The sequence below is a fragment of the Triticum dicoccoides genome, chromosome 6B, assembly GCF_002162155.2.
Source record: "Triticum dicoccoides isolate Atlit2015 ecotype Zavitan chromosome 6B, WEW_v2.0, whole genome shotgun sequence".
NCBI lineage: Eukaryota > Viridiplantae > Streptophyta > Magnoliopsida > Poales > Poaceae > Triticum > Triticum dicoccoides.
The window spans coordinates 74,474,766-74,540,940 of record NC_041391.1 but is presented as its reverse complement, the minus strand read 5'-3'; the positions used below and the strand labels follow the sequence as shown (position 1 = coordinate 74,540,940).

Genomic DNA, 66,175 nt, shown 5'->3' with positions numbered 1-66,175 from the left:
TCCCGAGGCCGAAGCTCCTCTCCGCAGCGGCCCCTGCTGCTCCCTCTCCAGTGCTCGTCGCCGGCAACGGATACTACCCCGGGGTGCGCCTCCTCCTCCCGATCTCGTGGGTAGGTCGCCCGTCGCCTGCCGTGGCCGGACACACCTGCGAGCGCCGTCGGGGCGGTCGCCTCCCCTCGGCCCGGCGCGCATCCAGCTGGAGAAGGAGCCTGCCATGTGGGGCGTTGACCTGGCCAGGCGGGCCCCGTGACCCCACCTGGCAGCGACCCAGGCGCCCGGCCCCGCTGCTGCCTCTTTGACTGGTCAGCGCCACGTGGATAAGTGGAGGAGCCCCGGCGCGAAGCCGTTTTCCTGATTTGAAGGCATATTCTCAGAAAGACGCGTTCGGTTTAAAACTGCCAGGGACCTGTTTGTAGAAGTATTTTTACAGATTAGTCCCTGAGTTTTAAATGTCCGTATCTTTTTATCCGTAACTCCAAATGAGGTGATTCCAAAGCCTACTTCTTTGTTTCGTCGAGCCCGTTCTGTTGGCCATCCATTCACTATGGTTTGACACTGTGAAAATGACCATTATGCCCTTGCCCTTATTCGGCCCCCTCCAAGAGAGTATGTTTTCCGGCGATTCGTTCCGCGATTTTCTCGCGCTTCTCCCAGTGATTTCTTCCACCCCAGGAAACCACAATACCCACTTGCATGATAGTCATGCAGTAGCCACGGTTTTCAACTTGAATCTTTATTAAATATTTGCTTGTTGAAAAGATGGTTATCGTTGTTCCGGTGATGTTTAGATTTGCATGTTCACTTTTGTGCTAGGTTGTCTTGTACTATGTTATCATGTTCTACCTGCTAGTATTTCCTTTCATATGTTTATGCTTGCTAGTAGTACATGTTGATGTTGGTGATGGTCATGCTAGTCAGTATGCCATGCTCAGTGGATATGAATTATTGTTGATATGGTGGGTAGTTATGTGATACCCTCATGATTATGTTGATATCATGTTCATGCATTTTATCATGGCTCAGCATATTTGCATTCAAGTTAACCGGATTAAATTGAACTTGAATAACTGTTGGTTGAGTCATGGTGCCATTGAAATGATGCTGACCAGTGCAACCACGCTTACCGGTATGGGACGGTCCTAACTGGGTCTATTGTCGCGCCTCTCGCCGGTGCCTCTAACGAGGGAAGGTTATGGGCGCGCGATACCTTGATCAGGTAGGCGGACATAAGACTTGTGTTCCCATTGTTGTTGTTATGTGCACATGTCCCCGTTTGGGACGGTTTATTGTTTTGGGCCACGGCGGTGGATTGAGGTATCTTGAGGTAGACACGGGGCCACCCATGACTTAGCCCAGTGGGGAGTGAGTCGGAGTGGCCGGGAGAGTGTCATGGCAATAGAACGGTTTTGTCGGAACGCCGTTGGTCCACCCGAATGGGAGTGCGAGGCCATGGGTTCCGTAGTGTGGGTACAGTGTACTAACCTCTGCAGAGTGTATGTTAAATCTATCGATAGCCGCGCCCACGGATAAGGGCCCAGTTCGAAAGTAGGGTACACCATGAGTCAACAGTAATAAGAATAACTTGATTAATGACAACTCGTGGTTGTGATCGCCGTAAGGATCACGGTTTGGGGCCAAGTGTTGGTCGTGGTTGTGATCGTCGTAAGGATCACGGTTTGAGACCAAGTGTTGGTCGTGGTTGTGATCACCGTAAGGATCATGGTGGTATTGAGGATACCGAGTCGTTGGATATTCGTGATGTTGTGCGAGAATCGTGGGTAAAGATCAAGCTCCTTGTGGTCATTTAATGATTACTACGGTATTGTTTATACCAAGCTTGATTTGATCCTGAGATGATCGTGTGATGTCCGAGGTTGGTAAGTGATGCATGTGTTGGTTACGAGGTAACCCGAGCAGAATAAGTAGTGCATGATAGTGTCATCATGTTGCATGCTAGTATTGTCGGATTAATATGTTCATTCCATGTTCATGTTCTGTTAGCCGTATCATGTTCATCTTGTTCATGCTATATTGTTTTGATGATATCATGATAATTCCTGTTTAACCTGTAATTGCCATGTTGTTGTCTGTCTTGAATGCTTCTGGTTATTGTGAGCTTGCAAGTACATTCAATGTACTGACCTGGCGTGTCATGCCAGCTTGCAGGTCATTCCGGATTTGATTGCTTGCTTGTCGTGGTTTCTGTTCGTGCGAGCTGGGATAAGCGTTCTAGCCAGAGTCCCTGCGGAGTGGAGTTCACCACCGTCATCGTTGTTCCGCTGCTAGAGTTCTTTCGCTGCATCGTGTTGTTCTGCTGCTTGCATAGAGTAACAGTGGCAGGCTCGATCACCAACGGGCTCGGTAGTTGTGGGTGTGTGGTGTAAGTTTTTCTTGGCAAGCGCATTGGGCGATAATAATGTGTTTCAAAATAATGGTAATGGTATTGATATCCAATAATAATGTGTTTCAAAATAATGTTAATGGTATTGATATCCAATAATATTGTGTTTTTCAAATAATGTTAATGGTATTGGTATCCAATAATATTGTGTTTTCAAATAATGGTAGTAGTATTACTTATTTGATACTCCATAATTATTTTTTTGGTATACAATATCCAATAATAAATTTCTTTCCAATAATGGTATTAGTATTACTTATTTGATACTCCATAATTATTTTTTTGGTATACAATATCCAATAGTAAATGTCTTTCCAAATAATGGTAATGGTATTGATATGAAGCCCTCTATAAAAAGATTGCCATCTTATTTGTTCTCCTAAACAGCTCTAAAGTTTCGTAGCCATCAACAACAGTAGATATCAACGCCATAAGACGGCAAAAATGAGGAGAACCGGTACTGTGACTCAACTCCTGGTCCTCGCCTTCCTTCTGTTAACATATGGTGCCCATTTTCTTCTCTATAATGCATATCACACAAACTCATTTATCAAATTATGGCCATGATGTGTGACCCATGTTCTTTTCATGCCGATATCTTGTACTCCCTCCGTTCCCAAATACTCTCTCCGTTCCTAAATATTTGTCTTTCTAGAGATTTCAACAAGTGACTACATACGGAGCAAAATGAGTGAATCTACGCTCTAAAATGTGTCTATATACATCCGTATGTGGTAGTCCATTTAAAACTCTAAAAAGACAAATATTTAGGAACGGAGGGAGTACTTGTCTTTCTAGGCATTTCAAATGGACTCAACATACGGATGTGTGTAGACATATTTTAAAGTGTAGATTCACTCATTTTGCGCCGTATGTAGTCACTTGTTGAAATCTCTAGAAAGACAAGTATTTAGGAACGGAGGGAGTAGGTGCGACAGCGTATAAAGATTGCAAGAGAAAACTCATCCCACAGCCGGGTGGTCATGATTGTGATATAAGTGAATGCCAGAATCAAGTGGGCCAAGAGCTCTTGAAGTTTCACTGCCCTCCAAACTGCGCGTGCAACGCCAGTGCCAAGTGTGTTCCTTTTGGGTGTGAGTGCACAATATGCATATACGCTAATAAGCAAAGTACACCCCTCCAACAAACATACGGATCTAGCTGATGATGTACAAGGACATGCTCCCTGAAATAAATGTGATTGGGATATATATGAAAATTGATTTTTGTATTGCCGTGTGGATTATATGAAATTATAAATTATATAGATATGCAATATTTATGTATGGTTTTCACAAGTATATCTACTATATATAAGTAAAACACTACAAAAACAGCCGTGCGATGCAACGGGAAAAAAAATCATAATCTTGAATGGCCATGACCACATATTGCTACATCACCAAGATACAGTATACTCCCATTTTCATGAAAGCGTGAACAATTTTTGAAACTCATGAACAATATTTTAAACTCATGAGCATATCTGAAATCGGGAAGATTTTTACATTTTTTTAAACATTTTCTAAAATCATGTAAAAATTTGAATTCATGAACATTTAATACTATTTGAAAATACTTTTTAAAACATTTTTTTGAATAGGATAATATTTCTAGCATCTACGAACATGTTTTTGGAATTGGTGGGACAATTTTTTTCATTTAATGAACATTTTTTTATCCACAAACATTTTATGAATCAATAAACTATTTTGTAAGTCATGAACAGTTTTCAAAAATTTATGATATTTTTCAATTCATGAACATTTTTTGAATTGGCAAAATTTTGTTCAATTTCATCAATGCTTTTTAATACACAAACTTTCAAAAAAAATCATGAACATTTTTTATTCCCCAAACATTTATTTTGTTTTTTACGAACACTTTTTGAATATGCAAACATATTTTTTTAAATCGGGAACATTTTATAATTGCACAAACATTTATGAATTATCAAACATTTTATTTCAAAATTCTCATTTTTTTAATTTTGTAATTTTTTAAAATCCAAAATTATTTAAAGTAGAAAAATGAAGATGGCAAACAAAAACAAAAAATAGAAAACAAAATTTAAAAAAATATGCCGCCCCGACTTGGGCCGGCACAAACAGAGTGCAGTATAGTAGGTTCCTACCGCATGGGCCGGCCCAGGCGGGGATTCCCTTGTGTGAAACATTTTTATCCCTTATATAGATGGCATCAGTGCGTAATATTTTGCAACTTTGGGGGCAATTTCGATGACGTGCCGCAGCAATAGCCCCTTTATTATTAGGTATAGATTTAGCTAGACATAAGAACAAGAAAATAGCACACAAATTTCACATATGAATAGGAAAAAGAAAAATCATTGGTTGACAAATGGCTTCCATGTCTAGATTGGTTCAAAGAAAACAGAGCAAGGGCCACGTGATGTTATCATCCAGTACTAAGACTCATTCTCACGAACAGGTGCAACACAAAATTAAAACTTGCATCAACAAATAATTAAGTGTTGGATTCCGGTTGTTGACTCTCAACCCAACAAGAAATAAAAAATTATTTTAAAAGCCATAGACCTTAATTTCAGTCCATTAGATAATTGCATGTGAATTGTAACGAAGGCACACATAAATGTATGCAATGACCATGATTTACCTACAATTTTATTGTTAACTATAAACAGATATTACTGTTAAATGGATCAGTACTTATTGGCTCACCAATGCAACACGATTTTATTAGGTAAGTCAATGAGATTTCTAACAAAAAAACTCAAGCATGGATTCGTGGCTAGACGACCTGCGCATCGCCCCTTTCGCACCCACGCGAGGTGGTGGCGACTCCGGTTCGGGCAACGTCAAGGCGCTGAGCGTCCCTCCGACTCTGGCCAATCCAGGTGGGACTCACCCCACTGCGTTTGGCCATCCACCCGTGGAGCACCACGACCTCCCCCCTTCCCATAGACAGTTGGAATGCCTCGGCGGCAGCATGCCCAGGTCCATGGCTGATGGTGCAAGCCACCACTGCCTCATCCTACATCCACTGAGCCACGACGGGATCCGACCTCTGCTCATCCCCACACTCTCTCCATCAACGACGGGCATACAGTAGAATAATCACAGCCGTTTGGATCTAGAACATGTGGCATTAAGATAGCTAAATAGCAAATATCTTTTTTATAAGGAGTTATATATAGGAGTTCGGTTAAGTCCCACCGCTATCTTAACTTCTCATTTTTTAGGAGTTAAGATTTTTTTTGCGGGTGAACTTTGTATTACTCAAGTGGGATAAATGCCATGATCTGCATTACAAAGCTCAATAACTTCTGACAAGACAGAGTTAAGCCAAACAACAGTTCTACTCTGAGTTCTAGCAAACTTAGCCAAAAAATTGCTAACACTATTCTGAATACAATGAACAAGACTAAATGTAGTTCTACGGAGGTTCCTCAGATGCTTGATTTCCTTCACCAGTGAAGAGAAGATCGATCTATCAGTTAACTCATCAACGATCATGCTCACAGCTTGTCGGGAATCCATCTCCACATGGATAGGAAACTCCGTTCTCTGAATGGCAAGTAAAAGCCCCTCCGTACATGCACTAAGCTCCGCTTCCAAAGCGTGTCTGCACGAGAAATGCTCTATGCATGATGTGTAAATGGTCTAACCCATATTATTCCGGAGTACCATACCAGCTCCCGCACTTCCATCAACTGACCAAGAACCATCTGTGTTGAGTTTGGTCCAGCCCTCCATTGGCAACACCCATGGAATGTGCCGAGGTGTAGATAATATCACAAGTGGTTTATATAGATGATCATAAGAGACCACTTGCTGTCCCTTAAACATATCCTAATCAGAGTATTTCAGTGATAAGAGCGAGTCCATGTAGCTCATCAGGAAACGCTTGGACACTTCCATCAACAATGGATCCTTTTTTATGAGTCACTTCATTATGGTTATGCCATACCCGCCACAGTGTCATCATTAGCATACCACTATCAATCTCAGGGAGTGGATGGAGCGCCTCCAATACCATTCAGTACCCGTATTTTTCATTTCCTCCAGCTGTGGCAAACGCCAAACAGTTGACATGCATTCCCACATTGCACCACAAAAGGGCATTTACATAATGCATGAAAAGTATCTTCCTCTTCCCGCTCGCAGATTGGGCAGATTCCCGAAGTTTCTAAGTTACGTTTATTCTTGTTTTGCCAAGTTGGGAGAGAGTTCACTGCTGTACTGCTAGAGGTACAAAACTTTTCCAAATAACTTTCCAACAGGTCTGATGTCCATTCGGGGCTGAGCTTGAAGATTCCGCAGTAGATATGTATGTCTCTTCAAAGGCTAAGGTATATGCTGATTCGACTGAAAAAACACCATTTCCAGCCGGCCCCCATGCAAGCACGTCCTCGCCTAGCCGCGGCGATGCTCTTATTTTCAGAATCTCCTGCACATCACATGGTAGGAAGGCTTCCTGGAGCAGATTGTAATTCCATGATCCATTGTCGCGTAGAAGCTGTGACACAAAACGGTACCTGCATGTACCCTGAACTGAGATTGGCCTATATGAAAAGGGCCTAGGGATCCAAGCGTCCCTCCATATACGAATACTCCTTCCGTTCCCAACTATCCATATTAAACCTTTCTTGAGCAAATCTAGGCCGTGACTGATTGCAGTCCAAGTTGAGGAAGTATTGCCCGAAAAACCCGTGTCCTCCAGCTTGCCGTTTGAGGAGTTAAGATTTGAGGGAGCATTTGAAAAGTCATATAGTGGTGTTTCAGTTAGAAATGCCCTAGGAAATTTATATTTTCTTTTGCGAGGTACTATTGCACAATGTACATAATCTATGTGAAAATCCAACTCGGTGCCCAGGCTCATATGCTCCCGCTCAGAAAAAATCAAAACAAATACTAAAAAAATTCAAAAAAATATACATTTTTTGTCTGGTAGATAATTTGATGCGTGATGTCAGCTCCAAATTTCAACTCATTTGGACATCTGAACAGCTCTCGACAAAAAAGACAAATCAGGAGGGGCCATGCGCAGGTGCAGATGAGCCACACACACAAAAAAGGATTTTTCTAGTTTTTCTTTGATTTTTTTATGAGCGCAGGTGCAGATGAGCCTGGGAGCAGAAATTTCGCGTGCTAATCTATGTCCTTTTCAAAACAAGTGTAAAAATACTTCGTATACTTTCTCCGTTTCAAAACAAGTGTCAACTTTGTATTAAATTTGAGGAAGGGAGTACATTTTTTCATTTATATCAAACTTTACGATGGTACTAGTAGTACATCGGAAAGTTAAAACGATGCTGCAGCACTTGACAAGTCGTGTCGAAGGGAGAGAGGGGGGGGTGTCAAACGGGCCGGGATCCCATCCCCTCCTCCCGGCGTGCACATATTCCTTGCCCCTCGCACCCAAACACAGCACAATTCTTTACTTAACCTCGGCGCGCTCTTATCCACCCGAGGACACCCACTGACACTGCGGCCCACCGCACCCGAGCTAGCCCGACTTCGCACGGGTACAAGAGCCGACGCGTGCGCGGCACCCCTCCGACCCCCGCAGACCAGAACAGCGCCGCATACCTCCGACCCCTTCCATCCACCCGAGCTGACAGCAGCAAACTAAACCCAGCAGACAGGTGGGACCATCCCAGGTCCGGGCCCATCCATCAGCGTGGCACACGGGTAGGCCCCACCGTGAGCTTGGGACACTATGTAGCGGTTTCTCACGGTGATTTCCTCGTCCCTTTTCTATCCCCAAACCCAAAGGCAAAGCCCTCTTTTGAATTCCCTTCCCCTCTCCTCTCGGCCGCCTCGTCGCCGACCCGGCCCGGGACGGAGGCCCCCTCCTCCCTCCCGGAACCTTCTGGAAGCTTCCGCGGCTCCCTCCCCTGCTCCGATGAGGTCCCGCGTCGCCGCCGCCGCCGAGGGCCACCACCTCGCGCGCTTCGACCCGTTGCTTGCATCGGGAGGAAAGGTATTCGTTCCCCGCCCCACTTTGCTTGGATTTGGTCCTTCTGTAGGGGCGGCAGTAGCGGCGCCGCCCCCTCCCCGTTCCGTCTCCGCCGGGGGTTAACTTCTCCCCGCACACGCTATGGATACACTATTCATCCCCTCATCCCCCCAATGCATAAATCAATTTTACTCATTTTTTCAAACAGAATGTTATGATCAGTATTAGTGAATGATTTACCTTTGAAAGTTTTTGGAATTTCCAGATTCTGCTTCCTCTTGTAAGCAGCAGCTTTTTCCATGATATTCAAATTGCCATGCCCCCTAGTAGCAGGTTTCTGAACCAGCACAGGCCTCCACTTGGTCTTCTCAGCTTTTGCCCTTGGATCCTGATCCTGATCAAGGGTTTCCAGCAAAGATCTTTTCAGAGATATGTTTTGAATGGCTTGTACAACTTCAGGAGGAAGAGTTTCAAGTTCATCACCCTTGGAATCCTCTTCCTCGGACTCAGAAAAGTCAACAGATTTAAGTATACTCTCACAATACTCCATGCTTTCAAGCTTCCCTCCAGAACTGGTGATCCCCTCAGCAATCCTTACTAGTGGCTTGGATGGAGTGGATTCCATCAAAGTAGAAGGACAGAAATCCTTAGATTCAGTTCCTTTTTCAGTTACAAGATGTTCTTCTTTATCAGCAGCAACACACTCCAGGATAAAGGTTTCATGATCAGAGTCAGAACAGAACATGTCAGCTTGGGGCCCTTTCTGTTTATTCTTGCTTTGATTAGCTATATTAGCCTTATCTAGCTCATCAATTGCCTCCTCACTATCAAGTAAGTCTTCCAGTCCATCTTTCTAAGCATTTCCACCCTCATCCTCCTGTCCCTCAGCGACACCTTCTCCTTCTATTTCTTCATCATCCTCAATATCAATAACAGAGTCAATCCCACCAACTTGCTCAAATCCCTCCGCAGCAAAGCCCAGTAAAAACAACTTCTTCTTCATCTCAATGAGCCTCTCAAATGGGATCTTTGTGGGGTCCCTACAAGCAATTTTTATTCTAACATTCTCAAAGAAAGTCCTGAACATGCCATTCCAGCCTACATCAGTCAGTACCCCAAACAAAGAAGCAATCTGAGCAAAAACTTTCCATGTGCACCATTTAGGAGGAATTCCTTCAATCAGTACCCAAGCCTCAACAAGTTCTCCAAAAGGTTCACATGCCCCCTTCCGCTCAGTAAGGGCCTGTTCGGATGTCCTCCCGCTCCACGCTTTGCAAAATTCTGGAGCGGGAGCTGAGCCGAACGGAAAAGCCCCGAGAAGCTCGCTTCGGGAAGCTGAGCCCAATCGCAGTGTAAAAATTCGAAGCTGCCTCGACCCAGCTCCACGGAAAAGAGAAACTGGAGTTTGCCCAAATTACAGCCGTATGCCACCGCAAAACTTACCGATTCGTTCCCCTCCCCCAAATCCTATCGCTAGCTCTCCCCAGCTCGTTCCCCTCGAGCGGCGCTGACCCAATCCGCCGCCACGCCGTTGCCGGCCGCCGCGTCGTCGCCGGCCGCCGCTCCTTCCCGGCAACAGATCGAGCCGTTCCAGGGCAATCCCCGCCGGTTCCCGTCGACGCAGCCCGGGGAAGGCATCGAAAACGGGCCCACGGGCGTAGGCACCACAGCGGGATCCGGCGCCTGACCACGGCTGCGGTGCCGCTCACCTCCCCGCACCACACCGCCCCTTCCCCTTCCTGCTCCTCCCCTTCGCGCTCTCTTCCTCACCTCGTCGAGTCGCCGGAGTCCGCCTCACCTGACATGTTGGACCGAATTTGGCTGCCTCCAGCCGGCCCAACAGGCCACAGCCCTCCCAGCTGGGCTGCAGCGCTGGGAGAAGCTGCCGATGCTCCCGAACGCTCCTGCGATCGCTAGGTGGAGTTAGAAGCGAGGAGAAGAAGCTGGATATGTGAAGTTTTGAGAAGCAAGAGAAGTTCAGAACAGGCCCTAAGTGTAACAAAAACATCTTGAGGCAATGAGAACCCCAAAGCGCACTTTTTGGCGGTGTAAATTTTACATCTTCAATTTTGGACCGTCAAATTTTGGACCATCTATTGGAGATGCTCTAAATATAGAAGTTCGGTTAAGTCTGTCCGTTATCTTAACTTCTCAGTTTTGGGGAGTTAAAATTTGAGAGAGCATTTAAAAAGTTGTGTGATGGTGGTTCTGTTAGAGATGCCCTAAGTAGTGTATATTTTCTTTTGCGAGATACCACACACAATCTATTCCCTCTTTGCAGCTGGAGCGATCACGGTATATGCACCTACTAATCTGAGTTCAAAATCGCGACACTTATTATGGATGGGGAGTATATTTTTTTTATCAAACTTTACGATATACCACATCGTTAAATCAAAACGATGCCGCAACACTTGACAAGCGTGTCGAAGAGAGAGAGAGAGGGGGTTGTCAGATGGGCTGGGATCCCATCCCCTCCTCCCGGCGTGCACATATTCCTTGCCCCTCGCACCCAAACACAGCACAATTCTTTACTTAACCTCGGCGCGCTCTTATCCACCCGAGGCCACCCACTGACACTGCGGCCCACCGCACCCGACTTCGCACGGGTACAAGAGCCGACGCGTGCGCGGCACCCCTCCGACCCCCGCAGACCAGAACGGCGCCGCACACCTCCGACCCCTTCCACCCACCCGAGCCGACAGCAGCAAGCTAAGCCCGGCAGACAGGTGGGACCATACCACGTCTGGGCCCATCTATCAGCGTAGCACACGGGTAGGCCCCACCGTGAGCGTGGGACGCTATGTAGCGGTTTCTGACGGTGATTTCCTCGCCCCTTTTCCATCCCCAAACCCAAAGGCAAACCCCTCTTTTGAATTCCCTCCCCCTCTCCCCTCGGCCGCCTCGCCGCCGACCCGGCCCGGGACGGAGGCCCCCTCCCTCCCGGAACCTCCTGGAAGCTTCCGCGGCTCCCTCCCCTGCTCCGGCAACAGCCCGCGTCGTCGCCGCCGCCGAGGGCCAGCACCTCGCGCTGCCGGCCCGTTGCTTGCAGCGGGAGGAAAGGTATTCGTTCCCCGCCCCACTTTGCTTCGATTTGGTCCTTCTGTAGGGGCGGCAGCAGCGGCGCCGCCCCCTCCCCGTTCCGTCTCCGCCGGGGGTTAACTTCTCCCCGCACACGCCACGGATACGCTGTTTGGTTGTTTCGGGTATGGATTAGGCTGCGGTTGTCGCGTCCCGTGCCCCGTTCGATTCTCCGCGCTGCGGTGCGCTGCTCCTCCGGTGCCGTTCGGGGGCCGCAACCGCGCGGGGCGTGGCGCCCAGGGGTTGCGAGCCGCTCGCATTTGGAGGGATTTGCGAGCCGCTCGCATTTGGAGGGATTTGCGAGCTTGATGTAGCGGTTCCTCTGCGGCGTGTTGATTCTGGTTTCGCGCTAGGCCGAGGCTGATCTGGTTGGGTTTGCGCGAGGTGCTTTCGGCTGCTCGTTTGAATTGATATTGTACCTGGTGCCTCCGTTTATTTATTTTTTGCTTCCCAGTTCATGTTTAGATTAATTTGGTTGGTCTTCTTCTGAGAGCGTAGGTGTACTTTTGGCTGCTCGTTTGAATTGATTTGTATCGGGTGCCTCCATTCAATTTGCCTCCCAGTTCATGTTCAGATTGATTTGCTTGGTCATTTCTTAGAGCAGAGGAGGTTTACCTTCTGCTGTCATATACTAAAGCAGAAATGTAACAGTAAATTGTTTGGTCTGACTGGGAACAAGTAATTGTCTGGATTTCGCCATATTCTCTGTAGTATTTGTTGTGACAGAATCAAACTCTAGCAGAACGGGCTCATATGAACTTATGATGCTTGATGCACCCCCTATTCTATATATCTAGACCCAACTTTAACAGAAATTTTGTTTGGTCTGGCCAGAACAGGTAGTTGTTAGGTTTCCCCTTTTCAGTGTAGCCTCTGTTATAACAAAATTGAACTCCGCAAAATGGTTTGGTATCACCTATGAACTTATGCTGTTAACATGAATACATGATTGGATAATGCTTTCTAGGCGTGTGGTGGCTGAATTAATTAGCATGATAAAGGCTTGATCTGGCATGCAGTGCCTATTTCCATCCTTTTGTGTTCTGTTTTGCTGATGTGAAGGAGCTTGTGGAAGGCTGTGGCATAATAATGGCTGCTAACCTGTTATAGATTTGACCTCATAGGACATTTATCAATTTTGTTGTTGGAAATTTCCCAACTTCAACAGAAATTTTGTTTGGTCTGGCCAGAACAGGTGGTCGTTAGGTTTCCCCTACTCTGTGTAGCCTCTGTTATAACAAAATCGAACTATAGCAAAATGGTTTGGTGTCACCTATGAACTTATGGTGCTAGCATGTTTGGATGCCGCTTTCTGGATGTTCGATAGCTGAAGTAATCAGCAAGATAAAGGCTTAATCTAGCATGCAGTACCTATTTTCATCTTTTTATGTTTTGCTTCCCAGTTCATGTTTAGATTAATTTGGTTGGTCTTCTTCTGAGAGCATAGGTGTACTTTTGGCTGCTCCTTTGAATCGATCTGTATCGGGTCCCTCCATTCAATTTGCCTCCCAGTTCATGTTCGGATTGATTTGCTTGGTCATTTTCTTAGGGCAGAGGAGGTGTACCTTCTGCTATCATATACTAAAGCCAAAATGTAACAGTAAATTGTTTGGTCTGACTGGGAATATGTAATTGTTTGGATTTCCTCCTATTCCGTGCAGTGCTTGCTGTAACAAAATCGAAATCTAGCAAAATGGACTGATATGAACTTATGATGCTTGATGCACCCCCTGTTCTTATCTAGACCCAACTTTAACAGAAGTTTTGTTTGTTCTTGCCAGGACAGGCAGTCGTTAGGTTTCCCCTACTCTGCGTAGCCCCTGTTTGTTATAACAAAATCGAACTCTAGCCAAATGGTTTGGTATCACCTACTCCCTCCGTTCCGAAATAATTGTCTTTCTAGCCATCTCAAATAGACTACAACATACGGATGTATGTAGACATGTTTTAGAGTGTAGATTCACTCATTTTGCTTCGTATGTAGTCACTTGTTGAAATCTCTAGAAAGACAATTATTTCAAAACGGAGGGAGTATGACTTTATGGTGCTAGTATGATTGGATAAGGCTTTCTAGATGTGTGATGGCTGAAGTAATCAGCAAGATAAAGGCTTAATCTAGCATGCGGTGCCTATTTCCATCTTTTTGTGTTCTGTTTTGCTGATGTGAAGGAGCTTGCGGAAGTATATAGCATAATGACTGCTAGCCTGTTATATATTTGACCCTCATAGGACATTTATCTATCTTGCTTTTGGCAATTGACAACATATGTAATTGATGTTTCTGTGGTGTAGGGGTCAAGATGGTTGTCGGATCATTCATCACCAGAGCTTTAATGTAAGCAGCAATTCAGTTCTTATTTAATCACAGCAATGGTGTGATTCTTGTTTACACCCACAATGTTTCTGCTATTTATCCGTTTTGCAGACTTGTTCTTGGATATGCATATCCAGCTTATGATTGTTACAAGACAGTGGAGCTGAATAGGCCTGAGATTGAGCAGTTGCGGTTCTGGTGTCAGTACTGGTATGTCTTTGACGTCCTTCCATTTTATTTTGGGCTATCATTCTTTGTTTTTGCTTGGTCTCACATGCATGACCATGGTTTTGCAGGATTTTACTTGCAATGCTTACTGTTTTCGAGAGAGTTGGGGATAATTTCATATCATGGTAATGTGACTCATTTGAATTCGGATTTTGGGTGATTACAGTTGGGGGACTTCATCTGCTTGATGGTTGATAGTTCCATTTTCATACAGGTTGCCAATGTATAGTGAAGCAAAGCTGGCTTTTATTGTGTATTTGTGGTATCCTAAGACACAGGTTTTGTTTCCTGCTTTTTGTGTTGCCATAACATGTTATGTCTTATGGCTTGTCTCTAACAAAGGGTTATTCCAGGGGACTTCATATGTCTATGAGTCGTTCTTCAAGCCTTATATCGCAAAACACGAATCTGAGATTGATCGCAATCTTCTTGAGTTGAGGACAAGGGCTAGTGATATTGCTGTTACTTACTTCCACAAGGTTGCAGACTACAGCCAGTCAAGGTTCCATGAAATCTTGCAATATATTGCTTCTCAATCACAAGGATCTCGTTCTCAGGTACTTTCAAAACTTTAAAGCTTGTGTGACAGTCATTTTGTACTGCTATGATGTCTATTTTAGCGAGAAGTGTAACACTACCCACTATATGATGACTGAACTTCTATAGTTTGTACTCCCTCCGTCCCAAAATTCTTGTCTTAGATTTGTCTAGATACGGATGTATCTAATACTAAAACGTGACTTGATACATCCGTATTTAGACAAATCTAAGACAAGAATTATGGGACGGAGGGAGTATATGATATAATCTGGTGGCTTGTTCCATAATGGTAGTGCTATTTAGGTTTTCTTCTATTTGAGCCCAATGTTGTAGGCTGGAGTAGAATTTTAAATGCTAGGCCATGAATTTATTCACATGTTGTATTGATAACGATGTATGTATTGCATCCTACCACCACATGTTTTTTTTAAATGTTAAAATGATCTTAAATTCACATTGATTCCCTGATTTCTAGTGGAAGTTAGAAAAACATGAATAATACCCATTTCTATGTTCCTTTATGCAACACTTCTTTTTACATTCAGCCTCTCGTCTACGAGTGGTGTTTACTGATTTTTTTTTGTAGTTACAATTGGAGTTAAATAATACTCCTATGTTTGGGTAAAAGAAATATAGTATGACGCTCAGAGATCATATATTGCTCCAAAATTTTGGCATATGCATTTACCTTCCATTTATAATAGAGAGAATATGCATCTAATTTTTCCTAGTTCTGAGAATTTCTGTGAATTATCGATAGGTTGGGAAATTTGCTCTGGTCTTCTAAGAGCGCTACTACTGGAGTGTTTTCACACCATATTGTGAAATTCTAGAAATATTTCCCCCTAGTGTTCAGTTGAATATTCTACCTTGCGTGCACTCTAAGAATTTGTGTGTATGTCCTGGTCGCACCCTTTGGAAGAATTTGTGTGCCGCACAAGTTCTGCTATGTCATCAACTCATCACCATGTAGTTGCATTATAACATTATCCCTTTTTCTTTTCATCAGTTAGGGCGCAGTTTAGTCAAACCCAATTGTTCTGCCAAATCAAACTGGCTTACGATTGTACCTGGATTTATCACTATTCAGTAATCTCTGTTGGTATTTGGTAGGAAATGGCATTTGTTTCTCTGGTTTATTTTACAGCTTAGGAGCCTGAGTTGTGGTTAATTGTGGCATTTGCGTGGACAAAATTAGCTAGCAATGATTTTGTAGTATCATGCCATTCATCTACCATACTCCTGTACCAATTTTCTTGCAAGAATTATCACAATAGGATTATTCATGGTGTCCTCGACCTCTAGGTTGCTTAGCTCTTATTTGTTTGGGCACACATACAAAAGCAAACTTGTCTAGAATTACCTTGTCATGCTTGATGCTTTACATATCTTGTTAAAGACAACATAGATATTTGATCGTGTACTGACAGTGATCAAGTTGACGACCTGCAATTTAGTTTTGCTCCATACCTCTGGTACTTCTAGCAAAGTTTGATCTATAGTTCCACATAGTTTGTATCACCTTGCATGAATAGCACTTCCATTCTTGTTACATCCTTTGTTAGAGTTAGTAACCTGAGAAGCACGTATAATATATAATTTCCATATTGGAATGTGATAACTGCTGCACCATTTCGTCATACCATTTGTTAGGAAGGGTTAGGATTATTCATGTACAGAAGTTCTGTGTGCATTTGTCGAGAGTGCAGCATGGGCTTTCTGTTTACCAGTTGCAGGATTCAGAGTCAGATGGTTTTTTAGAACTCATTAACTTACCTAGTATTGTGTGCTTGTGCGTGTGTGTGTCAGTGTCAGCTGTATATGTCTCATGTACTTACTTTACTGTCTCTCTATACAGGCACAGCAACAGCAGCAGCGTCCACCACCTCCACGGACTCGGATGGCGAATCCTGCACCACCACCTGTTCCCGCACCAACGGCACCACCGATGCCGCCACAGGCCGCCCAAGTTCCTCCTACTCCACCAAGGATGCAGGTGCAAGATAAAGGCCCAGTTCCAGTTGCCCCTCCTGGCGCAGTGCCTCCTGTGCAGCAACAAACACCTTCCTGTCCTGGCCCTGTCGCCGGCAACAGCCCCCCAAAGAGTGAAGACATGCTGGTTGATCAATCTGGGCCTTCGACAAGCAACGTGCCACCCCGCCCAACAATGCCTGAAGACGAGGAGACGCTCATCCAGGAGGCTATTCGGTTGACTCGGGGCCGGCTCAGGAGGCGCATGGGTGGATCTGGACCTCCATCCAACTAGCTCTTCTCGCACTTACGACGATGGCAGGGGAAATGCTGGGTTGGTCCATCAGGCATGGCTGAATTTCCTCGCACAGTTGCAAGCTCACGTCCACCTTGTAAAACGATGAATCCTGGTTCCTGTTGTTTCACAGCCCAGATTGTGTATATAAACCCACCCCATGCCAGGGGTAAAAACGCTGGGATGCCAGTGGACCACCAGTTTAGCTAGGCGGTAGCAGAAGATGGTGGTTAAGATGCTCGGTGAAATCGGTTCCAACTTAGTTCTGTCGAAATTCGTTGGTGGTGACTTCGTCTGTATTGGAAAGTGGTTCAAAGGTGAAGTGAAATAATCTTAGGCTGTACCGGGAAGATAGAACCTTCGCCCGCCTCGCATTAGCACGTTCTGTTGCTGCTACATTTATTTAGCTGCTTCTCGAGTTTGGCATTGCATGCCAGTAAGAAAATCTGTATCATTTAGTAGAGCTGATTTTTTCTGAGCCTGCTTGAGGGACAGATGCATTTTATCACCTCTGGCCACCAACAAAGCTTCACTGCCCTTTTCAGGTTCCGTATGCACGCGTGACTTGCATATAATGAAATAGAGTTGCGTAGACTTTCTCAGATTTGCAGTACGCGTTCGCATCTGCAATACTGGATGCATGCTAGGAAATCAAATCAAATATGTTGGAAATATTAGCACCACCTTTTCGATTAATCTAGTTCACGAGTTAACAGTAAGCATATGATTCACAGTATGCAACTCATACCGATAGGTGATAGCTAAACATGTGAGCATGTATAACACAAAGAACAAAACATCTATGTACAGGACATATATGGCTAGCAGATGAACGAGTTAGTAGGGGATGAACAAGTCATACTCTCTGGTTGGCCAGGCAGCGACAGCACAACCTTGACGTCGTCCGTGGCTTTCTTCTTGGCGGCTTTGTCATCGTTCGCCATGGGATCATGCAGGGAAAGTAGTTGAAGTAGAGGAGGACAGAGACGCTCCCCAAAAACCTTATGGCCCTTCTCCCGGGTAGGATCTCGAAGGACGTGGTTTCGAGGGCACCCGCTCTCTTGGCCAACTGTGCATGCGGTTGTCGGGATGGGATCTCTTGGCCAACTGTGCATGCGGTTGTCGGGATGGGATCGCCAGAAGCAGCACACTGAAAGGTACATTTAGATGACGGATAGGGTTACGCGAGGAGAGAGTGTGTCTATCAACTACACTGGCCAACTCTTGCATTATATAGACTGCCAGGTAGGGAGTCATGGGCCTGGGCTTAGGCCCACGATTGTGTTGATGCACGCCAACTAATACAAATAACACAAAGGTGATGCCAATTGTTAGTGTTTACAAGGAAATTAATGATTTCACCATGAAGAGGCGACAATGTCATTTTAGTACATCTAAGCCGCTAGCAGCTAGTGGCCGTCTTGCTGGCTGTGTTGGGACAAACCGGACTACCTCGCTCTCACACTCGCTCGGACATAGGTGGAAAAGAAGAGGGACACAAATATTTCCGGCGCACAAACGCCACATCACACGAACGGCGTCAATTTACTGGGCACATACCCGGGCTCGGCAACGCACCGTGGCATGGCTCATACCGACGCACTTACAACGAGTACACGGGGGCTTTTTTAACCCAAGCTAGCTCCAATGCACACACTCACAAAAGCCAGCCACAATGCTCGGCGCCACTACGCGCGCACACACACTTGTTGGGAAACCGGGTCCACCACGAGGGTGGCGGCGGACACGTGCGATGCGCACGGCTTAGCCCCTTCTGGTTCCACACTTTACGTTAAATGAGTATTTATCTCTTGACCCCTGCCCCTATATAAATACTCGTTTATATAGCTTACCTCGTTAGTTATCATGATTCCATGATTTCATACAATAAATTCGAGTAAACTCGATTTGGTTGTAAGCTCCATGAGAGCATATTCTTTACATTGGCGATTGGATGACATTTATGTCATTCATTTATTTCATTATTTATCCATGATAGTACTCCCTCTCTCTCAGTTTAAAGGGCGTGCGCGTACCCCTAGGTCGTCAATTTGACCAACCTAATATAAATCATATATTATAAAAAATATATTAATATAAAATTCAGATGTTCTATTTTCAAACCGTATAATTTTTGTGTTATATAGTTTATATTAGGGTGATAAAAATGGTAACCTAGGTATACGCGTAGGACTTGTAAACTGAGACGGAGGGAGTATGTCATGTTCCGAAATGTGTGCATTTATTATTAATGTAGCTTGTTCCTCATTACATTAGTTAGATGTTATATTTTAGAACGCATGTGGTGCCCGAACGGAGGAAACGTGCCTTGCCGATAGCGCCACACACACACCATTTTATGAAAAATTGCACTGATTGTCAGACTGATATTTTTTTGGATTCGGCATGTAAAAACTAAGCATACTTGTCTCTTTTTGGCTGTGATAGAGCATGCGATCTGGCGCTGGTGTGATGTGACACACTGTGTGGATCAAACTAAATTTGAATTTCAAATTACCTTTTACTGGCGGACATATATAGGATAGCGTTGAATGACGGCCTCTCGCATTCGTGTACGCGGACTGGTCCCCCTGTCCACGGACGAACGTGGAAGAAAAAATTATGGATCACCGTTTTTTTTAGCTTGAAACACTTCATTTCATTAATGAACCTGCCGAGCAAAATCGCTGGCCATAAAAATTTGGGCGAAGGTAGGGACCAGACCCAGCTGTGGGGGTGTGGACCGGACTGGTTTCAGTTGTTTTTTCCTATTTTCTTTTGTCGGGTTTTTTTGTGCTGGTTTGTGTTGGGTTTTTCCTTTTTTCATGTTTCTTTTTTGTTTTGTGTTTTATTCCTTTTTATTTTCTTGTTTGTTTGTCCTTTTTCTCTTCTATTTTAAGTTTCATGTTTTGTTTTAAAAATATACTAAGATATTAAAAAAATATGGGTTTAAAAAAATACATGAATATTACACTATTTTAAAATTACATGAAGACTTTTCAAATGGGTGGAAAACTTGTTTAATTACATGAATAATTTCTCAAATGGACGAATGCTTTCATTAATAACATGATCGCTTTCACAGGAAATGCATGAACATGTTTTGAAAGTATATGAACACTTTTTAAAATATGTGAACATTTCTTTAAAAGTACATGTATTTTATTCAGAATAGATGAACACATCTTAATTACATGAACATTTAATAAAAATACTGAACATTTTTATTCTACATGGCATTTTTTTTACATACACGTGAACACCTTTTTTAGTCGTACACACATTTTTGTTAAAATGTTTGAACTAACATTCCTAAAAAATGCACGTACATTTCTGTGAAGTTGGAAAAAATTATGTTGTCGAAATCTCTTCCTCTCCACTTGCAGATTTCGTCCCAGATTCCGTATGAAACCCATCCCGGTCATTGAGATTTCAGGGCGGGCGCAATCTATAGTAGCAACAACGACGTAGCTCTCTTCTAGTGAGCACTCTTCCGACCTAGCACAGATATATATGGCTGCTGCTTTACCCCGTAGGCGCCACAACATTTGTATGGGAAAGGAGGCTACGAATCACCCTAGTCATTTAGATCCAGGGACGTGGAGAAGTTTCAGCGCAAGGTCGGCAAAAAAAATCCTACCTCCTTTTCTGGCCAGACATCCTGCGTGTGTGTACGTCGGCGCAGTAATATAAATGTTCGTCGCTGCCTATATGTATTTGTTCGTGGCGGCTTGACAAGTACGGTAGTTGCTCACTTGCTCCTTAGCCAACAGTTGTGTGGTTACAGAGGTGATAGTCGCAACTGACTGATGGCGGCGCACGTCTTCTCCTCCGTCGAGCCACCGCTGTTCTCAGCCTCGCCGGTGGCCGGAGTTGGCGGCCGGCGACGTCGATCCTTCCGCCCTTGCATGGTGACGAGCCCTACCCGGGACTCCCACGCGATGGCCGATGGTTTTGACTTCCAGGTGAGGTGCTCGACTCGACTCGCACGTCGTCTTGTAAATCTTTATAAGAGCAATTTTAACATGCACGGAGACAGAGAGTAAGAGGAGCATGTTAAAAAACCTCTCTTTTCACACGGAAGGTAAGAAATTAAGAGTTAATCAAACCCACTATTTAGTACAATCAACGGCTTAGATCTATTTTATACTCGTATCTTTCATGTGAAAATGGAAAATAAGAGGGAGCAGGATAGAAAACCCTCAGTAAGTGAAGTATTTTGGTGACAGAAAGAAAACGAAAATGTTAACGCCCACACGTGTGGGCGTTTGCACATCGCCCACACGCCTCCATCACCACTCATTTTGCCACGTATGAATAGATGACATCAGCAGAATTTTTTTTGGTTTTCGGCTTAAAAATGTTGTATCTTCTAAATAAAAAAGCGAACTAAAAATCCGTTTTCACCATTAAATCCGTCTCGACGAGATCTTCAAAACTAGACCCCATGTTGATATGTTTCGATGATTTTTTTTTTGTCAGAAGTTGCCACGATGTTTACACTGCAGTTGCCATAGGGCTTAAACTAAAGTTGCCATGTGGCAATTTTAGTTTGTAGATCATGGCAATTTTAGTATTTTGATGATGGCAACTCTAGTACTTTGACCATGAAAATTATTTTTTGTATGAACCATGGCAATTTTACGTGCATGTATCATGGCAATTTTAGTTTATGGTTCATGGCAAGTCTAGTTTCTTAATTCCCCGTTTTATAAATGTCAAAATTTACTTTTAAATGTAGAAGAAAAGAGCTGAAACATATCATGGCAACTTCAGTGTAAACATCATGACAATTCATATGCAATAGACATGGCAACTTTTAATCCAAAAAAAATTCATTAAAACATATCAACATGGGATCTAGTTTCGAAGATCTCATCGCGAGGGATTTAATGGTGAAAACGGATTTTCAATCGGATTTTTCGTTTAAGAGATAAAACATTTTAAAAACTGAAAATCCAAAAAAATTCCTGCATGCATGCATGCGATGACGTGGCAATCTGTTTACATTAGAGACGTGTGGTGCGTCTTCCTTCCTGCCACACGTGTGGCAGTTAGCGCGACCCAAAGAGAAAGAAACTTCTGATTGCGTTTGTGCCAATAATAAGGATACAAGATTATTTAAATCGAATGTCTCGGTGATGAGCTAGGCGAGAAGAATATCATTATCTATTGATTCAATCTAACGTTGCAATAAGCGACGGGTCTAGAAATTCATCTTAGTGGGTTCCAAGTTAACACTCAGACACTCGAGCACCGGTAATAGACACATTACATAACTAGTACTCACTCGCTTCATAAATATAAGAGATGTTCTGGATATTTTAATATTACTATGTACAGACTAAAATGACTGAACAAACACATTAGAACATGTCTATCAAGGCTGGGTCGGCAAAATCCAGAGCCCTGTGCGAAACTAAAAAATGGGGCCCCATCTCACTAAAATAAACTAATGAGCAATATAACGTATATGATATAATGTCTTACATAGCAATTGGATGTGTAAAAAAGCATACCTATTCAACTCCCGGTTGCCTGATATTTATTTGAACAAGTCATTCTTTTAGTATTCTTTGAAATGAAATGTTCAATGATATCCTTGTAATTAATCTTCTTCAACACTTTGCTCTCAAGCGCAGAAGTGGAGCCAGGATTTAAACATGAAGGGGTTGAGGGAAGAGAATGACCACGCAATAGATAAAACTTCACGGAAAATGATCCTTGTGAATCTTTATTATTAGATTGACTTTAGACCATGGGGTCTATTGCAGCAATTTCATTTGGGTTAAGTGATCATGTGATTTGCCAAATTAATCAAAGTCATCTACTATGGAAAAGCGACACACCTAATTTGTGAATTAACCTGTTGTCTTATATGCAAGTAAACGAGATCACTAGAATACTGGATTGAAATCCACCAACATAATAAAAACTAGTACTTAATACATACCTATAGATCTAACTGCTCAAGAAACGGATACGCCAATACAATACAGTGATCTGCGGACTGAATACTCGCACCGCACTGCTGCCAGTGTAGGATGGACGAACCATGACGGCGGTGTGTAGGTGGCATCCGGCAACTCACAAGGCAACCGACAGGGCAGCGACGGCGGCGCGGAATAGATGGACGCTAGGTCTTGGAAAACATACAATTTTTTTTAGACAAGCCAAACATACAAATGAAAGTACAGTTTACCACAGTGGCCTAAATACAGGATAATGCGCGTGGGCTGTTTTGGGCTTCAGTACACAGCACATGAAGGTAATTATGGCTGGGCATAAAGTAATTATATCTTCTGCCATAGTACAACACATAATTAGTGCGGAAAAAAACCCAGCGCTACGCTGAATCTTTTGAGGGCGGCAATCGTTGGCTGCCTCTGGATGGAATGCCGCTCGCTGCCGCAAGTTGTCCGGCGGACGCACAGGGAGATCGATCGAGGGTTCGCGCGTGGGCCGGCCTGTAAAATGTTTCGATGTTCCGGTTTTAGGAACCTTCTCGCTTGTTCCCAGCCGTTTTTTCCGGTTTTGGGAACCTTCTAGAAGCTTCCTAACACTTTTTTTCTGTTTCTGTTTCGTCTTTTTTTTCCTTTTTCCTGTTTATTATTTCTTCTCTATCTTTTCCTTTTCTACCTTTACAAGTTTTCTTTTTTCATCCTTTTCTTTCTGTTTCTTTTCTTTATTTTTCCTCCTCTTCAGTTTTTCATTTTTCATAATTTTAAAAATATTCAAACTATTAAAATTTTGTCTGCATGTAAAAACTATTCGTTCTTTACAAAAATTTTTGAAGTTAAAAAAATTGTTCGCTTATCAAAAAATATGTTCAAAGTTTAAAAAATGTGTTCCGGTTTTCAAAATATTGTTCATGTATTGAAAAAATGTTTGAATTTCCAAACGTTTGAGATTTTTAAAAAGGTTCTAAATTTTCAAAAAAATTCTTCAATTTTAAAAACTGCTCATGCTATCGAAATTCCTTTCTTTCAAAAATTTATTCTACTTACCAAATTTTGTTCACAAATTCAAAATATTCATAGTTCTAAAATTTTGTTCACAAAATTCAAAAAATGTTCATATTTTCAAGTTTTGTTTAGGAGTTCGTAAAAAATGTTCCTCTTTCAAAATTCATTCGCAAATTTGAGAAAAATGTTCATGTTTTCCAATTTTATTTGGTTGTTTCAAAAATTGTTTCTATTTCAAATTTTGTTCGTAACTTTCAAGAATGTGTCTGTTTCTAATTTTGTTTGGGAATTTCAAAAAATGTTCGACTTTTTAAAAAATGCTAACGAATTTGAAAAATGTTCATCTTCTTTTCTCGTTTTTCTGCTTATTTTCTCCTGTTCCTTTTTCCTTTTTAGAATATATCAGAGTTCTAAAAAACATTCTTGATTTGATAAACTGTTCATATTTCTAAAAAAATGTTCAAAATTTTAAAAAATGTTCGAATTTTATAAAATGTTTTCATTTTCAAATTTTGTCCTGAGTTTGAAAAAATGTTCTTGTTTCAAAAATTGTTGACCGATTCCAAAACTATTCGTGTTTCCAAATTATTGTCCAGAGTTTCAAAAAATGTCGCCTTTAATGAGAATTTATTCACATATTCAATAATGTTCGCCATTTTCAAAAAAGTGTTCAGTTTATCAAGAAATGTTCGAGCTTTTTTTCTTCTTCTCAAAGTTGAAAAGTGGTCCCTTTGAAAAAACATATTTCCAAAATAATGTTCGCCTTCAGAATTTGACAAAATGCTCGGATCTATATTACCATTAGCTTCACACGCCATAGTACACGAAGAAGCTCATCTATCCCGTTGGCTAGGCTCGCGCATAAGCAACAGGAGGTCCCTGGTTTGATCCCTCCCTCGAGCAGACTTTTTGGGGATTTTTCACGCAACGAGCGGCGCATAGGAACTCCAGCTCTGGATAGGATGCGATGGATCCCGTTTGGGGGGCATCGAGCAGGCCGCTTGGACGCGGCAGGAAGAAAATATACATAGGCCTTATACCAATTTGGGCCCCCCAAAATCTATGGGCCCTGTGTGGGCCATACAGTCCCGCACAACTATGGGCCCGTCCCTGATGTCTATATACACCCGACTCAGTAAAAGTTCAAACATCTTATATCCGTGAACAGAGAGACTACATATATGCTAAAATAAGAAAAATTACTAGCTGCCGCTGGTTGCAATACTTTGTTTTTTTACACGGTTTTCTTGCGTGAAAAACTTTCAATCTATTCATGAACTGTTAACGTAGTACATAGTACTAGAAGTAAAAAGTACACCCAGGTTCGTAGACCACCTAGCGACGACTACATGCACTGGAACAAGCCGAAGGCATGCCGCCGTCATCGCCCCTCCCTCATGGGAGGCAGACAAATCTTGTTGTAGTAGACAGTCGGGAAGTCGTCATGATAAAGCCCCACTGGACCAGCGCACTAGGTCAACAACCGCCGCCGATGAAGAGATGTGTAGATCAGAAGGATCCAACTTGCAGGCACATGAACACAAACGAATGAAGATCGTATCCACGTGGATCCAGGAAGACAAACACCGACTTAATCCCATGAGATCCGCCAGAGAGAAACCTTCACATGCCCTTCGATGATGCTAGAAACACCACCCAGATGAGGGTTAGGCTGGGAGGACCTTATTCCATCTTCTGAGAGCCGTCGCCTCCCCTCTCCGAGTAGTACACAAAGCCTAACAAAACTAAAAAACCATCTGAAAACAAAGCCCTCCCGCCGGCAACTGCCGAGATCCACCGCGCTTCCTTGGAACTAAGACCACGAGATCGATCGACGGAGGCGCATAGGGTGCCCTGGCGTACAAGAGCGAAGGGGTATGCAACCAGACTATCGCTTACACGGTTGTTATTTGGAAGGATTTTACTAGCGAATCTATGAAGCCCAACCAAAATTTCCTCACAGAAAAACAACCAAAATACTTTTATTTCTGTCAATTATTATTTCAATAATAAACAAAAAACACTTCTAAACTTTTTTTGAAGAAAAAATTCACTTCTAAACTTGATTGGCCGCTGAGTATGGAATTTGGCGGGCGCCCGCCAAATAGCACGCCCCTTGGAAAGTTGACCCTTCCAATGAACATGATTCATTTTACCAAAGATGCACGGTTTTCAAAAACTCTACTGGATTTTGGTCATATTTTATTCTTTTGAATTATGTTTTCTGAAACTCTTTTCAAATTTCGGATATTGGAGCGGCCCCGAATTTCCAAACAGAAATTTGTAACATCTGGAACCAAATCCAAATCCATCTTTCTTTAGGGTCAAATCCATCCTCCTAGGGCATTTACAACGCGGATGCTAACGATCGACACCAAGGTTGATTTCCCGGCAGTTATGCCCGATTCCCACCCTAGACAGGGAATCTCGCTTGCGTCAATGCCGCGCAAGGCATCGAGCGCTTCTGTTTTCTTTTTTTCTTTTTTCATAAATCATGGGCCATCTATAGATTGCTATTGGCGTTGGAGGGATGGACACCCTACACAGTCGGCCCATGGATCTTTTTAAAAGATCTGCCGCCTTACGAGCCGTCAAATCTGGAGCGCCCAAGATTAACCTTCTACCATTGCAACACATGTCGTGTTGGGGTTATGTTACGGAAATTTTTGTAACATAGCTCAAGTTGCCGATTATTTTTTGCAACATATGTCTTGTTACAGTTTTTTTGCAACAGATGTCTTGTTGCATTTTTTTTTGGAACAAAGGTCTTGTTGAAATCTATTTATTTTGCAACATAGGTCTTGTTACAGTTTTTTTTTGCAACATACCTTATTGCTGAAACTGGTTGTAGAGAGCATCGACCATGTCGACCTAAGGAAAGGCTGGTGCTCCTTCGGGACGGTGGGGCGAAGGTGGACGTAACTCCCCCCCAAGGACACAGATGCTGGTGCTCCCACTGGGCGGCGGGATGCAGCTTGAGTTCGGGCGCACCAGGACGTCCAACATTCATGGTGGAGGTGGGCGGCAACGGCTGCGGTCACGCCCGCGACCTTGTCGGCATGCTGCCGGTGGCGAACGTCGATGACGGCGGTCGAAGCAGCACGAGACAGAGTTGGCTTGATGGGGATCTTGCGAGGTGCACGGGTGGTGGCCAATGTCGAGGGGATCCAGATCCCACAACACAACAGTTTTTGCGGCGGGGGAGATTGCAAGAACGACTTTAGTTGCAAAAACTAGTCTAGGTAATACGTTGCTTCTAGCCATCTGATTAAAACCTGATCTAACGGCCACAGTGGCGGTGGATCACACGCGTCGTTATCCGTCGGCTGATCCCAATCATTTCCCGTACATTTCCTATCATGTAAAAGCCTCAACAAGCGTTCACCGTTGAAGATGCCCTTATCACCAGTAGAAAGAGAATATCTTGATTTAAAAAAAAGAAAAAGAAAATATCTCCCCCTTGGTTTCTATTCTTTGTTCTCCCCTCACTTTCTCCTCGACTCTTCCAAATCACACAAATCCATTCTCCCGTCTCATCTCCCCAAAATCTCTCCTCTCTCAAATCCAGCGCCTTATGCGGTCTCCTCGTCCTCCCTCCCTCTCCTCCATATCGAGTCCCCCCTCCTGGCCATCAGCAACGCGCGGCCGTCCTCGTTCCTCGTGGCCATGGGCACGCGAAGTTTGGGCTGTTGGGTCTAACCCTATACGAAGGTAGAAGAATAAGTGCACGAGACAAGAGAAATTTTTTGGGGCGATGTACCCCCGCGCAAACCTCTTTTTACCGGTTCCTGGAGGTACCGGCAAACCATGCATCCATCGTTCGTCTTGTTTGCGTTTCGTGCATTTATGTGGCCCACCTCTAGTATAGCATTTTTATTTTCATAACCCACCTCTTGTATAACACTGTTGTATGTCAGATGGCTGGCCCACCTCTTTTCACCACTTTGCACTAGTATGTCAGCTACAGGTACTACTTCTGTCAGCATACCGTACGCATGCATGCAACTTCTTTCCTCTCTCTGCCCTTTCAAACAAATGCATCTTTTTATTTTTGCTTACAATTTTAGATGGTCACTGTCTTTCACAAAAATCCATTACTGAATTTTTTATATATATTCAAATTCCTTGCAACATGATATACAGAACAAGTTCAATATTGAATATTTTTCAACTAGATTTAAAAATAAGGTGTTTCACATTCTCAAAAAAATATCTCGTTTTATAGATTTCACTTAGTCCAAAAAATAAAATTCATAAGTTCATAGATATAAATCATTTCAAGGAATTGAAACATATATTTTAAGTCAAAACGATTGAAAATCAATCTTTTATAAGGACTGAAATCGGTCCTCTAAAATGAGTGAAATAATTCAAGCACTTCTTTTCAAATGAAACAAGCAAAAATTGTACTTTCAAATGAGTGAAATCAGGGAAACCGCTTATTTCAGTGTGTATATTGTGAGTGTAGTAGTTTTCTGAAACTACTAAAATGAGTGAAATCTATCTTTTGTAATGAGTGAAATCACTTTTTTGAAACAAGTGAAATATAGTATTTCAATTGAGTGAGCGTAATATGTTTTCTGAAATTAGTTTCTTGAAATATTATATTTCTGAAAAATTATATACCAGCTTATTGATATATATATGAAATCAATTTGTAAATGAGTGAAATCTGTATTTTCAAAGTAGTGAAATATTTTTTTTGGAATGAGTAAACTCTGTTTATTGAAATGAATAAAATCGTACTTTTTGCAATGTGAAACTAATTGAAACAGTAAAATTCAATCTAGCCAAATTGTATTCAAGACCGGTCTTGTTTTAAAGGTCTTATCACCCTGACTTCAAATGTACAAAAAAAATTCAATTACTGAAATTTGGTTCATAGTTATTAACCATTCAAAATATGACCAGGAAATAAAATGCAACTATTTTGTTTGGGGCAGAGAACCCATGCGCCGTCCTCTTCATCAGTCACCCAGTCCTGTCACATCAAAAGTTGTCACACATCTCACATGCATAGATGTATTCCTTTGTCTAATGTCTGTATTGCATAGCAAATTATTTTTACTTTATACACAAAAGGCTGGCACGAATCTCAGAGAAACCAAGTGAATGGTAGATTCTCCACAGGTAGCTCCCAGCTCCGGTAAAAAAAACTTAGCCGCGTACCCCTGGCGCTCAAACGCCCTAGTTTTTCTATTTCTCCGGCTTAACCAGCCTCCGCACGTCTCATCTGGACTTAGCAGACACCCCCTATTTATCTGGACTACCAAGATGAACTGAGAGCTTTTATTCTTGGTAGAAATTTATTCACATCACCATCAGTTCTCCAATGTGACTTTAAGGCTTGTTATTGAATTAGATATATTTTTTCTAACCATTTAAATTTCTGACTAACTGAATTACTCGGAAAAGAACTGACTAACTGCGCTGCTATAAGCCTTGGAGAAGATAGGAAAGTAGCCTGTTTTTTCCCCTTTGATGAATAGAAGAATTAGCCTCGCAAAGTGAAACATAAAGTCTCCCATATCTCCCATTTTTGCATTTTAAATTTTTTTCTCTCTCCATGGAATAACAGGAGGGCCTGAAGAGTGTTAAGGAAATGCTGCATCAAAACCATAAGGAAAAGAGGAAGGTGATGACTGATATTGATCACCTCAAGCGCCTCTGCATCGACCACTATTTCCAAAACGAGATCAATGATGGCATGGATGCGTGCTTGAATCTTGTTGACAGTGATGATCTACTAGATGCAACACTTTCCTTCAGGCTACTGAGAGAAGATGGATATGATATTTCAGCAGGTTAGTACACTTATCATATATTTTTCGATAGTATAGAAATGATCCCTCATTTTGTTTACGGTGTTCATGGGCCCAAGTCATTTTTACTGTTCATGGTCTTCAAATTCAGTACAAGATTTATAAGATAGTTCAAAATCATAATTTACTATAAAAAGATAAAAAACTTTGCCATGTGGGGCATGTTCCTTCTCGGCAATGGCTGTCACACCTAAAATCTTGGCTTGCTGGCACTCTCCTGTGGTGGTGCGTGGTGAGTGGTGACTGACCTTGCGTAGAGGAATGACTGGTCTAGAGGATGTGGGAACTCTGAGGATTTGCGACCTTCTCGAGGGCTTTTGATTCATTGGTCATGAATTTGTCATGCAGAATAGTACGCTTTTTTTGTCAGGGTCCAGAAGTTGTTCTAGCTAGTTGTGACTAATCCACATATCGAATTAAATTTATTTTTGCCCTTTTTTGAAAATGGAGGCTCGGCCCCGGCCTCCGCATCGGATGATGCATGCAGCCATTTTATTAAGAAGTCTCGAAGTAGCACAAAGTCATAAAAGTATTACAGCTCGCAAGCGGAGCGAAAAAGGAAAAAAGAAGCGAATGTTCAATATTACAACAGGTATGACAATGTAAAGGACAAGCTCCCTAGACTCCTATCTTGTTATGCAACCGCCATCTGAACTGGTTGAATATAGCCCGTGCTACCATCTCCCACTGGTTGCACCTAGTAACCAAAGGCTCCCTGAAGTCCGTAGGAGTGAGTAAGGACCACGTACGGATCCATGCAGTAGCTCTGAAGATGACCTGCAAGAAAGTTAGATTAGGTTGTCTGTTAAAAATCATATCATTCCTGCAATTCCATATAGCCCAAAGAAGCGCACATATTTCAATCCGAATATCAATCGCAGTAATATGCTCCACCCCAGCTAACCACGTCCCAACTAACAATTCAATGTCAACTGGAGGAGTGATGTTAAAGGCTATATGGATCGTTCTCCAAAGCAATTTCGCGAATGGGCACTCTATGAATAAGTGTTGTATTGTTTCAACATGATCACAAAAACAACAACGTGAACTACCTACCCACCGCCTCTTTATTAAGTTATCTTTGGTTAGGATCATTTGTTTGTGAATGAACCACATAAATATTTTAATACGCAAGGGAACCTTAACCTTCCAAATATGTAACGATCTCAAGATTGGTCCAGAATTAGTCAGATCCATGTAAAAAGATTTCACCGTAAACACCCCATTTCTGGCTAACTTCCAGTGCATCGAATCTGGTTGGTCGGATAGTTGAACATCTATCTATCTCCGGACCAAGTGCATCCAGGTAGTCCATCGCTCACTAACTAACGCACGTCTGAACTGAATATTCAAGGGAGTCGATTGAAGTATGGTGCCTATGTAATCCTCCTTACGTTGCACAATGTTATATAGGGTGGGGTACTGTATGGCTAGTGGCGTCTCCCCTAACCACGTATCCTCCCAAAATCTTGTTGACATCTCATTGCCAACCACGAATTTGACCCTACGAAAGAACAAATCTTTCGTTCACACGAATCCCTTCCAGAATGGCGAGTCAGTTGGTCTCACGGTGACCTGGGCTAGCGTTTTTGATTGTAGATATTTATTGCGTAATATCTATGCCCACATACCCTCCGGCTCTGTCTCTAACCTGTAGAGCCATTTACTCATAAGACATTTATTCTTAACTTCCAGGTTTTCAATACCGAGACCCCCCTGGTCCTTGGGTCGGCATAGAATATCCCATCGTGCGAGACGGTATTTCTTCTTGGCCTCATCTGACTGCCAGAAGAATCGAGATCTAAAGAAGTCAAGTCTCTTCCACACCCCTTTTGGTACCTCGAAGAAAGATAATAGGAACATCGGCATACTAGTAAGTACTGAGTTTATCAACACTAGCCGACCTCCATACGACATTAGCTTGCCCTTCCAGCAACTAAGCTATTTTTCAATTCGATCTTCAATGCACTTCCATTCTTTATTAGATATCTTACGGTGATGAATCAGTATGCACAAATAGCTGAAAGGTAAAGAAACTAATTCACACCCAAACAATTGTCTATATGTGTCTTGCTCTTCTTTGGCCTTCAAGGCAGAACAACTCGCTCTTGTGAAAATTTATTTTTAATCCAGACAATGTTCGAAGACATAATATGAGTTTCATATTTTGCGCTTTTGCAATGTCATGTTTCATGAACAGATAGTGTTGTAAGCATATTGTAAAATGGAGACTCCCCCATCGACCAAACAAGGTACTAGCCCATCCACTTGACCGTTTTGCTTGGCCCTGCCTATAAGAATGGTCAACATATCGGCCACTATATTAAATTGGAGAGGAGACATGGAATCCCCTTGTCTCAACCCCTTGTGTGTCTGAAAGTAAAATTTATTTTCGCCCTGTTATTGCAACCACAGTTTATATTCCTAAAAACCTTTATCCTTGATGTGGTAGATGAGGTTCTTCAAAAGTTTGTCAATGAAAACGAGGACTTCAACGTTGATCATACCAAAGACATCAGAGGGTTGCTCAGCTTGCAGGACATATCACACTTGAACATGGGAGAAGCATCACTATACAAGGCAAATGACTTCTCAAGGAAACACCTCACTTCTGCAATTAAACACTTGGACCTAAACCTTGCAAGATATGTGAGGCATTCACTGGATCATCCCTACCATGTGAGCCTGATGCAGTACAAGGCTAGACACCACCTGAGCTATTTCCAGAGCTTGCCCACTCGGAACACTGCAATGGAGGAGCTGGCACTTGCAGACTTCAAGCTTAACAAGTTGCAGCATCAGATGGAAATGCAAGAGGTTAAGAGGTACATATATAAGTTCATTCCTTGCAAACTTTATGTTTTATCTGCAGCTCCCAGAAGAGGAATGTGGCTAGAGCATTTGTTTCTTCTCAGGTCCATCACAAAGACCACTGAGTTGAAAATTAGTACCTAATCTGTCTTCCAAGTTGATTTACCATCTTCACATTAGATAACATTCTCCATTTTATACCTATCTTTGGGGGTATTGACAAATTTCTTCTTTAACTTCTAAATGTCATTGTGACAGATGGTGGATGGGCCTGGGATTGGCTCAAGAAATACCAGCTACGCGTGACCAAATTCTTAAATGGTACATGTTTCCCATGACTATCCTCCAGGGGCAATCCTTCTCCAGATACCGGATTGAGATAACCAAAATCATTGCAATTGTCAGTATTGTGGATGACATCTTTGATGTTGTTGCAACACAAGAGGAGCTTTCTCGCTTCACCGAGGCAATCAGAACGTAGGCTTTTCCTTTCTGGCTACTATAAATTCATCTCGCTGTTTATGATCAACAGTAACTGTCAGTATTGTGTAACCGAAATTTCATGTTAGAAAATGCATTTCTTACAGGTGGGATCTTGCAGCTGCTGCATCACTTCCAAGCTACATGAGATCATGCTACAGTTCTCTTTATACAATCACAAATGACATCGCAGATATGGCTGAAAGAGAACATGGGCTGAACCCTATTGATCATCTCAAAAAAGATGTATGTCTCTTGGAATATCTTTATTCTTTTAGATTTCCTGATTTGTCTAGATAACCAACTAAATTGTTTGTTGGACGAGCAACATATGTATCTATCCAATATATAATATTTGAGAATATTTAAGTTCATGTATAAATATATTAAAAAAAGGAAAATAATAATCAACTGAAAATAGTGAATTCATTTTTCTTTTGCAGTGGGCCATGCTTTTCGATGCATTTTTGCTTGAGGCGAAATGGTTGTCTGCTAATCATGTTCCTTCCCTAGATGACTACCTATCGAACGGCGTCATCACTACAGGAGGACCACTTGCACTTGTGCATCTCTTTTCCATGCTAGGACATGATCCAACAAGGGATGCTACAAACCTCACGGCCGGCCGTATCCCTCCGATAATCTCCTGCCCGTCAAAGATCTTGAGACTTTGGGATGACATGGGCAGTGCCAAGGTCAGATTCCAACTGCTGAAATTACCCCCCTGCTTAATTAGAAACCTAGAATTTCTAATGAATCTTAGCCCCACTGGTTTAAGATACCATAACATGATCACCATTCTTGCACCATGCAGGACGAAGCGCAAGATGGCCTGGACGGATCATACAAGGAGTTGTACCTGAAAGAGAACCCCGGTGGCGACGCGAAGGGGCATATGCTGGCGCTGATCGAGAGTGAGTGGGGGGAGCTCAACAGGGAGTGCTTCTCCAGGAGGACATTCCCGCCCAGCATGACCCGGATCTCGCTAAACCTCGCGAGGATGGTGAGGGTCCTCTTTGGCTACGGCGAAGGGCAGACGCTCCCCGTCCTTGAGGAGTACATAAGGATGCTCTTGTTATGAATCATGCCCACACAATCAGGAATCGAGAGGATGACAGAACCAGAGGAAAGCTGGGGTTTTCCCATGAAAATCCTGCTTGAGGATTCTGCAGTTCCCCCTATATTCGCCATAGTGAAAGAATATACTTTGTAGAATGACACAGTCAAACTTTTCTAACATTGACTACATTTTTATAAATAGTGGTAAAGTGGAAATTGTATAATCTTCAAAGTTGATGCTCGGCATAGGTAGTGGGACCCGCCAGTCAGGTGGTGGACACGTGGCTGGTTTGCTAATCGTTAGCTTTGCCGAGAGGAGATCTCGGCAAAGCATCCACTCGGCGTTGGACGTGGGACATCGAGTGGCCTTTGCCGAGAACAATTCTCGGCAAAGACTTTGCCGAGAACAATTCTCGGCAAAGACTTTGCCGAGTGTTTTAGGCCCTTTGCCGCGGCGTAGGGTATGATTCAGGTAGTGTTCACAGCTAGAGATTCCCTACTCTCACGGATATGGAGGGACGTTCAGATTGAAGCCATATCGCACCATCTGCAAAATCTCATAGACTCAATACCACAGAACTGTGCAAATATCCTGCCATAGTTCAGTATCTAACTTCATAGCAGGCAAAATTAAGCAAGTGCCGGTGTTCAAGTGAAGTTTCGAGCTGGGTTGAACAAAAGCTAATATGGACCAAAGCTAATAAACTTTGACAAAGTTTATAAACAAATCAAGTGCCAGTGTGCAATAGAAGTTTCGAGCAAAGAAAAGCAGTAAGGAAAAAACGGCCAAAAAATATTAACATATACAATAACAGATTAATACCATTAGATTCACTATTGAATGTACTTTCACATCATATATTTTCATTAAGGTAAAAGTATATTTTTTTGTAAAGTTGGTCAAACTTAAGTTTGACTTTAGTTAAACCTAATATGCAGAGTAAATAAAAAGGAAGGAGTACTTTGGTTTTCTACCATTCAAATTTCATCATGAATGTTTGGGGCGTGTGCCCATTTTAGTCTTATGGTGCGCCCGACTCTATCCACAAGAGAATTCATGCATGCAAAGGGTGATAACAGTAGATTCCCTCTACTTAATCAAATAAAGAAGAATATTTCAAAAATTCACTTTGGCACGTGGGCCTGCCATATGAGCACTTTTATTGAGATGAAGGAGCATCCTCTATTTCCCGTATGCTTTTATAACCAGAATAATTATTTACAAAGCCTATTGGACAGCGAATAGGGTCGCAACGCGTCGGGAGGAATACTAGTGTTTAGTAAGAAAATTCCGCACAAGCTATATCTCACTTATAGCGAGATGGTAGCTCCCCTCGCCCACAACACCCACGCGTATGCGTCGGCTAAGTACATTCATTCGGGCGTTGCTGTTTTCCCGGTCATGCGTTTCGTTTGGTCGCTGTTGTTTTGTTTCGATTTTTCCCTGCTTTGGTTTCTTGTTTTCTTTACTGGTTTTCTCGGTTTATCTGTTGTTTCCTTACTGTTTTTCTTTGCTTTTGTTTTTGGTTGTTTTTCACTGCTTTTGCATCGGTTTTCACTGTTTCAACTTTTTATCTTTGTTTTACTCCAGTTTTATTTGTTTCTTTGTCGGTTTTCTTTGTTGTTCTTTTTTACTTTGCGGTTTACCATTTTATTTGTTTCTTTCTCGATTTTCACTGATTTGTTTCTTCGTTTTCTTTGCTTTGTTCCTTTCCATTTTTTCCCAAATTTTTTCTTGTCTCCCTTTTCTTTTTTGCACTTTTTCTCCGATTTTCTTGTTTTCCTTTTCTGTTTTCTTTGTTTCTTTCTTATTATTTTTATTTTTTAAACACATGCCTACATTTTTGTACATATTATATATTTTTTATACATCAAACATTTTAGTTATATGTAAAACATTTTTTAATATATGTTTAACATTTTTTCAAATAAATGATTACCATTTTTTCAGATATATGTTTTGATAACTATTGTTTTCATATATTGTACATTTTTAGTATACATCTAAAACATTTTACATATAGTTTTGACCTTTCTTATATACTCCCTCCGTCCCAAAGTTCTTGTCTTAGATTTGTCTAGATACGGATGTAACAATTTTGGGACGGAGGGAGTATATGATTAACTTTTTTAAATTATATGTTTTGTTTCTACATTTTTTGACGGACCAGATCTATAATTTCGGCAAATTTGAGGAACCAAAAACATATTTTTTTTCAAGAAAAAAAAGGTTAAAACCCATCCTAAGCTATTTTTAGTAGGCGTAGTTCCTAAACCGGCCATAAATTTGGGCCATCTAAAGGGAACGTGCATGGCTATCATCCCGCAAAGAAAAAGCTTTTTGCAATGAAAATGGTAAACCCACAATCCTGTTTTAAGTGACACCAGAAAATGTTTTACTTTTTGTATAAAACTCCCTGATATTTCATTTAATAAACCCTTAGTCCATCTAGAAAATAACATTATATTTTGGGGGCAGATTCAAATACTTTTTAAAAGTATCAATAACTTAAGAACCGTAACTTCAATTTTGACATGTTATATATGAAAAGTTGATTAGAAAAATGTGTAGAATTTTCAAATGATGTTGGTTAGCTGTGAAACATTTTTAAGTGTTATTTAGTATGCAACCTTAATCAATAGCTCACAATTCGCCTTTGTTTCGTACCGATGTAGATCCAGATTGGAAATCAACACATCAACAAAATCACATTAGGGACAAAACAATCTATAACCTCGCATGCACACTTCGACAAAAACTTTTTTGGGGAAACCTTGGGATTGACCACATTCAAACGCCTTATGGTTGTATGAGCACTGAGGCCACATTCAAAAATACATTTTTTTCAAGAAAAAGGGGTAAAAACCTATCCTAAGCTATTTTTAGTAGGCGCAGTTGCTAAACCGGTTATGAATTTTGTCCACCTAAAGGGAACATGTATGACTACTTTTTAGGAAACAATATTGTTCTGGGAGACGAGAAGGCAGCCGAGATGAAGGACTGATCCAGACTAGAGCAGCTATAGCTGATTCAGGTTCGGCAGATTTAATTGGAGGATTATGCGTTCTGTTCTTCTGAAGGATGGGTGGATTATTTGTGTTTCGAACATGGTTTATCATTGCACACACATTATAGCTGTAGAATTGGAATGCTACTGCAGGATATAAACTCCTATATTGCTGTTTCGATGGAACAGAACAAATCAGGAATACAAGCTAAAAATAATACGTAATACCAGCGAAACTAGCTAGGTGCCAGTAGCACACTTGCAATGGAATCATACGTCACGGGGGGCATCGCTACATGCATCTGAACATCGCTAGTTTCCGGGGAAGACCTTGCGGAGCACGCGCTGCGAAACCGGGCCGGCCGGTCCTGCTTCGGGGGCGGCGGAGAATGGCGAAATGGGTGCCGTGGCTGTGACCGGGGGCCCGCAGCAATCGTACCCACAGCACTTGAGGTTGCAGCAGGGGGTCGGCAACACCTGGGCGTCGCTCTGGTTGAGCGCCAGCAGGAGGACCAGCAAGAGGGCGCCGACCATCTTGGAAGCCATCGCCGTCGAGCCTTTGCAGCTGGTTTTGTGATGAACTCGCTTGTGCTACGGGGCCAACGACCTTGTGATGCGAGAAACGAGTGTGGTATGGATGTCTTGCTCGCTCCCTCCTATTTGTAGTCCTGAGCAGCAGGTTTCCCGAATAACGCAGATGGAAGGAATTCAATTGGAGCATTAACAACGTGCCATATAAAATCGTGGTCAAATCATGATATCATCCGGATGACTCCTCAAAGATAAGGATGAGTTTTAAGACAGGCTCCCAAATTTAGAATAAGATTATTGGATTCCAAAGGTGGCTAATATAAGGATGCTAATTAGGAAATTATCCACGATGGCAAATCTTTGGTAGCAGGACATTAAAGATAAAATCTCACATGCTATAGATTTTTTTTTGAGATTACCCACATGCTCTATATCATCATCAGGATGAAACCTCATGGATAAAGATGGATAGGATCGACCGTTGTTATCCCTCCATTCCAGATTTATTTGGCTGGCGAGCTGTTTGATTAGACAAAGGTAGAGCATGCTTTTTTTTTTCAGTTTGCAAACCCACCCATAATTATGCCAATACCGAGAATCATTTTGTGGTTGGATGATTAGGCGGATGGTTGTACCCCTAGCACACCATGGATCAAACTACATGTTTGACACCTATGTGCCCAAGTGCCAGTGGTGTGTGTCTTTATAGGGTTATAATTGTACATGCATATATGTGAGTGTCTATGTCTGCATTGTGTTTCTCAAGCAAAAAAAAAACAAAGTTAATCACCTGATAAGTCCAAATTTAAATGTGGTCAATCTCAAAATGGAGTTGAAAAGCTCCAATCTAAATAATGGTACCGAAGGGATTTGCTAAATATTGCTCGGGTGATTTTTTTTTTGGTTATGGCACTCGTGTTTCTGATTTCCAGAGTTTATTCTCTGATTTGTGTTGGTTTGTGGAACAATCAGGACAGTGTGACAGGACTGAAACGACAAGAGTTTGTGGATTGCACAGCAATGTATCGCCGCATCAGGTTCATGTTGTGGTACTTCATCAGTGATGTCTTATTTGTGACAATACTATAGGTAATAATGGACATAGCTTAGATGGTTAGGTTCCTGGTGGTGAAGTCAGCCCACAAGGGTTCAAGTGATGTTCTTGACACTAATGCTCGCATTAATCTCAAGATGTTATTCCCTCAATATCTTGAAGCTGCTTATATGTGTAGGGTGTTCGTACATGTGTCCATAGGGGTGAGTGCGTGTACCAAACTTCTCTTGATGCGCCCACACCTATATATAGGTGGAGGGGTGAGGGTTTCATCCGACCTATGGAGGTGGAGTCCTTGTAGGAGCACACCCCTTTTGTTGGTTTGCCCCCCCAAGAAATAGGGGGGTTGGCCGACTTGGGCCCTATGGGCCGCCTTGCCCCCAAGGCAGGGGGTAGGTGGCATTAGGATCCTTCCAGAATTTTCAAAAGGTTTTTGGAACATATTGGAGCTTTCGCCACCTTACAGAACATTCTGAGACACTACATGATATCACTGGGACGCTCTCGGGACCTCCGGGAACAATTTTGATATTATCAAAATACTTTTGGACCCCTTCTATCTTGTTCTTGATTATCACATATTACTCCTATATGTTGCTAATCATTAAGCGTGTGACCCTATAGGTTCAAGACTACATGGACAAGTTTGTAACACCTTCTAGTCAATAATTATTAGTGAGATCTGGACACGCACAATAATCCCCACATAACATTGTAGATCTTTATAAAAAAAACTTTTTTTATCGCATGCAATTGCCTTTCCCTCTCCATACGTTACCAAACATGAGGGGAGACTTTGATTGTATCGTTGTGACAACTACTTGATCACTATACGTAGTTATCCTCATTACAGGTTTGTACTCTTTCCTTGTAATCGTATTTCGGGATGCACATGACTAATTCCTTAGTCACAATACATGGTCAAGAGATGCCAGACAGTGTAATACCATGTGGTCTGAGAGTGTATATATCGATCGCCGGAGGGGCAAGTTTAAGTCTTCACATATCTAGTACCACGACATACTTCCTTGCGTTACCAAAAGTTAACTTTATAATTACCCAGTTATAGAGTAACATACAACATATTGACAACACGAACTCGCGTTATACAATACGATGGATCTATCCAACATCATTATTACCCTAACAACATGCTCTGATCATTTTTTTCATCCTCGTTACGTTAACTATGCACATGGCCATGAAAGCAGAACCATCAACAATACATGAGCAAGTCCAGAGGTCTAACTCTGTTTCGCGTTTATATCTCTAAACATGAAATTTGGTTTTCCTCTAAATCTCACTTTCAAAAACCAATGCAATTCTAGCATTGAAATATAAACTTAATTACGAACATGCAAATAAAACAAGGGACATTTACATTTTTGCCCCTAACTGGAATCCACTAGTCAGATTTGCCCCTAATTTCGAAGCATGCCCAAATTTGTCCCTCTGCCATTAGTTGCCCTCATAGAAATGCCCTTCCGCGCCCTTAATGTCCGGGCAAAGGGCTTTGACCGTCTCGAAAAAATAGCAAAAAAATCTGAAATTTTGTGGGATTGAAGGTACTCAAGTGCGCAAGGTGCGTGCAAATTTTCATGTTGTTTGGACACTCTAGGAGCTCATGGCGAAGGAAAAACAGTAAATCAGTACGCCTGTGAACAGTAAATTCAAAAGGTAGCAAGAAAATTCAAAAAAGTATGAATTTTTTTGGCATCCAAGATGCTCGGGTGCACAAGGTGTGTGCAAAATTTTGTTGTGCTTGGACATTGTAGGAGCTCGCGAAAAAAACAAAATCTGGCTCGGAAAAAACTTTGAACAAATACACTATTTTGTTTTTTTGCTAGAGCTCCTTGCATGTCATTTGATAAAAAAAATTGCACACACCTTGCGCATCCGAGCATCTTGGATGCCAAAAAATTTCGTACTTTTTGAATTTTCTTGCTATTTTCTTTGAATTTACTATTCACAGTCGTACAGATTTATTGTTTTCCATTGCCACATGCTCCTGGTATGTCTAAACATCAAGAAAATTGACAAGCACCTAACTATCTTTGATCCCACAAAATTTCAGATTTTTCTGCTAATTTTATCGAGATGGTCAAAGCCCTTTGATCGGACGGTAACGACGCAAAAGGGCAGTTCTATAAGGGCAACTAACGACAGAGGGATAGATTTGGGTATGCTTCGAAATTAGGGGCAAATATGAGTAGTTGGTTCCAGTTATGGGCACAAATGTAAATGTCCCATAAAACAATATCAACTTTTATTATTGCCTCCAGGGCATAGTTCTAACAGTCTCACACTTGCACTAGCATCAGCAATCTAGTCAATGCTGATGCACTAAACATCTATGGCCTTTCGGTCTTGTTCATGTTTTGTTTGTGGTTGAGGCTCAATGGATCTGATACATTTTTCGAAGTTAACAATTAGAGCAATAATACACAGGATCAAATCCTTTGTTGGAAACTGAGTGCATGACTGAGCAGGAAAAATATACGGCTACAATCCTCAAGTCTACATTCAGAAAAGAAGCACTGATTTTAGAATTAAGAAACATATTTTAATGTCACCAAAACAGGCAAGTGGCATGGTGCTAGTAGCCAGTGACTACGGTGTATTCATCCTTTTCATCTTTCTTCATCGCTCCTTTTCAGAGAAGAAACATCGGCAATATTGTGATGCAAACATTCTAACCGAGTTTCGGAAACGTTTGCATGCTAACCGAGTGTCAACTGTCAACCATTACAAAGATCTGTTAATAAAGAAAAGAAATTAATCCTTGCTTTCTCATCTGTCCAAAACTATGAAGAGATTGTTAACAAACTAGAACCACTACTCCAGGGAGGAGAAGCTGATGAGCACGACATGTCCTGCAGTAAAGAGAGGAACAAAAGAAGATGGAGGCGAGAAATCAAGACGAGTTGTTTCTTTTTCGTAAAGGAGACAGATCATCTGGCCCACACACTCCTAAGAACCCAGACAGAAAAACGGGCAAATTAATGCTTACAGCGCAATGTCACACAAGAAAGAACCGGAAAAAACACTGGATGCTCAGCCTCAAATGTGCTGCACACAAATGCTAGATCCATCTTCAACCTGACGTTGTAGGATATACTAGATCACAGATCATAATTAAGAGACATGCAAATCAACAGAGCACACTAAGATAACTTGACACACACAGCATCTTCTTGGGCATTACATGGAACTTCGGTAGGATCGACAGAAGGAACTAGCTAGCGGCAGATCAACAGATCTGGAGTAGTACACTAGTAATATAAGATAGATCAACACACACCGAACATTTCTAGTAGACAGAGACAGCACTGACTTCAGTAGATCGACGGAAGGGACATGCATGCATGCATGCATGTGCTGCGCTTCCCTACTAAAGGAAGGCGGCGGCCGCTGCCTTGGGTCCGGCGGTGCGCAGGAGATGGAAGTAGAGCTGCGGGTTGGCCAGGAAGGCCGCGCGTGAGATGAGGAATCCGGCGGCGCCTGGGGCCTTCATCATGGCGCCGGCGGCCACACCGGCAGGCCAGAAGAAGTAGGCGCCCACGGCGCCGGCGACCACCGCCACGGCTCCCAGCGCGCCCTCGCGCGTGGTGACCATGTCCTTCGCCTTCTGCTTCAGCGCCTCCATCTTGGCTTGCTCGCTGCTTCTTCTGTTGAAGATGTCGCCTGGCTACAGGTTGGGAGGGAGATGGTAGAGGACTTGTTGGCGAGACAGGGCGAGGTGGGTGTGGGTTTATAAAGATGGATGTGGTTGTGGTACCTTCTCGACCTAGTAGTAGTACTACTCGCTGCCTCCCGGTTAATCTCGTTTTAGTTGCTGACTGTGCTTGGCCTCAACACGATTCTCCGTTTAGGGTTTTTCCGTTTGAACTTGTTGAGTAGCTAGTTTTGATTACCGAAAATATTTTTCTGTCGAGGATGAATTCTGCTGAAAAGTTACAAGTTCACAAGCAGAGGCACGTCTCAGTGATAAGCACATGCTATATGTACATATAGTATATATACTGGATCGCTCGATGTGGATGCGTACACTAGCTAGGAGCATCATCCGATAGAAAAAGTAAAGGTAACTATGCAAGCTAGGGGATGTGGATGAGCTTTGGTTCAATGGTGTTCGGACGTTCTGTACCGCGCCGCGCGGTGCGCCAATCGGGCTTTCCTCGGGAAGGATGGCAGCCGGAGACCCGCAGGCATGCGTACTGCAATTCGTGGGCGCGTTTGAGGAAAAATAGTGCCTCGCACCGGTTGGAGGAGGCGCGCGGCGGCATCGGGAGCTATCTACACTTGTCATCTCGCATGCGCGTCCTAGCGGCCGATGCATGTCATGGGTCCGTTCTGTTCCAAGGCAAAAGCAATACTACTAGAGTAGATGCGAATGGCAAATGAACTCTTGTATGGAAAAAAAATTACACCCTCTATGTCTCATAATGTATTGTCAAGAAACGTCTACATTTTAAGACAGATGGAGTACAATATGTTCAGAACAGATGCGATGATACAAAGAAACGTCAATTCCTAGTCAAGAGACATTGCGTCTCTTTAGGTTTACTTAGATTAGTAACATGCATGTGTTGCTAGTTTTTGTTAGTAACATACTTCCTTTGTCCACAAAAAACTGTACGTTTCACGTTTGAAAATTTACACATAGATCAAGAAGATACCTGACTTACCCTAAGAAAAAAAGAGCTAAGTTTGCTCAATGGCATAATTAGCCCAGAAAATGTTGAACGTGTATACAAATTTTTTTTCTAATGTATACGGAAGTGTATGGAAAAAATGGACATAAAAAGTATTCATTTAAGTATGTTACTAACGTATTTGAAAATTATTAAGCGTGTATACATAAAATGTTCCTCGTGCATACAATTTTTTCTACAGTGTTTATGGAAAAAATCAGATATCAAAAATATATGTTTTAACAAAACATGTTTTTTTCAAAATGTGAAATGTGTATATGAATTTTTTTCAGATGTATGCAGAAAATATGAAATGTGTATGAAAAAATGTAGACATCAAACAAAATAAGTTTTCCAGAAAATGTTAATCATGTATTTGAAAGATATTAAACATGTGTATAAATAATGTTCTGGTCCATAAAAAAATGGAAAAAGGAAAGTGAAGAAAATGAATAAAAACCGAGAAAGAAAAACAAAGAAAAGTGAAGAAAGAAAGAAAACCAATGGAAGCCCAGAAAGAAACATAGAAATAAAAAAACTATAAAATACCAAAAAAATGAAAAAGGGTGAGAAACAAAGAAAACCATTTAGAAACATAGATAACCTAGAAGAAAACAAAAAACAAAGCAACAGAAGAAACCCGGTAAAATACCAAAGTATAGCAAAGAGAAAAAAAGCCGTGAGTAAGAAAGAAAAGAAAACTGAAGAAATAAAAAAAACAGCGCAAAAAACCATAAAAGGTCAAAAAAGAACACAGAAAACGTAGAGAGAAAAACCTCACTGAAAAACTCGCTATGCAATTAGATGAAATGGGCTGGCCCATACTGTAGCTACCCAAAAAACCATGAGCGAGGGCTATCTCGCTGCAAGCGAGATATAACTAGCAATAAGTCGATGACCAATTAGATCGATGATGGTTGTGGGCTCGGTTCATGTATAACACATGACACGTTGATATATAGCTGGCTTTCTTGTGAGAGCAACTAACTACATGGCTCCCGCAAGGGTCATTTTTGTGGGTTGAGAGAGCATCAAATGGTGCGTGCTGCTGCCGCCATGCGTTACGTGCTGAACGCTCCCTCTAGATTTCGATTTTTATATTTCTGTACAAGTTTTCAGGTTTTAGATTGGTTTTGCGGTTTTTTTTGGCCTTTTGGCTTACGTGTTGATTTAGGTTTTAGAGGAAAAAATTAGTGAATTATTTTTGTGTGATTTTTTTCTTCCACGAGAAGCACATATTTGATTTTTGTGGAGGCACAAATTTGGTTCCACGAGAAGCACAGAGCACAACTGTGCTTCCCAGAAAAGGAAAAAAATCATGACTTTTTTTGCACGAATTTTGTTTGGTTTCCACGAGAAGCACAAATTTGCTTCTCGTGGAGGTACATATTTGTTTCCGCGAGAAGCACAACTATACATCTCAAAAATGGAGAAAACTGTGATTTATTTTTCTTGAACAAGAAGCACAAATTCGCTTCTCGTGTAGGCACAATTTTTTCCCAATGTACAGCCCATGAAACAATTGACGATTTTTTGCGTGATTTTTATTTCTCCCACGATTTGCTTCTTGCGGACGCACATATTTGTTTCTGTGCGAAGCGCAATTGTGCTTACCGGAAGGAGAGATAAATCACAAATTTTGTTTGCGTGTTTTTTCTTGCTTCCATGGGAAGTACAAATTTGCCTCTTGTCAAGGCACACATTTAGTTTCGCGAGAAAGCACACCTAGCTTCTTTGAAAAGTGAAAACAATGCGGATATTTTTGAACTTTTTCTTTGTGCTTCCATGAAAAGCACAAATTTGCATCTCGTGGAGGCACATATCTGTGCCTAGAAAAAGGAAAAAATAAGTGAGGAAAAAACCGAGCTCCCGGCTCTGTTTTTTCTTTTGTTAGGAAAAATGGTTCTTGGAAACTTAAGATGGGATCTTGTTTCGTAGACCTCTACGCGAGAAATCCAACGACGGAAATGGTTCGTGATTTGAACATACAGTTCACAAGATAAAATATTTGGAAAATAGAATCTAGGGAAAAAAGGAAAATAGTCCGGTTGCGACAAGTGGCGCACATGCAATGCACCACTCGTCAACGCCTGAGAAGGTGGGAGTGACATCTTCAAGTGGTACCCCTTCACTGGTGTTTGGTTTCTTTGTTCCTACTATTTTCTTAGCGATTAATTAACTCTATACATATACATAAAATAATTCACAGAAAATTTAAGTAGGGTGAGTGCACCACCTTACCCTGTTGAGTCCTATTGCCCCGTCGTGTAGCCGTGATGGTGGGCACAATGGCGTCGTACGTAGGACTCCATGCCTGATCAACAATATTTTTTTTTGAAGCAGATGCAAAAGATTTGCCTTATATATTACTTAAGGAGAGGATAGAGTTTCTTATAATTCACCTATAAATCCGAAAGGAATGATTACTCTCGCAAAATGATTGACCATAGCTTCTTTGCCTTTGCGATGACAAAAGTTTTGCCTCTTCCAAGATGATGTTTAACATGATCGGTGGGGGCGCGCTCTTGTTCTGGAACACTTGTGCATTCCACTCATTCCATATGTTCCCTGATACAAGCATAGTAAGTGAGGCCATTTCTTTTCTATTGCATGTACGAATACTGGTTCAGCTTGCCCCCAATCCTCAATAGCGCCCTCCATGTGCCAGGTGGAGCTGTCCCGATCCTCAAGGAGAAATTTCTCAATGACCAAGTTCCAAAGCCTAAGAGACTAACGACATTTGAAGAAGATATGGGATCCACATTATTGCACCTCCGGCAAAGGGGACAAAGGCCGAAGTTCGGACAACCTATCGGCGATCCAAATTTGATCTCGAAGGGCCAACCAAGCAAAGAACATGACTTTTGCGACGCCGAACCTTCCACTCCATTTGATCCATGGGAGAGAGGACCATGCCGGGGAATTGCTCTTTCTAGGCTGAAGCTACCGAGTAGTGGCCACTAAGTGTATGCTTCCAGATAATGTCATCCTCAGCAAGCTCATTAAGATGAATATCATGAACAAGCATCCAAATGGTAAAAAATTGACATATGTGCTCAACAGTAACAATGGGCGAGGGGTTAATCTTGAGAATCCACATGTTTGTTTTATGCCTGCTGCACCTTCCAATTATGTACCGACAGGGCCTCAAAGATGAGCGGAGCAATATCTATGGGCTTACACCCAACTAGCCAGGGAGCGTCCCAAAATGGGGTCCTCGCCTAGTTGCCCACTGTGATGATTGTAATGCACACGCAAAATCTTACTTAGCTCCTTCCATTCAAACCATGGCCACCTCAATTGTAATGCACACGAAAATTTTTCGGCATTGAGGACCCCAAGGCCTCCATATACACGCGGTTGGCAAACAATCTCCCAATTCACCTTGCACTTTGCCTTGTTCGTCATATCGGAGCCGGGCGAAAGGAAAACTTGTTCTAGCTTATTGACATTATGTAGTGTGCTTGGTGCAATAACGAGGGAGGTGATGAAGTAGACCACTTGGGAGGTGCTCACGGACTTGACTAGGGACGTGCGACCAATGGTAGTGATGTTTTCCCCTTCATACATGACCAACTTAACTGCCACTTTACCCTGAAGGAACTGGAGATCTACCCTGCTAAGTTGCCAAATGGAGAGAGGGAGCCCTAAGTATCGCATAGGAAAAGATACTCTAGATGCGGGCAAGCTTTGAATGATGAACTCCAAGTTTAGGTGCTAGCACCTAATGGGTACCACCAAGCTCTTATGGAAGGTGGTGCTTAAGCTGGTGGCCTCTCCAAAGCTTCTCAGGATGACCAAAAGATAGTCAATATCCCTTTTGATAATAGCCATAAACACCACTGCGCCATCCCCGTAGAGGGAGGTGCGCACCATGAGACCTCTTCCCCAGATCTTATGAAGGAACCCTCTTCGTGTTGCTAGCTCTAGGTGTAAAGGGATGATGGCGATGACGAAAAGGAGGGGGGAGAGGGTTTCTCCCTGCCGAAGGCCCCTCACATGCTTGATTGGTGGGCTGGACACCCCATTCAAGAGGACCCTCAAAGAGGAAGAGCAGAGGAGTGCCACAATCCAATTTCTGAATTTGCTTGCGAACCCTCGGTGTTGGAGGAGATCAAGGATATACTCCCACTTGACCGCATAAAAAGCATTAGAATATCAAGATCGAAAAGGAGCGATGGAGTCTTTCCCTTGAGGAGCCACAAGCAAGATTCGGCACGTACATGAAGTTGTCATGAATACTTCTGTCAATGGACTTTGGGAATTGGAAATGAGGCGTTCATCTATAGGTCTACTCGAGTAGAGAGCACTTTAGCAATGGTTTTGGCAATGACATGGATGGGACTAATGGCTCCATAGGTGGAGATCCCCTCTGCCCTTCCCTCTTGGGTAAGAGCATGATGTTTGCGGAGTTGAGCCAGTGAAGGTTTGCTGTGTACAACGAGTGAAATGAGTGCACCACACTCCTGAACTCATGCTTTATGATGCCCCAACTCTTCTTAAAGAAGGCCCAGGAAAATCCATCTAGCCTAGGCGCCTTATCACTTGGTATGTCATTGATGGCCTCACTGTTGGGGAACGTAGTAATTTCAAAAAAAATTCCTACGCACATGCAAGATCATGGTGATGGCATAGCAACGAGAGGGGAGAGTGTTGTCTACGTACCCTCGTAGACCGTCAAGCGGAAGCGTTATGACAACGCGGTTGATGTAGTCGTACGTCTTCACGACTCGACCGATCCAAGCACCGAACGTACGGCACCTCCGTGTTCAGCACACGTCCAGCTCGATGACGTCCCCCGGGTTCCAATCCAGCGAAGCGTCGGGGATGAGTTTCATCAGCACGACGGCGTGGTGACGATGATGATGTTCTACCGGTGCAGGGCTTCGCCTAAACTCCGCGACAATACGACCGAGGTGGATTATGGTGGAGGGGGGCACCGCACACGGCTAAGGAACGATCCGTAGATCAACTTGTGTGTCTATGGGGTGCCCCCCTCCTCCGTATATAAAGGGGGAGAGGAGGAGGGGGCCGGCCAAGAGGGGAGGCGCGCCCTAGGGGGGGCAAACCTACTCCAAGTAGGTTTGGCCCCCCTTTCCTATTAGGAGTAGGAGAGGGAAGGAAGAGAGGGGAGGGAAGAAGGAAAGGGGGGCCGGACCCCTCCCAATTCGGATTGGGCTTGGGGGGGCGCGCCCCCTCCTTTGCTCCTTCTCCCTCCCTTCCACTAAGGCCCAATAAGGCCCATATACTTACCGGGGGGTTTCGGTAACCACCCGGAACTCCGGTATAGTCCCAATCTCATCCGGAACCTTTCCGGTGTCCAAATATATCCGTCCAATATATCAATCTTTATGTCTCGACCATTCATATTGGTTCCTACATATTCTATGAAGATCTTTATCGGTCAAACCGCATAACAACATACGTTGTTCCCTTTGTCATCGGTATGTTACTTGTCCGAGATTCGATCGTCGGTATCCAATACCTAGTTCAATCTCGTTACTGGCAAGTCTCTTTACTCGTTCCGTAATACATCATTTCATAACTAACTCATTAGTTACAATGCTTGCAAGGCTTAGGTGATGAGTATTACCGAGAAGGCCCAGAGATACCTCTCCGACAATCGAAGTGACAAAACCTAATCTCGAATTATGCCAACTCAACATGTACCTTTGGAGACACCTGTAGAGCACCTTTATAATCACCCAGTTACGTTGTGACGTTTGGTAGCACACAAAGTGTTCCTCCGGTAAACGGGAGTTGCACAATCTCATAGTTGCAGGAACTTTGTATAAGTCATGAAGAAAGCAATAGGAACATACTAAACGATCAAGTGCTAAGCTAACGGAATGGGTCAAGTCAATCACATCATTCTCCTAATGATCTGATCCCATTAATCAAATGACAACACATGCCTATGGCTAGGAAACATAACCATCTTTGATCAATGAGCTAGTCAAGTAGAGGCACACTATTGACACTATGTTTGTCTATGTATTCACACATGTATCATGTTTCCGGTTAATACAATTCTAGCATGAATAATAAACATTTATCATGATATGAGGAAATAAATAATAACTTTATTATTGCCTCTAGGGCATATTTCCTTCAGTCTCCCACTTGTAGTAGAGTCAATAATCTAGTTCACATCGCCATGTGATTAACACCCATAGTTCACATCACCATGTGATTAACACCCAAAGGGTTTACTAGAGTCAATAATCTAGTTCACATCGCTATGTGATTAACACCCAAAGATTACTAAGGTATGATCATGTTTTGCTTGTGAGAGAAGTTTAGTCAACGGGTCTGTCACATTCAGAGCCGTATGTATTTTGCAAATATTCTATGTCTACAATGCTCTGCACGGAGCTACTCTAGCTAATTGCTCCCACTTTCAATATGTATCCAGATTAAGACTTAGAGTCATCTGGATCAGTGTCAAAACTTGTATCGACATAACCCTTTACGACGAACCTTTTGTCACCTCCATAATCGAGAAACATATCCTTATTCCACTAAGGATAATTTTGACCAATGTCCAGTGATCTACTCCTAGATCACTATTGTACTCCCTTGCCAAACCAGGGCAGAGTATACAATAGGTCTGGTCCATAGCATGGCATACTTTTATAGAACCTATGACTGAAGCATAGGGAATGACTTTCATTCTCATTCTATTTTCTGCCGTGGTCAGGATTTGAGTCTTACTCAATTTCACACCTTGTAACACAGGCAAGAAACTCTTTCTTTGATTGTTCCATTTTGAACTACTTCAAATTTTTTGTCAAGGTATGTACTTATTGAAAAAACTTTTCAAGCGTCTTGATCTATCTCTATAGATCTTGATGCTCAATATGTAAGCAGCTTCACCGAGGTCTTTCTTTGAAAAAACTCCTTTCAAACTCTCCTTTATGCTTTGCAGAATAATTCTACATTATTTCCGATCAACAATATGTCATTCACATATACTTATCAGAAATGTTGTAGTGCTCCCACTCACTTTCTTGTAAATATAGGCTTCACCGCAAGTCTGTATAAAACTATATGCTTTGATCAACTCATCAAAGCGTATATTCCAACTCCGAGATGCTTGCACCAGTCCATAGATGGATCGCTGGAGCTTGCACATTTTGTTAACACCTTTAGGATTGACAAAAACTTTTGGTTGCATCATATACAACTCTTAAATAAATCCATTAAGGAATGCAGTTTTGTCTATCCATTTGCCAGATTTCATAAAATGCGGCAATTGCTAACATGATTCAGACAGACTTAAGCATAGATACGAGTGAGAAACTCTCATCGTAGTCAACACTTTGACCTTGTCGAAAACCTTTTTGCGACAATTCTAGCTTTGTAGATAGTAACACTACTATCAGCGTCCGTCTTCCTCTTGAAGATCCATTTATTCTTAATGACTCACCGATCATCGGGCAAGTCAATCAAAGTCTACACTTTGTTCTCATACATGGATCATATCTCAGATTTCATGGCCTCAAGCCATTTCACGGAATCTGGGCTCATCATCGCTTCCTCATAGTTCGTAGGTTCATCATGGTCAAGTAACATGACTTCCAGAATAGGATTACCGTACCACTCTGGTGCGGATCTCACTCTGGTAGACCTACGAGGTTCAGTAGACACTTGATCTGAAGCTTCATGATCAATATCATTAGCTTCCTCACTAATTGGTGTATTTGTCACAGGAACTGATTTCTGTGATGAACTACTTTTCAATAAGGGAGCAGGTACAGTTACCTCATCAAGTTCTACTTTCCGCCCACTCACTTCTTTCAAGAGAAACTCCTTTTCTAGAAAGGATCCATTCTTAGCAACAAATGTCTTGCCTTCGGATCTGTGATAGAAGGTGTACCCAACAGTCTCTTTTGGGTATCCTATGAAGACACATTTCTCCGATTTGGGTTCGAGCTTATCAGGATGAAACTTTTTCACATAAGCATCGCAGCTCCAAACTTTAAGAAACAACAACTTGGGTTTCTTGCTAAACCACAGTTCATATGGTGTCGTCTCAACGGATTTAGATGGTGCCCTTTTAACGTGAATGCAATTGTCTCTAATGCATAACCCAAAAACAATAGTGGTAAATCAGTAAGAGACATCATAGATCGCACTATATCCAATAAAGTGCGGTTACGATGTTTGGACACACCATAATGTTGTGGTGTTCCAGGTGGCGTGAGCTGTGAAACTATTCCACATTGTTTTAATTGAAGACCAAACTCGTAACTCAAATATTCGTCTCCACGATCAGATCGCAGAAACTTTATTTTCTTGTTACGATGATTTTTCCACTTCACTCTGAAATTCTTTGAACCTTTCAACTATTTCAGACTTATGTTTCATCAAGTAGATATACCCATATCTGCTCAAATCATCTTGTGAAGGTCAGAAAATAATGATACTTGCCACGAGCATCAACACTCATTGGATCGCATACATCAATATGTATTATTTCCAATAAGTCAGTAGCTTGTTCCATTGTTCCGGAGAACGGAGTTTTAGTCATCTTGCACAAAAGGCACGGTTCGCAAGCATCAAATGATTCATAACCAAGTGATTCCAAAAATCCATCTTTATGGAGTTTCTTCATGCGCTTTACACCGATATGACCAAAACGGCAGTGCCACAAATAAGTTGCACTATCATTATTAACTTTGCATCTTTTGGCATCAATATTATGAATATGTGCATCACTACGATCGAGAGCCAACAAACTATTTTTGTTGGGTGTATGACCATTGAAGGTTTTATTCATTTAAATAGAACAACAATTATTCTCTGATTTTAAATGAATAACCGTATTACAATAAACATGATCAAATCATATTCATGCTCAACGCAAACGCCAAATAACATTTATTTAGGTTTAACACTAATCCCGAAAGTATAGGGAGTGTGCGATGATGATCATATCAATCTTGGAACTACTTCCAACACTCATCGTCACTTCCCCTTCAACTAGTCTTTGTTTATTCTGTAACTCCTATTTTGAGTTACTAATCTTAGCAACCGAACAAGTATCAAATACTCAGGGGCTACTATAAACACTAGTAAAGCACACATCAATAACCTGTATATCAAATATACCCTTGTTCACTTTGCCATCCTTCTTATCCACCAAATATTCATGGTATTTCCGCTTCCAGTGACCATTTCCTTTGCAGTGTAAGCACTCAGTTTCAGGCTTTGGTCCAGCTTTGGTCTTCATCACGGGAGTGACAACTTGTTTGCCATTCTACTTGAAGTTTCCCTTTCTTTCCCTTTGCCCTTTTCTTGAAACTAGTAGTCTTGTCAATCATCAACACTTGATGATCTTTCTTGATTTCTACCTTCGTTGATTTCAACATCACGAAGAGCTCGAGAATCGTTTTTGTCATCCCTTGCATACTATAGTTCATCTCGAAGTTCTAGTAACTTAGTGATGGTGACTAGAGAATTCTGTCAATCACTATCTTATCTGGAAGATTAACTCCCACTTGATTCAAGCGATTGAAGTATCCAGACAATCTGAGCACATGCTCACTAGTTAAGCGATTCTCCTCCATCTTTTAGCTATAGAACTTGTTGGAGACTTCATATCTCTCAATTCGGGTATTTGCTTGAAATATTAACTTCAATTCCTGGAACATCTCATATGGTCCATGATGTTCAAAACATCTTTGAAGTCCCGATTCTAAGCCATAAAGCATGGTGCACAAAGCTATCAAGTAGTCATCATATTGAGCTAGCCAAACATTCATAACGTCTGCATCTGCTCCTGCAATAGGTCTATCACCTAGCGGTGCATTAAGGACATAATTCTTCTGTGCAGCAATGAGGATAAACCTCAGATCGTGGATCCAATCCGCATCATTGCTACTAACATTTTTCAACACAATTTTCTCTAGGAACATATCAAAATAAACATATGAAAGCAACAACGCAAGCTATTGATCTTACAACATAATTTGCAAAATACTACCAAGACTAAGTTCATGATAAATTTAAGTTCAATTAATCATATTACTTAAGAACTCCCACTTAGACAGACATCTCTCTAGTCATCTAAGTGATCACGTGATCCAAATCAACTAAACCATAACCGATCATCACGTGAGATGGAGTAGTTTTCAATGGTGAACATCACTATGTTGATCATATCTACTATATGATTCACGCTCGGCCTTTCGGTCTCCGTGCTCCGAGGCCATATCTGCATATGCTAGGCTCGTCAAGTTTAACCTGAGTATTCGGCGTGTGCAAAACTGGCTTGCACCCGTTGTAGATGGACGTAGAGCTTATCACACCCGATCATCACGTGGTGTCTGGGCACGACGAACTTTGGCAACGGTGCATACTCTGGGAGAACACTTCTTGATAATTTTTAGTGAGAGATCATCTTAAAATGCTACCGTCAATCAAAGCAAGATAAGATGCATAAAGGATAAACATCACATGCAATCAATATAAGTGATATGATATGGCCATCATCATCTTGTGCTTGTGATCTCCATCTCCGAAGCACCATCGTGATCACCATCGTCACTGGCGCGACACCTTGATATCCATCGTAGCATCGTTGTCGTTTACGCCATTTATTGCTTCTACGACTATCGCTACCGCTTAGTGATAAAGTAAAGCAATTACAGGGCGTTTGCATTTCATACAATAAAGCGACAACCATATGGCTCCTGCCAGTTGCCGATAACTTCGGTTACAAAACATGATCATCTCATACAATAAAATATAGCATCACGTCTTGTCCATATCACATCACAACATGCCCTGCAAAAACAAGTTAGACGTCCTCTACTTTGTTGTTGCAAGTTTTACGTGGCTGCTACGGGCTGAGCAAGAACCGTTCTTACCTACGCATCAAAACCACAATGATAGTTTGTGAAGTTGGTGCTGTTTTAACCTTCGCAAGGACCGGGCGTAGCCACACTTGGTTCAACTAAAGTTGGAAAAACTGATACCCGCTAGTCACCTGTGTGCAAAGCACGATGGTAAAACCAGTCTCGCATAAGCGTACACATAATGTCGGTCCGGGCCGCTTCATCCAACAATACCGCCGAACCAAAGTATGACATGCTGGTAAGCAGTATGACTTGTATCGCCCACAACTCACTTGTGTTCTACTCGTGTATATAACATCAACGCATAAAACCTGGCTCGGATGCCACTGTTGCGGAACATAGTAATTTCAAAAAAATTCCTATGCACATGCAAGATTATGGTGATGGCATAGCAACGAGAGGGGAGAGTGTTGTCTATGTACCCTCGTAGACCGTCAAGCGGAAGCGTTATGACAATGCGGTTGATGTAGTCGTACGTCTTCACGACTCGACCGATCCAAGCACCGAACGTACGACACCTCCGTGTTCAGCACACGTCCATCTCCATGACGTCCCCCGGGTTCCAATTTAGCGAAGCGTCGGGGATGAGTTTTGTCAGCATGACGGCGTGGTGACGATGATGATGTTCTACCGGCGCAGGGCTTCGCCTAAACTCCGCGACGATACGACCGAGGTGGATTATGGTGGAGGGAGGCACCGCACACGGCTAAGGAATGATCCGTAGATCAACTTGTGTGTCTATGGGGTGCCCCCCTCCTCCGTATATAAAGGGGGAGAGGAGGAGGGTGCCTGCCAAGAGGGGAGGCGCGCCCTAGGGGGGCAAACCTACTCCAAGTAGGTTTGGCCCCCTTTCCTATTAGGAGTAGGAGAGGGAAGGAAGAGAGGGGAGGGAAGAAGGAAAGGGGGGGCCGGCCCCCTCCCAATTCGAATTGGGCTTAGGGGGGGGCTCCTTTGCTCCTTCTCCCTCCCTTCCACCAAGGCCCAATAAGGCCCATATACTTACGGGGGGGTTCCGGTAACCTCCCGGAACTCCGGTATAGTCCAATCTCATCCGGAACCTTTCCGGTGTCCAAATATATCCGTCCAATATATCAATCTTTATGTCTCGACCATTTCGAGACTCCTCGTCATGTCCGTGATCACATCTGGGACTCCGAACAACCTTTGGTACATCAAAACTTATAAATCATAATAAAACTGTCATCGTAACGTTAAGCGTGCGGACCCTACGGGTTCGAGAACTATGTAGACATGACCTAGAACTATTCTCGGTCAATAACCAATAGTGGAACCTGGATGTTCATATTGGTTCCTACATATTCTACAAAGATCTTTATCGGTCAAACCGCATAACAACATACGTTGTTCCGTTTGTCATTGGTATGTTACTTGTCCGAGATTCGATCGTCGGTATCCAATACCTAGTTCAATCTCGTTACTGGCAAGTCTCTTTACTCGTTCCATAATACATCATTTCATCACTAACTCATTAGTTACAATGCTTGCAAGGCTTAGGTGATGAGTATTACCGAGAAGGCCCAGAGATACCTCTCCGACAATCGGAGTGACAAAACCTAATCTCGAATTATGCCAACTCAACATGTACCTTTGGAGACACCTGTAGAGCACCTTTATAATCACCCAGTTACGTTGTGACGTTTGGTAGCACACAAAGTGTTCCTCCGGTAAACGGGAGTTGCACAATCTCATAGTTGCAGGAACTTTTTATAAGTCATGAAGAAAGCAATAGCAACATACTAAACGATCAAGTGCTAAGCTAACGGAATGAGTCAAGTCAATCACATCATTCTCCTAATGATCTGATCCCATTAATCAAATGACAACACATGCCTATGGCTAGGAAACATAACCATCTTTGATCAATGAGCTAGTCAAGTAGAGGCATACTAGTGACACTATGTTTGTCTATGTATTCACACATGTATCATGTTTCCGGTTAATACAATTCTAGCATGAATAATAAACATTTATCATGATATGAGGAAATAAATAATAACTTTATTATTGCCTCTAGGGCATATTTCCTTCACTCACGAACCTCCCTCTCGGTTACTGGGGATTCTAACTCTTACAAATCATGAGCCACCAAGTTGAGCTCCTCCCAATTGAAATCTTTTGTGCTCGTGCACCCATTTTTCATGATGTCGGAGAAGTGGATGTGTATTATACTCTTTTTTGCTTCATGCTCGGTGAGCCAACCTTGGTCATGCTTGACCGTGTGAATCTGATTTTGTTCTTCTTCTAGCATTGATCTGTTGATGGAAGGATTTTGTGTTGGCATCTCCTTCCATGAGGTTTAAAATTTTCACACATTGCTTCTTGAGAGCTCGCTCCAACATGACCAAACTTATAACCATTCTCTTGAGGCGAGTCCGGAGATCATGCTCTTCGGGGAAGAGTTGTTTCTCCTGTTGCACGATGTCGAGGCATAGGATGACCATGAGTGCAGCATGAAGATGATTTTTTTCCTTAGAGAAGAGGCCCCTAGTCCATTCTGTGAGATGTATTATCGTATTTTTGAGCGTGTGGAAGTAGATATGGCATGGCACGGTGTGCTAAACATGCTCCGTCCACGCTCTGTTAACCAAGTCACTGAAATCGGGCATTGATAACCTAAAGTTCTCAAATTTGAAGCTCCTAGGCCTCCTAGGCCCCTTGTCTTTGGCAATCAATAATGGACAATGTCGGAAGAGGGAGGATGAAAGGTCATGAAGCACGTAGCTTTTTGAAGATGAAATCTCACTCACCGCTAAAGAACAAGCTGAGCTTACACAAAGTTTGGTTTTCCCTCTCGCTGTTCCAAGAGTACAAGTGATTTTGAAGATGTATCTCTTTTAGCTCATAAGCATACAGTGTTGCACGGAACTGGTTGATTGTACTTCAGTTAATATTTCTCATGTTTTTATATCTAGCACATCAGATTTGGTTAAAGTCCCCGGAGGCAAGCCAAGCCACTCCGGGTGACGGTTTTTGACCGGTGAGCTCGGCAAGGAACACGTCTTTGCGGGAGGCATCGGTTGGATCATAGACAGAGGTGATCTTGATTTCCACATTGGAGTCACGGATGAGTACCATGGCGGAGAGGCAGAATGAGGTCGCGGTGATGTTAAAACAAGTCCAACATGCTATTGTCCCACAACAAGAGGATATCACCTAAGTTCCATCCACCTGTCTTTGAGCAAAATTGCACAGCCGACCCCCCCCCCCCCCGCGCAAGAAGGCAGTGGTGAACGGGTCGACATTGTTGGGCTTTGTCTCTTGGAGATACACTATATGGCGTAGCGATGTTAGCGTTGACCATCGAGCGACGGTCTGACAACTGAGGCCCCGAACATTGCAACTGTTGGGGATCGTTGCAGAAATTAAAAAAAATCTATGCATCACCAAGATCAATCTACGGAGTAACTAGCAACGAGAGAGAGGGGAGTGCATCTTCATACCCTTGAAGATCGCGAGTCGGAAGCGTTGCAAGAACGCGGTTGGAGGAGTCGTACACATAGCGATTCAGATCGCGGCCGAATCCGATCTAAGCACCGAACAACGGTGCCTCCGCGTTCAACACACGTGCAGCCCGGTGATGTCTCCTGCGCGTTGATCCAGCAAGGAGGAGGGAGAGGTTGACTAAGAGGGCTCTAGCAGCATCACGACGGCGTGGTGGTGATGGAGCGGCAGTTCTCTGGTAGGGCTTCGCCAAGCTCTTGCGGAGGAGGAGAGGTGTTGGGGAGGGGAGGGGCTGCGCCTTGGATGTGGTGCTGCACCCCTCCCTCCACCCTCTATTTATAGGAAGAAGGGGGAAGGGGGGACGACCCCTCTAGATGAGACCTAGAGGGGGGGCGGCGGCCAAGGGGGAGGGGGCTTGCCCCCCAAGCCAAGGGGGCGCCCCCTCTAGGGTTCCCCCCAACCCTAGGCACATGGGCCCTAGGGGGGTGGCGCCCAGCCCACTTGGGGCTGGTTCCCTTCCACCTACAGCCCATAAGGCCCTCCGGGGCAGGTGGACCCACCCGGTGGACCCCCGGAACCCCTCCGATGGTCCCGGTACAATACCGGTATACCCCCGAATATTTCCAACGACCATATGATGACTTCCCATATATAAATCTTCACCTCCGGAACATTCCGGAACTCCTCGTGACATCCGAGAACTCATCTGGGACTCTGAACAACATTCGGTAATCACATACAAACCTTCCTTATAACCCTAGTGTCATCGAACCTTAAGTGTGTAGACCCTACAGGTTCGGGAACCATGCAGACATGACCGAGACAACTCTCCGGCCAATAACCAACAGCGGGATCTAGATACCCATCTTGGCTCCCACATGTTCCACGATGATCTCATCGGATGAACCACGATGTCGAGGATTCAAGCAATCCCATATACAATTCCCTTTGTCAATCAGTACGTTACTTGCCCGAGATTCGATTGTCGGTATCCCAATACCTCGTTCAATCTCGTTACCAGCAAGTCACTTTACTCGTTCCATAATGGATGATCCCGTGACCAACTACTAGTCACATTGAGCTCATTATGATGATGCATTACCGAGTGGGCCCAGAGATACCTCTCCATCGTACGGAGTGAAAAATCCCAGTCTCGATTCATGCCAACCCAACAGACACTTTCAGAGATACCTGTAGTGCACCTTTATAGCCACCCAGTTACGTTGTGATGTTTGGTACATCCAAAGCACTCCTACGGTATCTGGGAGTTGCACAATCTCATGGTCTAAGGAAATGATACTTGATATTAGAAAAGCTCTAGCAAACGAACTACACGATCTTGTGCTATGCTTAGGTTGGGTCTTGTCCATTGCATTATTCTCCCAATGATGTGATCCCTTTATCAATGACATCCAATGTCCATAATAAGGAAACCGTGACCATCTGTTGATCAATGAGCTAGTCAACTAGAGGCTCACTAGGGACTTGTTGTGGTCTATGTATTCACACATGTATTACGATTTCCAGTCAATACAATTATAGCATGAACAATAGACAATTATCATGAACAAGGAAATATAATAATAACCATTTTATTATTGCCTCTAGGGCATATTTCCAACAGTCTCCCACTTGCACTAGAGTCAGTAATCTAGTTACATTGTGATGAATCGAACACCCATAAAGTTCTGGTGTTGATCATGTTTTTCTCGCGGAAGAGGTTTAGTCAACGGATCTGCGACATTCAGATCCGTATGCACTTTACAAATATCTATGTCTCCATCTTGAACATTTTCACGAATGGAGTTGAAGCGACGCTTGATGTGTCTGGTCTTCTTGTGAAACCTGGGCTCCTTGGCAAGGGCATAGCTCCAGTGTTGTCACAGAAGAGCTCATCGGGCCCGACGCATTGGGAATAACTCCTAGGTCGATAATGAACTCCTTCATCCAGATTGCTTCATGTGCTGCCTCCGAGGCTGCCATGTACTCCGCTTCACATGTAGATCCCGCCACGATGCTTTGCTTGCAACTGCACCATCTTACTGCCCCACCATTCAAAATATACACGTATCCGGTTTGTGACTTGGAGTCATCCAGATCTGTGTCGAAGCTAGCATCGACGTAACCCTTTACGACGAGCTCTTCGTCACCTCCATAAACGAGAAACATATCCTTAATCCTTTTCAGGTACTTCATGTTGGGGAACGTAGCAGAAATTCAAAAATTTTCCTACGTATCACCAAGATCTATCTATGGAGAGACCAGCAACGAGTAGAAAGAGAGTGCATCTACATACCCTTGTAGATCGCTAAGCGGAAGCGTTCAAGTGAACGGGGTTGATGGAGTCGTACTCGTCGTGATTCAAATCACCGATGATCAAGTGCCGAACGGACGGCACCTCCGCGTTCAACACACGTACAGCCCGGTGACGTCTCCCACGCCTTGATCCAGCAAGGAGAGAGGGAGAGGTTGAGGAAGACTCCATCCAGCAGCAGCACAACGGCGTGGTGGTGGTGGAGGAGCGTGGCAATCCTGCAGGGCTTCGCCAAGCACCACAGAAGAGGAGGAGGAGGAGTTGGGAGAGGGGGAGGGCTGCGCCAGGGGCAAGGGTAAAGCTCCCATGCGCCTCCCCACTATATATAGGGGTGTAGGGGGCTGGTTTCTTGCCCTCCAAGTCCATTGGGGCGTTGGCAAAGGTGGGAGGAAAGAAATCCCATCATTTCCTTCCCCACCGATTGCTATCCCCCCTTTTTAGGGATCTTGATCTTATCCCTTTGGGATATGATCTTATTCCTTCTAAGGTGGGATCTTGGTGCGCCTTGACCAGGGGTGTGGGGCCTTTCCCCCACTACCCACGTTCATGTGGGTCCCCCCATGCAGGTGGGCCCCACTCCGGAACCTTCTAGAACCTTCCCGGTACAATACCGCAAAATCCCGAACATTTTCCGGTGGCCAAAATAGGACTTCCCATATATAAATCTTTACCTCCGGACCATTCCGGAACTCCTCGTGACGTCCGGGATCTCATCCGGGACTCCGAACAACATTCAATAACCACATACAAACTTCCTTTATAACCCTAGCGTCATCGAACCTTAAGTGTGTAGACCCTACGGGTTCGGGAGACATGTAGACATGACCGAGATGTTCTCCGGTCAATAACCAACAGTGGGATCTGGATACCCATGATGGCTCCCACATGTTCCACGATGATCTCATCGGATGAACCACGATGTCAAGGACTTAATCAATCCCGTATACAATTCCCTTTGTCTAGCGGTATTTTACTTGCCCGAGATTCGATCGTCGGTATACCGATACCTTGTTCAATCTCGTTACCGGCAAGTCTCTTTACTCGTTCCGTAACACATCATCCCGTGATCAACTCCTTGGTCACATTTGCGCAAATGATGATGTCCTACCGAGTGGGCCCAGAGATACCTCTCCGTTTACACGGAGTGACAAATCCCAGTCTCGATTCATGCCAACCCAACAGATACTTTCGGAGATACCTGTAATGCACCTTTATAGTCACCCAGTTACGTTGTGACGTTTGATACACCCAAAGCACTCCTACGGTATCCGGGAGTTGCACAATCTCATGGTCTAAGGAAAAGATACTTGACATTGGAAAAGCTCTAGCAAACGAACTACATGATCTTTGTGCTAGGCTTAGGATTGGGTCTTGTCCATCACATCATTCTCCTAATGATGTGATCCCGTTATCAACGACATCCAATGTCCATAGCCAGGAAACCATGACTATCTATTGATCACAACGAGCTAGTCAACTAGAGGCTCACTAGGGACTTATTGTGGTCTATGTATTCACACGTGTATTACGATTTCCGGATAATACAGTTATAGCATGAATAAAAGACAATTATCATGAACAAGGAAATATAATAATAACTAATTTATTATTGCCTCTAGGGCATATTTCCAACAGTCTCCCACTTGCACTAGAGTCAATAATCTAGTTCACATCGATATGTGATTAACACTCAAGGTCACATCCCCATGTGACTAGCACCCAAAGAGTTTACTAGAGTCAATAATCTAGTTCACATTTACAATGTGATTAACACTCGATGAGTTCTGGGTTTGATCATGTTATGCTTGTGAGAGAGGTTATAGTCAACGGGTCTGAACCTTTTAGATCCGTGTGTGCTTTACAAATCTCTATGTCATCTCCTAGATGTAGCTACCACGCTCTATTTGGAGCTATTCCAAATAACTGTTCTACTTGGAGCTATATTAAAAGTTGCTCCATTATACGTATCCGGTATCTCTACTCAGAGCTATCCAGATAGGTGTTAAGCTTGCATCGACGTAACTCTTTATGTCGAACTCTTTATCACCTCCATAATCGAGAAAATTCCTTAGTCCACTAGTTACTAAGGATAACTTTGACCGCTGTCCTGTGATCCATTCTTGGATCACTCTTGTACCCCTTGACTGACTCATGGCAAGGCACACTACAGGTGCGGTATACAGCACAACATACTGTAGAGAGCCTATGATAAAAGCATAGGGGACGACCTTCGTCCTTTCTCTCTATTCTGCCGTGGTCGAGCTTTTAAGTCTTAACTTCATACCTTACATCTCAGGCAAGAACTCCTTCTTTGACTGATCCATCTTGAACATCTTCAAGATTATGTCAAGGTACGTGCTCATTTAAAAGTACCATTAAGCATTTTGATCTATCTTATAGATCTTGATGCTTATTGTTCAAGTAGCCTAATCCAGGTTTTCCATTGAAAAACAGTTTTCAAATAACCCTATATGCTTTCTAGAAATTCTACATCATTTCTGATCATCAATATGTCAACAACATATACTCATCAGAAATTCTATAGTGCTCCCACTCACTTCTTTGGAAATACAAGTTTCTCATAAACTTTGTATAAACCCAAAATCTTTGATCATCTTATCAAAGCGCACATTCCAACTCCGAGATGCTTACTCCAGTCCATGGAAGGATCGCTGGAGCTAGCATACCTTTTAGCATCCTTAGGATCGATAAAAACTTTCTGATTTGTATCACATACAACCTTTCCATACGAAGACTGGTAAGGAAACTCGTTTTTTTTCATCCATCTGCCAGATTTCATAAATGCAGGTAATGCTAACATGAATCTGACGGACTTAAGCATCTCTACGGATGAGAAAATCTCATCGCAGTCAACTCCTTGAACTTGTGAAAAACTCTTCGCCACAAGTCGAGCTTCATAGATGGTGACATTACCATCCACGTCCGTCTTCTTCTTAAAGATCCATTTATCTCAATGGCTTGCCGATCATTGGGCAAGTCCACCAAAGTCCATGCTTTGTTCTGATACATGGATCCTATCTCGGATTTCATGGCTTCTAACCATTTGTCGGAATTTGGGCCCACCATTGCTTCTCCATAGCTCGTAGTTTCATTGTTGTCTAGCAACATGACCTTCAAGACAGGATTACTGCACCACTCCGAAGTAGTACGCGTCCTTGTCGTCCTACGAGGTTCGGTAGTGACTTGATCTGAAGCTTCATGATCACTATCATAAGCTTCCACTTCAATTGGTGTAGGTGCCACGGGAACGACTTCCTGTGCCCTGCTTCACACTGGTTGAAGTGATGGTTCAATAACCTCATCAAGTCTCCACCATCCTCCCACTCAACTTTTCGAGAGAAACCTTTCCTCGAGAAGGGACCCGATTCAAGAAACAATCCATATTGCTATCGGATCTGAATTAGGAGGTATACCCAACTGTTTTGGGTGTCCTATGAAGATGCATTTTATCCGCTTTGGGTTCGAGCTTATCAACCTGAAACTTTTTCACAAAAGAGTCGCAGCCCCAAACTTTTAAGAAACGACAACTTAGGTTTCTCCAAACCATAGTTCAAACGGTGTCGTCTCAATGGAATTATGTGGTACCCTATTAAAGTGAATGTGGTTGTCTCTAATGCCTAACCCATGAACGATAGTGGTAATTCGATAAGAGACATCATGGTACGCACCATATACAATAGGGTGCAACTATGATGTTCGGATACACCATCACACTATGGTGTTCCAGGCGGTTTTAATTGTGAAACAATTTCCACAATGTCTTAATTGTGTGCCAAAACTCGTAACTCAGATATTCATCTCTATGATCATATCATAGACATTTTATCCTCCTGTCACAATGATCTTCTACTTCACTCTGAAATTACTTGAACCATTCAATAATTCAGACTTGTGTTTCATCAAGTAAATATTCTCAACATCTACTCAAATCATCTGTGAAGTAAGAACACAACGATATCCACTACATGCCTCAGCACTTATTGGATTGCATACATCAAAATGTATTTCTTCCCACAAGTTGCTTTCTAGTTCCATTTTACTGAAAACGAGGATTTCAGTCATCTTGCCCATGTGGTATGATTTGCATGTCTCAAGTGATTCAAGATCAAGTGAGTTCAAACGGTCCATTTGCATGGAGTTTCTTCATGCATATACACCAATAGACATGGTTCGCATGTCTCAAACTTTTCAAAAACGAGTGAGCCCAAAGATCCATCAACATGGAGCTTCTTCATGCGTTTTATACCGATATGACTTACGTGGCAGTGCCACAAGTAGGTGGTACTATCATTACTATCTTCTGGCATGAACATGTGTATCACTACGATCGAGATTCAATAAATCATTCATTTTAGGTGCAAGACCATTCAAGGTATTATTCAAATAAACAGAGCAACCATTATTCTCCTTAAATGAATAACCGTATTGCAATAGACATAATCCAATCATGTCTATGCTCAACGCAAACACCAATCTCGATGGTAGAGGGAGTGTGCGATGCTTGATCACATCAATCTTGGAAATACTTCCAACACATATCGTCAGCTCACCTTTAGCTAATCTCCGTCTATTCCGTAGCTTTTATTTCGAGTTACCAACACTTAGCAACCGAACCGGTATCTAATACCCTGGTGCTACTAGGAGTACTAGTAAAGTACACATTAACATAATGTATATCCAATATACTTCTATCGACCTTGCCAGCCTTCTCATCTACCAAGTATCTAGGGTAATTCTGCTCCAGTGGTTGTTCCCCTTATTACAGAAGCACTTAGTCTCGGGTTTGGGTTCAACCTTGGGTTTCTTCACTAGAGCAACAGCTCATTTGCCGTTTCATGAAGTATCCCTTCTTTCCCTTGCCCTTCTTGAAACTAGTGGTTTCATCAACAATTGATGCTCCTTCTTGATTTCTACTTTCGCAATGTCAAACAACGCGAATACCTCAAGGATCATCATATCAATCCCTGATATGTTATAGTTCATCACAAAGTTCCAGCAGCTTGGTGGCAATGACTTTGGAGAAACATCACTATCTCAAATGGAAGATCAACTCCCACTCGATTCAAGTGATTGTTGCACTTAGACAATCTGAGCACAAGCTCAACGATTGAGCTTTTCTCCCTTAGTCTGCAGGTTAAGAAAATCGTCGGAGGTCTCATACCTCTTGACGTGGGCACTAGCCTGAAATCCCAATTTCAGCCCTCGAAACATCTCATATGTTCCGCGACATTTCGAAAAAACATCTTTGATGCCTCAACTCTAAACCGTTTCACTGAACTATCATGTAGTTATCAAAACGTGTATGTCTGATGTTCACAACGTCCACAAACGACATTTGGGGTTCGGCACACTGAGCGGTGCATTAAGGACATAAGCTTTCTACTGATTGCATAATCGCTACTGTCAACTTTCAACTATATTTTCTCTAGGAACATAACTAAACAGTAGAACTAAAGCGCGAGCTACGACATAATTTGCAAAAGGTCTTTTTGACTATGTTCAGGATAATTAAGTTCATCTTATGAACTCCCACTCAGATAGACATCCCTCTGGTCATCTAAGTGATCACATGATCCGAGTCAAACTAGCCCGTGTCCGATCATCACGTGAGACGGACTAGTCATCATCGGTGAACATCTTCATGTTGATCGTATCTACTATACGACTCATGCTCGACCTTTCGGTCTCCGTGTTCCGAGGCCATGTCTGTACATGCTAGGCTCGTCAAGTTAACCCTAAGTGTTTTCGCGTGTGTAAATCTGTCTTACACCCGTTGTATGTGAACGTAAGAATCCATCACACCCGATCATCACGTGGTGCTTAGAAGCGACGAACTGTAGCAACGGTGCACAGTTAGGGGAGAACACTTCTTGAAATTTTGTAAGGGATCATCTTATTTACTACCGTCGTCCTAAGTAAACAAGATGCATAAACATGATAAACATCACATGCAATCAAATAGTGACATGATATGGCCAATATCATTTTGCTCCTTTTGATCTCCATCTTCGGGGCTCCATGATCATCATCGTCACCGGCATGACACCATGATCTCCATCATCATGATCTCCATGAAGTCGTCTCGCCAACTTATTACTTCTACTACTATGGCTACCGGTTAGCAATAAAGTAAAGTAATTACATGGCGTTGTTCAATGACACGCAGGTCATACAATAAATTAAGACAACTCCTATGGCTCCTGCCGGTTGTCATACTCATCGACATGCAAGTCGTGAATCCTATTACAAGAACATGATCAATCTCATACATCACATATCATTCATCACATTCTTCTTGGCCATATCACATCACATAGCATAC

The 66,175-nt window shown here is 42.8% G+C and overlaps 3 protein-coding genes across 4 annotated transcripts; 2 read left to right on the top strand and 1 right to left on the bottom strand.

The window, feature by feature from the left end:
• The first annotated feature begins 11,184 nt into the window (after positions 1–11,184).
• Positions 11,185–17,251, top strand: LOC119322856 (putative HVA22-like protein g). The gene is made up of 7 exons (XM_037596392.1): positions 11,185–11,404; positions 13,715–13,757; positions 13,848–13,946; positions 14,033–14,089; positions 14,179–14,242; positions 14,318–14,521; positions 16,363–17,251. The coding sequence occupies exons 2-7, from the start codon at positions 13,723–13,725 to the stop codon at positions 16,768–16,770; spliced, it is 867 nt and encodes a 288-aa protein (XP_037452289.1). The 5' UTR covers positions 11,185–11,404; positions 13,715–13,722; the 3' UTR covers positions 16,771–17,251.
• Positions 17,252–20,486: 3,235 nt separating this feature from the next.
• LOC119322945 (S-(+)-linalool synthase, chloroplastic-like) lies at positions 20,487–34,131 on the top strand. Of its 2 annotated transcripts, XM_037596490.1 has the most exons (8): positions 20,623–20,735; positions 26,587–26,977; positions 29,314–29,539; positions 32,010–32,382; positions 32,627–32,845; positions 32,956–33,094; positions 33,292–33,543; positions 33,663–34,131. In XM_037596490.1, the coding sequence occupies exons 3-8, from the start codon at positions 29,338–29,340 to the stop codon at positions 33,927–33,929; spliced, it is 1,452 nt and encodes a 483-aa protein (XP_037452387.1). In that variant the 5' UTR covers positions 20,623–20,735; positions 26,587–26,977; positions 29,314–29,337; the 3' UTR covers positions 33,930–34,131. The 2 variants fall into 2 exon arrangements, with proteins under 2 accessions (XP_037452386.1, XP_037452387.1); XM_037596489.1 differs by lacking the exon at positions 26,587–26,977 and having other exon boundaries at positions 20,487–20,735.
• Positions 34,132–41,593: 7,462 nt separating this feature from the next.
• On the bottom strand, positions 41,594–42,207 carry LOC119326605 (protein EGG APPARATUS-1-like). The gene has a single exon (XM_037600233.1). It carries the CDS (start codon positions 42,144–42,146, stop codon positions 41,892–41,894), a length of 255 nt encoding a protein of 84 aa, XP_037456130.1. The 5' UTR covers positions 42,147–42,207; the 3' UTR covers positions 41,594–41,891.
• Positions 42,208–66,175: the final 23,968 nt, after the last annotated feature.

Bases quoted from the DNA above. Each gene is read 5' to 3' on its own strand.
- LOC119322856 (XM_037596392.1), top strand. From the start codon at position 13,723: ATGGTTGTCGGATCATTCATCACCAGAGCTTTAAT. The intron at 13,758-13,847 runs GTAAGCAGCAAT...TCCGTTTTGCAG, and splicing joins TTCATCACCAGAGCTTTAAT to ACTTGTTCTTGGATATGCAT. The intron at 14,090-14,178 runs GTAATGTGACTC...ATTTTCATACAG, and splicing joins GGGGATAATTTCATATCATG to GTTGCCAATGTATAGTGAAG.
- LOC119322945 (XM_037596489.1), top strand. From the start codon at position 20,580: ATGGCGGCGCACGTCTTCTCCTCCGTCGAGCCACCGCTGTTCTCAGCC. The intron at 29,540-32,009 runs GTTAGTACACTT...TTGATGTGGTAG, and splicing joins TGGATATGATATTTCAGCAG to ATGAGGTTCTTCAAAAGTTT. The intron at 32,383-32,626 runs GTACATATATAA...TCATTGTGACAG, and splicing joins GAAATGCAAGAGGTTAAGAG to ATGGTGGATGGGCCTGGGAT.
- LOC119326605 (XM_037600233.1), bottom strand. From the start codon at position 42,146: ATGGAGGCGCTGAAGCAGAAGGCGAAGGACATGGTCACCACGCGCGAG.